The sequence below is a fragment of the Neopelma chrysocephalum genome, unplaced genomic scaffold (genome assembly GCF_003984885.1).
Source record: "Neopelma chrysocephalum unplaced genomic scaffold, ASM398488v2 Primary Assembly neopelma1_63, whole genome shotgun sequence".
Classification (NCBI taxonomy): domain Eukaryota; kingdom Metazoa; phylum Chordata; class Aves; order Passeriformes; family Pipridae; genus Neopelma; species Neopelma chrysocephalum.
This window is the reverse complement of record NW_020897720.1, coordinates 4187474-4257456: the sequence shown is the minus strand read 5'-3', so window position 1 is coordinate 4257456 and position 69983 is coordinate 4187474. Positions and strand designations below refer to the sequence as shown.

The 69983-nt window shown below is 46.3% G+C and overlaps 3 protein-coding genes across 5 annotated transcripts in view; 2 read left to right on the top strand and 1 right to left on the bottom strand.

Moving 5' to 3' along the window:
• Positions 1-7109, top strand: part of SH3RF2 (SH3 domain containing ring finger 2) — a 22563-nt gene extending 15454 nt beyond the window's left edge. Inside the window, exons 4-8 of the mRNA XM_027682917.1 lie at positions 2935-3029; positions 4251-4421; positions 4515-4729; positions 5273-5637; positions 6601-7109. Of these exons, the coding sequence (XP_027538718.1) occupies positions 2935-3029; positions 4251-4421; positions 4515-4729; positions 5273-5637; positions 6601-6879 (1125 nt within the window). The 3' untranslated portion in view covers positions 6880-7109. The remainder of the gene's footprint in view (positions 1-2934; positions 3030-4250; positions 4422-4514; positions 4730-5272; positions 5638-6600) is intronic.
• Positions 7110-13839: 6730 nt separating this feature from the next.
• LARS (leucyl-tRNA synthetase) lies at positions 13840-40923 on the bottom strand. The gene is made up of 32 exons (XM_027682681.1): positions 40839-40923; positions 39823-39941; positions 37999-38086; positions 37310-37390; positions 36724-36864; positions 35494-35655; positions 34707-34819; positions 34294-34357; positions 33715-33782; positions 33157-33382; positions 32003-32090; positions 31835-31911; positions 31166-31219; positions 30374-30514; positions 29598-29675; positions 28591-28676; positions 28435-28500; positions 28261-28343; positions 27493-27631; positions 25212-25424; positions 24269-24326; positions 23453-23516; positions 22640-22823; positions 22316-22406; positions 21341-21481; positions 20663-20803; positions 20468-20578; positions 19500-19610; positions 17402-17506; positions 15435-15530; positions 14928-15060; positions 13840-14152 (listed from the first exon to the last, which is right to left on the bottom strand). The coding sequence occupies exons 1-32, from the start codon at positions 40842-40844 to the stop codon at positions 13947-13949; spliced, it is 3534 nt and encodes a 1177-aa protein (XP_027538482.1). The 5' UTR covers positions 40845-40923; the 3' UTR covers positions 13840-13946.
• Positions 40924-41298: 375 nt separating this feature from the next.
• RBM27 (RNA binding motif protein 27) lies at positions 41299-64301 on the top strand. Of its 3 annotated transcripts, XM_027682627.1 has the most exons (22): positions 41299-41417; positions 44201-44319; positions 45094-45218; positions 46985-47091; positions 47669-47859; positions 48280-48366; positions 48678-48941; positions 49489-49722; positions 50863-50997; positions 53018-53167; positions 55002-55149; positions 55419-55572; positions 56716-56976; positions 57076-57204; positions 57999-58121; positions 58635-58709; positions 58818-58982; positions 59392-59496; positions 59590-59781; positions 60053-60139; positions 60574-60684; positions 61282-64301. In XM_027682627.1, exons 1-22 carry the CDS (start codon positions 41359-41361, stop codon positions 61366-61368), a joined length of 3108 nt encoding a protein of 1035 aa, XP_027538428.1. In that variant the 5' UTR covers positions 41299-41358; the 3' UTR covers positions 61369-64301. The 3 variants fall into 3 exon arrangements, with proteins under 3 accessions (XP_027538428.1, XP_027538429.1, XP_027538430.1); XM_027682628.1 differs by lacking the exon at positions 48280-48366; XM_027682629.1 differs by lacking the exon at positions 53018-53167.
• The last annotated feature ends 5682 nt before the right edge of the window (positions 64302-69983 follow it).

Here is a 69983-nt window from a genome sequence, read left to right as displayed (position 1 = left end):
GTAAGAGAGGGATTTCAGGAGAGGCAGGGAATTAAACCCTTTGTACTTACAAGGGCTCGCAAGGTACTTGCAGGAGATCAGCAAAAGCGAATGCTGAAACCAGTTATACATGGCTGGAAAATATTTCATACAGTCTTTTTTCCTCTCTGTTGCAAACTCAAAGGCAGCTTTGAGGAGGCTAAAGGACAGCTGCTCCCAGGCAGAGGGGAACACAGAGATGAAAAACTTGGGGCTTTCCAGCCAAAAGGGGACACTTCAACACAGTTCCATCAGGAATACACATAAAAGGCTGTAATTTTTCTCCAATGCAGGAAAAACAAACTCTGAATCCCAAAATTTCAAACATTTTGATTATGATAATTATTAAATTAGAATTATAGTTTCCAATCCACTTTATGAACACAACTGGTCTGACCCTGCCTGGACTAGCAAATGAGGAATGCAGAGATGGTTTGAAGCTGACCTGCCACTCCAGGTCCGAGACAGAAGCTGAAATTGCTGGGGTGTTTTAATTAACTTAATTTACTGGAGAGCACCAGAGCTGGTGAGTCACTTTTCTTTTTCCCTAGGTCCTTGCCAAGCCAGTGCTCCAGCACCGCGTTACAGACTTGACCACTAGAAATTAGATTTGAAATGAACATGAGATTAAAGCCCCAGTTTGCATCATTATAGAGCCTGTGGTCATTGCTGGAGAGCACGACTGGCAGCCACATCCCAGCCCAGAGACGTTCCGCTGCCCTGAGCTTCCCGGGACAATGCTGCCGCTGCCCTGCCTTGCTGGGAGCTCTGTTCCCCCCGACAGTGGCCACGCACCTGCCACCACACAGCACAGCACAGCACAGCTATGGCACAGCTTGGCACAGCCATGGCACAGTCATGGCACAGCCATGGCCCAGCACAGACATGCCAGCACCATGGCTGTCGCCTTCCAGCGTGCACAGCGATGGATTCCAAACAGGAATGAGCTGTTGCCGGCAGCAGTTCACCCCAGGGCACGTTTTGTGCTGCAGAAGGGACAGCTCAGCAGAAGAGCATCCCAAGGATGCCAGGCTGCCCACTGCCATCCTCCCTCCACACGGCAGCGTCTCCTGTGTGGAGAGGCTGGAGCAGCACCGAGTGCTCCCTCATCGCCCCCACCCCGAGGGCTGCTGTGCTGCCAGCACCACTGGCAACCAGAAGAGCAAAGGCAGAAGCCAAAGGGACGAGTTGGAGTGGGCCTGGTTGGCACAGACCCACAGGTTCAGTAGCTGGGACCTTCCTGGGCTCTCTGCAGAGCCCAGTGAGCACAGGGAACACAAAACCAAACTCAGAAGAAGAATGGAAACAGCCCACACGCAGGTTCTGGTTTGGGGGTACTCTCTGGACCCTCAGCAGGATGCCAGGTAGAGGACCCCCAACAGCTCACACCTCACCTCAGAGACCATCTCAGCATGGGGGTGTCACCCAAACTTCAAGACAAGGGGGGACAGGGCATGGGAACAGCCCAGCACGCTGCCCATGGCCTCACCTGCATGACAGGGACCCTTGGCAGGTGACAGCAGCTCTGGCACAGCACGTGTGAGGTACAGTTACCTCAGTAGCAGAAATGGGACTGCAGTTCCTCCCTGGAACACCAAAGATCCCTATGAGAGCCCAGAGAGGACATCATGGTGGCTGGTACCACTCTGCAGGTTCAGAATGACAGTGGGGAAAGGCCCCACCCCAGCCACACACAGCCCTGAGCGAGGGGTCTCTGCCCTTGTGGCCGACGGCTGCTCCCTGCCCGCCCTGCACACAGGCCTGTGGGGCTCCTGGGACACCACAGACGTGGTAAATGGCTCTAATCATAGTCATTAAAGATCACTGGGGCAAGCACTGTATTACTTTAGGGTTCAATACTTCCAGCTGGAGCTAAATAAACAAGTGAAATGGCAGTGATCACACCAGTCCTCACCTGGCAGACGCGACAGTCTCCTCCTGGTTCAAAGCCTGCGCTTGAAATGCCATTTTCCCAAACACCTTTTAGTTCCTGAAGCAACACCAGAGACCATGAATGGATCAAAGGCACTCGTCTTGCTCAGAGCCAAGTGAAGAGGGATGAGAGAATACCAAATGCAAGGAGAGGTGAAGGAGGGTCTCCCCTCTCAAGTGGATCTCCCATCTATGGGATTAGCAACAAATACAGGTTTAGGGCTTACCCATGACTCTTGGAAGTCACGGCTGTTGGGTTAAGGTTATCCTGTTCCATCACTGCTTCCAGAGCCTCCCCACACCCCAGCTTTTCTGCCCCAACAGGCTCTGTTCTTAAAGGATGGCGTGAGCACCATCAGTCCAACCAAGCTGTGCCCTGGCAAGTGTCTTCATGTGGAAGGACCATGAGTCAAGCAGTTGAGGGAGCTGGGGGGGCTCACCCTGGGGAAAAGGAGTCCTTATTACTCTCTACAACTGCCTGAAAGGAGGTTGTAGCCAGGTGGGGGTTGGGCTCTTCTCTCAGGCAAATAGTGACAGGACAAGAGGAAATGGTCTCAAGCTGTCCCCAGGAGGGTTCAGGTTGGACATCAGGAGGAATTTTTCACTGAAAGGGTTGTGAGGCATTGGAATGGCCTGCCCAGGGAGGTGGTGGATTCACCATCCCTAAAGGTGCTCAAGAAATGACTGGACGTGTCATTCAGTGCTCTGGTCTGGCTGACAAGGTAGGGATCAGTCAGAGGTTGGACTCGATGATCTTGGAGGTCTTTCCTAACCCCAGTGATTCTGGGATTCTTTGTATTCCTCTCACTGCCTGGTCTTTTTTTAAGTCAAATGCTGCAAACTTCTATTTCTTGAAACGTCTTTGATGGTTTCTTTGAAGGTTGGGTGAAGCCAGTCAAATGTTTTTAGCTGCTCCTCCAGTGTCTTAAAAGAAGCCGATAACCAGATTAATACCTTGTTTTCTTTGCTTTTTTTCTCCTGTAGGTCAGCACCTCTTACTACCCCGCACCAGGAACTCTGGGGCCCTCAGCAGCCATCGTCACCCTTCCCCACCTGCAGCACCACGTGCCGGCTTACCTGTACGTAAGGGAGCTGAAATACTTCTGGGGGAGGGGGGGTGTAGTTTCCTGTACCTTCTCCCTCAGCTTGCTCCTGCCAGCCAGGAGGTGCAGGCAGACCAGAGCACAGCTCAGATCCAAATGCAGATCCACGTAGGAATGCACCTGGCTGATCTTAGCAGGGGGTGGCAGAGACCTGTTGTCACAGCTGAGTTGTTCTATTCCCAGCAGGTGAACCGTCCCTGCCCCTTACTCCTTCACTGCAGTATTTATGGACAAACAGTTCTGCCAGTTTGTCAACAATACACTTTAAATTTTTTTAAAAGTGAAGAAACTAATCACTCCTCAAGTGCCTCTAGTTATTTATTTTAAAACCTTCATGGCCATTGGTGATTTGAACGATCCAATTTTTGAAAACTTTCCCAGAGTTAAAATTTGTGGACAACACGCTGTAATGATTTGTTTTCCTCAAGACAAGATTTACCAGCCTGGCGCTGTAGTAATGGACCTAAAATAACAACAGCATCACAACACACTGTTTACCCAGCACTCAGCACCCACAGAGCTGAGCCAGGCTGTGGGAACACTGGTGCCCACAAGCAGCACCCACAGCTCGGACACCTACACACACCATCGTAGGTCAGCCAAGATTCCTGAACACACTTAATGCCAAGGACAGGAAAACTCCTAAGACACTAAAATAATTTGCAGAATGAGGAAGGTATTAGAGGGTCCCACCAGCTGCCTGGTTTGCAGCTCCTTTCCAACCCTGCAGTATCAGACCAGCACCTGCAGGCTCTCCCTTTGACGTGACTCCTGTACAGCAATGAGTGACTGCAGAATGAGAACACCCTGACCCACCTGGGCTGTGCCAGTCCCCAGGGGAGCAGCCCCTCACACAGACTGGCCCTGCAGGTTCTGGGATAGCCCCTGATTGTCCAGACAACTAGTCTGTTGTTTCTATTTTGTAAATAACACCCAGTAATTGCTGTATTAGGCTGTAACTCATTGATACTTGGGAGCAGATCACATTCCCTTTGAAAAAAAACACAGTGCAATTAAGCATGTTACACTGGAGACAAAGTAAAGTTCTTTAAAGAACAAATAGGAGACAGCTTTGAAATATACAACATTTTCTTTTACTGCTGTTACACACGGGTCAGTCAGACCCCAGAGCTCCAGGATGCTCCAACTACCCTGCACGGGGGCAGTTCTGCATTCCCTCACATCCTCTTTCCCCAGGTGTGTGGCTCTCCACTCCTATGTGCCTCATGGACCAGATGAGCTGGAGCTGCAGAAGGGAGAAGGGGTCCGTGTCTTTGGGAAGGACCATGACGGCTGGTTAAGAGGAATGTCTCTCGTCACAGGCAGAGTCGGCGTCTTCCCCAGCAACTATGTGGCTCCCCTCTTCAGGTCTGCTTTTTCACTTGGAGAGGGAAGAGGGTGGTCCCTCACCAGGCAGGATGGCACCCAGCAGCTCTCATCCTTCTTTTCCTTTTCCAACAGGAAATCTAGTCTCTCTGACTCAAAAATGCCTTCCCTGTACACTTCATGGACACTGTCGACCTCCTCGCTCTCCTCCCAAGGGAGCATCTCCGAAAATGGCCCGAGGCAAAGCAGAGCCCTGAAGCCGGTGCTGCTGCCCATCCCTATCCCCTCTCCGGGGAGGAGCACGCTGGGACCGGCACCGCTGCGGCGCGGCCGCGGCAGTGCCAGGAAGAGTAAGTGATTGGGGGGGCTCTGGGAGGGAGAGCGGACACATTTCCCCAAAACCACACCAGCTGCTGCGGTTCGTGGTTCCACACCCCTGCTTGGCCCCACTCTGACTGCTTTGAGAATTCCAGGGTGTTTGCCTCACCATGGAAAAACTTCTTGCAAAGGTTTATGCAGAGCTCAGTGGTTATATCCTTTCCAAGGAGGCTGCAAGATTTATCTTCAGCCCATGCACACTGTTTTAAAATACATTTCCAGGAGTGTGTGGGGAACCAAGCGGTGCATTCCCAGCACTGGCAGTATTGCTGGAGGCAGGCAGTGCCCTGGCAGGGGCCACTGTCTGTGGTTTTAGACTCGAAATTGGTCGAATTGCTGCCAGCTAGTCCCGGTGCCTGGGGGAGGGCACGTGGCAATCCCTGGGAGCTACGGCCCCACAGCATCCTGTGAATATGGCTGTTCGTGCAGGGCTGTGACCACTCTGCTCCTTTGCTCTCTCTGTGCCATTTTGGATTTCTGCTGACTTTCTTTTTCCATCGCTCCTTGCTCCCCAGATGGATCCCTGCAGAGGCCGGGGCAGGCAGGGACCCCCGTGCAGATCACGGGCTCCCTCAGGCGTCCTTCCGCGGCCGCGGGGCGACCTCAGCAGTTCCAGATTTACCCACACATCAGCTCCCCGTCACACAGCGTCCCTCCCGGAGCCGGCATGGATGAAGCAACGAGGCCAAACTTCTCCCACGAGGCTTCACCGGCGCTTGTGGTCAGGGGAGGGGAGAGTCGAACCCCCTCCGTGTGCAGCTCAGTGATCCTGGATGCCAAAGACCCTCCAGTGAAGAGTGAGGCAGCTCCAAAGCCGCCTGCGTCAGCCCCGCCGTCCATCCTGGTGAAACCAGAAACCTGCCGCAACAGCGCCGAGAAGGTACGGCCAGTGCTTCCCGGTGCTCCAGAGGGTCCCCCTCCCCTTGGAACCAGCAGTGTCAGCCAACACTGACCAGGGCCAAATCCCCTGAGGGCTTTGCTCCATCCTCACCAGGTTTTCTTCCGATAGAAATCACTGGGATTGGCACCTGCATTCAGAAATCAGGTATTTGTGTTGCTGACACTGCTATCCAGATTAAGCCCTACAGAAAGGCAGAGGCTTTGTCCCTGTCACCAAGTTCAGCCACAAGCAAATATTGAGACCTTTCTGAGGTCTTAAATCAGAAAAGAATCCTGTCAAAGTCTCCAAGAGTTTGGGAGGGAATGGGCAAATGCCATAGACCTGGTATCAGGTCTTGTGTCAGGCAGAGCTTTGCAGAGCTGCCCCATCTCCCTCGTGTTGGTTGGGCTGAGCTATTTGGAATGGGAATTTCTTTCCCTTCTGGCAGCCAGAGAGAAATTTCATAAAAGTGAAATCATTCTGTAAATTGCACTAGTGAAGCTTCCTCTTCCCATGATACCCAAAGAGGTGCCCAAATCACTCCACAATCCCAGGCAGCCTCAGAGCTCCCAGGCAGCCTCAGAGCTCCCAGGCAGCACAGGATCAGCTGAGAGAACCCGCAAGTCTCTGAGGGCATGACAGGCTGCCCACCCTCCCGGTGCTGTGGTGCCTCCTGCTCCTTCCCTCCCGATAACTCAGTCGATGGCTCTCGGGACCGACTCTCCTTGGTCTCCAGTAGCCACCAGCACTCCTGTGCTGGCCCCTGGGTCTCCCTTCCACCTGCCATCGGCTGCACATCCCCCTGGGCTTCTCCGTAGGCATCCAGTGCCCCAGGAAGGATCCAGCCGCCCCCTCGGCACATCCCCCGGCACATCCCCCTTGGTTCTGCAGGTCTGGGCACAGAGGGGAGGCGGGCGGGGGGGCTGCTGTTCCCACCTGACCCCGGTCCCCTTCTCTCTGCAGCAAGTGAAGACGGTGCGGTTCCAGAACCACAGCCCTCCGCCGCCCAAGCGGCACAGCCTGCAGCCCTCGCCGCGCCTGCAGCGCGCCAGGACGGAGCCCGAGGTGCTGCTGCCCGAAGCCGGCCTGGGCCCCGAGCTGCTGGTGCTCTACTCGCCCCGGCTCGGCTCCAGCCCCCTGCACCCGCGCCGGGCACTGCACCCCAAGGCGCTGTCGCTGGACCTCTCGGGGCAGCTGACCTTCCCCGTCAAGAAGAGCTACAGCAGCATCTCTGCAAACTGACCGGGTAACCCCCGCCTGCCTCCTCCCCGCACCTGCTCCTCTCCCTCCTGCGCAGGACCCCGGACCCCGCACAGCCTCCGCTGCTCCCCATCTGCGCGAGGGGACGGCGCTCCCGCGTCCCCGCACCACCGGCACCCTCGGGACGTGACAGCCTGAGGCCTCCAGAGCTGTGGGAGCCCCCGAGGGAGCCCCCTGCCCCAGGGATGCCCAAGAACCGGGAGATGGGGCTCGAGGACTGACGTTCCCCGGTGTCGCTGCTCAGGATCGGCGGGAGGGGAGGGAAGCCTGCGGGTATCAGAGAGAGTTACACTTGTTTTGATCTTCTCAGGGCTGCAGGAAGCCCACAGAGATCTAACAGCGGGTCATTACCTGCCTGTCTCAGGATAAAGAAACCATAAATCAGAGTCAATCAGCTCCTGGCTGACGATTTACGCTGCCTTTGGGGGGGGGTGTCACTCAGATTTTTTGTTAGGGTAGTTGCTTGCTTGCCTTTCTCTTTGGTTTTAGCCCAGGAATTTTAACACAGAACAGTCTAAAAGGTGATTTGGAGAGGAAAAAGCCAATGGGAAGGGCCATGCCATCACTGCAGTCACCCAAGCTCTGCAGTCAGGGCACTGAATCTTGCTTCTCTTCACTGCTTGGTTTCCTCTGATCACCTGTCAGCTACCTCCTCCCCATGAGCTCCCTCCAGCCCCTTCCCACTGCCCACTCACTCAGATGTGGCTGTTGTAAATATCTTAAGTGAGATTCATGGGTTTCAGTCTCCATTCAGATGCATGAAACATCGTCTATGTAACAGAAAGCAGAATTCAGCATTCCCTGTGCCCCAGACCACCCTCTGCCGTGGCAACACCAGCTCCAGTTTCCAGCTGACCCCATTCCAAGCATCCTCCTGTGAATCCCAGGAAAGCCAGCAGAATCAGAGAGTGGTGCTGGCTCACAGCTGTGCCTGCTCTCCAGAAAACCTCTGCACAACAGATTTTGGGTTCCGTACTTTGTTTCCATTGCTGGTTTATCCACCAGCAGTTCCCACCCCAGCTGCAGGCACCAGCCGCCACCTCTCCTGACAGTGGGAACTGTGCTCCCTCCAAAACTGCCATGAAATCCCATCCTCGGCTACCTGCATACAGACCCAGGGAAGGAACTCCACTGGTCAATGGAAACTCTCCGAGGCCCTGGCATGGGCCTCAGAGAAGGACAATTTCTCCTGGAACTAAGCAAAGGGAATGGATAAAATCATTCACTAGGCCACAACCCCTGGTCCTTCACTCTTCCAGACTTTCTCTGTGGAACAGGAAGCTGGGCCTGCCTGTGGGGATTTTCAGGGGCACAACAACCACCCAGGCACAGATAAGTTCTCACCTTGTGCTCTCTGTCAGTATTTCAGCTCCTGCAGAAACACCCTGACAAGCTGAAAACCTGTCGTGCGCCCAGGTATAAAAGGTGGCACCAGCCACAAACAGGAAGGTGAGCACAACTCAGCAATGCCACCTCAGAGACAGCTCAACACCTCAGGGGAGACAAGCTGGTCCTCTGCCGAGGACTACTCTAATCCCTTTAAAGCTGAACCAGAAAGCAGCTGGCTCTATCACTGAGACACATCCACGTATCCCAGGCATACTCAGAAATAAACAGAATTCCACTTGATATTGGTGCTTTGGTAAAAGAGCAGGCAGCTATTTTGGGATGGATGCCTGTGTTTCATACACAGGATATTTCAGAGCTGTGATGCTATGGTGATAAGTGCCCTAAATATATTCAATATATGTAGGGAGAGAGAACTAAAAACAAGAGGTACTTTAAAGCTAAAGGCCCTAATAAGCCTCTTGTCCCCACAGACAGCCCTGCCCACGGGTTTCATGCCACAGCCCACCAAGCAGAACTGCCAAGTTCTCCTCACCTCCTCCCCAGCAGCACCTCCTCCTCACCTCCTCCCCAGGAGGGAGCTCCTGGGCTGTGTCACTTCACCAAGGAACATTCCAAGAAAGAGGGACAAGAACTCAGACCTCTTTCTTCCAAAAGCCCAGGCTAAAGCAGAGCCTGCTGAGCTAATCCAGAGCTAACCCATCATGATCCCCAAGTGAGGCAGTGCCCAACAACTGGTCCTAGTCCATGTGGAGAAACCAGTCACACTGGGGAAGGCATCAACTGTCAGGGAGCAATTCCCCAAGTGCTCTGGACCAAAACCATCTGTTCTGAAAGAATCACCCCATCCCCCTTAATTCTGCAACCAGAATCACCACACTGGGTTCCTGGCATATCAGCAAACTTCACATTTTTGGTTTTGGCTCTGGGCTGCAACCTGAAGTACACTGCATCTTCCCTGAGGATCTGCTCCAAACTCTGGGCCTTCAGGCTGCTGTCATCCAATTTTTTTTTAATAGTGTAGCAATGGAAAGGGAGGCATCACATGCTGGCAGGAGGGTGGCAGATTCTCATGGAGGTGGGTGAGCTCTTCAAGGGTTTCTGTTCTTTTTATATATATTTAACTTCCCTCCTGCCTTCCCACCCTCCAGACTCTCTTCAGCCTGTTTCCTCAGTGAAAAGAGGTCAGACATCAGCACTGGGACCCTGTTTTGTCCTTCCCATATTGGCCAGGAGGGCCCTCTTTCCCCCCTGGATGTCATTCCTCTGTGCTCCAGTGGTACAGAGGGACCAGTCCCATCCCCAGCCCTACTGACCCTCCAGGCCTGCAGCCTCCTGTGCTGCCACAGACCGTCACACAGAGCACAGAGCACCAAGGAAACAGCATCAGAAGGGCAAGATGTATTTCTATAATGAAAATACACCATTCTCTGCCAACCCAGACAGCCTGAGCTGGGCTCTGAACACCCTGAGCACCGTGTCCATCAGCACAGCTCAGGAATGGAGCTCTGGGAAAAGCATAAAGCAGCATGCAGGGACAGAGGGACCATTAATGAACCTCTCCAACTTCTTCAATTGGGCTTATTTTCTATCTGCTCATTCCTTATGATTAGTTAATGAATTAGAGCCCGAATCAGGTCATTCATCAGCTGCTCTAATTGCCTGCCCAGCCTGGCAGAACCCTGGGAGTGCTTTAGCACACGACCTGCCCCCGAGCCTGGGGTGCAGTCCTGCTTCCTGATAAATCATGAGCAGAGGCAGCAGAAGTAAGAAAACAGCATTCACTAATTCTCTCCACATCTTCCACGTGGAGGAGCCCTCCCTGCCCTGGGCACAAACACCTTGTCTTGGACACGGGAGGATGCAGAGGAGCCCCCTTTTCAGTCCATCCTGGGGCTGGAGTGTTGGGCCCAGAGGGGACTCACCCTCCACCTGCCACAAGAAAGGTGCCACAAGGATGATGTTCAGTCTCAGGAGGGAATTCTGCAAGGAATTCTGCAGAATTTGACTGGCTGCAGCACCGCTGCACACCGCTCTCCTGTTCACTCACTGCCCAGCAATTATTGCAGCTCATTTGTGCAACGATGTGTTTGAAGTGCAATCACAGCTCGAGACTTCAGGTTTTCAGGTTTTTTGTCATAAGCCTCAGTACCTGCCCTGTTTACAAAGTAACATTTCCAAATGTTCATGAAATCAGTGTTTAGAACCCCAAACTGTCCATGAAGTGATGGGGACTTACCAGTGAGGTCCATGGGAGCTCCACAGGCTGATCCCTTCATACCCGTTCCCAATGGGAAGCGGTGATGGATCAGAGGCTGCAGTGTCAGGCTGGTGAGGACTGCAGGGGTAACGAAAGGGGAAAAAGATCTATTTATACCAAAGTTCCAGCCAAAATATGTTTTAAAGGCAGAAGGGGTCAACAAAAGGAGCTTCCCTGATCCCCTGTGTGACCAAGCAGGGAATGTCATTGAGTTCTTTCTGCACTGAGCCCAGGGAATGTTCCGATGAAATGTTACAACCAGGTCACTATCAGTGAGAAAACAGAAATTACTATTTTTACATGTATAACTTAGAAATAGTAGGATATATAACCTTTGCTTAGTTGGTGATGGGTAGAAGGAATAAATACGTTTAGTTTATTGTTCAGAAACACTTGTATAAATTCAGGGATGCTGAATACTTTTTCCACGAAGTGAAGTTCATTTTTTAAAAAGATTTTTTTCAACTTAAGGTACTATTTGGGAGAAAAGTCAATAAACAAGATAATATTAGTTTCCTGTTTTGTATTAATCCTCAAGCTATTTATTTTGTATTTCTGTAATGAAAAGCAAAGGTTTAAAGATATTTTAAGTTTTGAGAAGTTTATTCATCTAAGTTTATAGCACTAATGTTTAGCTCTGTAGCCTGTAGGTAATTAAATTAATTGGGACCAACTGGGTTATGGCCCCTCATGCACTGGAAGCCGTGGCAGCTGCAGTGAGTGGCAGCGTGAGGGCACTGCCAGCACAGTTGGGCCACTTGGGGGGAACTGGGGGAGGGCATCAGGGGGACACTGGAAGAAACAGGGTTGGGAACTGGGGGAAACACGGGGCTTGGGAAAGCTTTGGGCACCCGCTGCGTGAGGCTCACGAGCCCATGGGGGCTGCTGTGACACCATTAAAACTTTTTGCATGAAAAAAACCCCATGAATGTTTATTTTCACTTTCTTATTTCAGGTTTCACGCCCTCGGGAACAGGTGGCGAGGGGGGGTTACCTGGGTGAGGGGGGTTACCTGATTCCAAGGCCAGGAATGCGGGCTCTGCCCTCCTGCTCATGGCCAAGTTCCAGCTCAAGCTCCCAATGCTACTTTTGAGGCTCTTTGCCCCCATCAGGAACCGACAAGTAAACAGGATGATGATATTTAGCATTTCTTGACTCTTTCTTTTCAAAGTGCTTGGAAACCTCTGGCCAAGAGGAGAGCACAGCACTTCACTCTGTTGTAGAAGTGAGTCCATGGGGGCAGGGACAGCCGGGGTGCAGGGGTGGGGCTCTGGGTGCTATTTCCAGTGCCAGCCCTGGGTGATGCCTTGTGGCCCCCCTGTGCTATCAGCACCTCAGATGAAGAATGAGGGGGTCACGGCTGCCCTCCCGACAGCAGCAAATAAATCTGCATGAAATTTTCAGCTCACAAGTCCCAGCTGGAGGTGGTAATTTAGGCTCACACTCCCAAAGCCACCTCTGGGTCAGGAAACTGCTGTGGTATGAGATCTGGGCATTGTGTCCAGGTTTAGCTCACCGGGGGTACTGGGAGCTGCATCCAGTTTAACTTTCTGAAGGGAAGCAGCAGCAGAGGCAGGGACTATTGTAAAATACTCCTGCACTTTAGTTTTAAAAACCAGGTGTGTTGGGTGGTGAGGGAGAAGAAAGGGATGGATGAAAGGAACCATGACTCAGGCTCCCTCCCTGGCAGGTTTGAACCAGGACAACCTCAGTGCACAGCAGCTCCTGTGGGCTGGGGCAGCAGCAAGTGGGCAGGAGCTGGGAGCACTGCCTGGTGTCACTGAGCCTGGGAGCAGCAAGGAGGGTTCACACATGGCACAACCAAGGATCAGCTACTGCTTCCCATCCTGCACATCACACCCAGATCATTCCAATGCCCCAGTGAGCTCACGGGCCCGATCCAGTGAAGGACCCTGCTCTGGGGTAGCTCAGTCCAGCCCCTGCCCTGCCTGGGATGTCTCCCCTGTGCTCGGCCAGGCAGCACAACAAACCTCCCACCATCCCACCAGCACCCCAGTGCTCAGCCACATCAGAACAAATCCTGCACAACTATCTGCCTTGGAATCCAACTCAGGGCCTCAACACAAATCAGCCGATTTTCTCCTCCTCACATGTTGTGAAAGACAAAAAGGAAACCTGGAGCAAAGTAACATGACCCCTGCCCAGAGCTACCTTTTTGCAACTAGTATGGATTTTTCCAGGGTGCAAGGTTTTGGTCGGGTGGTGGGCAGCACCCCAGAGCACTGACCACGGGACAGGATGGGGGAAAAGGGGAGGCTGAGGATGCCCCCAGATCAATCACAGTAACCAGATGGAGCCAAAGCCCAGCTCTGCCACAGCACCAAGGTTTGCCGCTGCCACTCAGACAGTCCAGGAGCCAACTGGGGCTCCTTGGAAGCACAAACAAAGGTTAAAAAGACCATTCCAAAGCTATCTCCCAGGCCCAGCAGCCCATGTGCAGGTCCAGCTCTGGGTGTTGATGTTGCTGCTCCCCACTTCAGTGGAAAATAATTCCCCAAGGTCACACAATCCCTCTGACTCAGTAAGGCTCTGCTGAGCAGTAACTGCTGCTCTTTTAAACAAAACACAGGTTCTGGATGCTCCACTGGTGCCACAGAGTCAATAATTCTGTCTTCTGCCTACAGAGCCTGGAGGGATTAATAAACTGCTCTGAACTGAATTCCTGAGCAAGGAATTCCTACCCAAGTCTCTCTGCAGAGAGACATTTTACAGGGTGATATGCAACAGAGAGCATTCCTCTCTCAGCAGCTGTATGGCTTCTACATAGATTTATCTTTTTATGTACCAGATTACTTACAGTGTTAACCAAGGATGGGGCTCCTCACTCTGCTCTGTACTTGAGACAAGGTAGGAAAAGAAGTGCCATCCTCAGGCATGACCCAGGACAGAATAAACAGTGATGGGAATAAACAGTGACAGGACCTTAGACATTCATCCTGCCAGCTGGACTTCCAGCCTGGCACAGGTGACATCACCACACTCCATGCCCTGTGTCACAGCCGTTCCCACCTGCCAGGACCACCCATCACCCCTCCTCCCCACCCTCCCCAGGCAGCAGCAGGCTCTCCAGTTAAAGCCTTCAGTGGAATGGGGCTTGGATGGAGCCAAATCCAGCCTGGAATCAGCACAGCTCCCCAGAGGAAGGAGTGGAATTCCACAAAGGCATTTGTTTCTGAACACCCTGCCCAAAGCTGGAAAGAAGATCTTCACATTAACATTCAGGGAAACTGTTTCAAGAGAAGCCAGAAAGGTTCAGAGGAAAATAATTTTATTAAATCCCTGTTTAAAAGAGCAGGGGGAACTCACACATGAACTCAGGTTGGTTGGGATGGGCTTTTTTTTAATAGAACAAATTCTTTGTTTATTACAGATGCTTCAAAGTCCCTCCATGAGCCTTCCTCACTGCCAGGTACGTGCCAGTTCAGTGAACCAGGTAAACAATTGTGTCCCCAATGTCCCTGGTCAGGCCGTTCTCGGTGACGCGGACGTGCCTCTGGGCCAGGTCAATGTGGAAGATGGCTTGTTCCAGGATTGGTGTTTTCCCTGCTTCCTCTTTGCCAAGGACTGGAACACGACGGGGCCCAAGCACGGGATCATCAAACCTCATCAGCTTCACTTTAGAGAGATCTGCAGAGAGAGAGAGGGGCTGGTCAGGCCATGGGAGCTGCACACAAGTTAGCCAGAGCAATGCTTACCCCTTGGGACTTCCACACCTGCTCCAAGGAAATACATTCTATTTGGAGTAATGATCATGTTAAGGTTTACACCAATACAATGATGTCCCTCAGTAGCTACACAGCAAATTAGCAGCAGAAATGGGGAAAACCCACACAAATACCAGCTCCCAACACCACACTCCAAGCACTGAATTTGCCTTATCTGGCTCAGGACAGCTCTGAGTAACTGAACAGTTATTTCTCATTTTCTGAGGAATGAGCTGCAGAGACTGGGAGGAAGAGGAAGGTCAGAGTTGTATTCAATACAATTCCCTATTAAAATACACACTAATAAAAGACTTCTAAAGCAGTCCAAGAAAAATCCATAGGAAGCCTGTGATCCTTCAGCCAAGCCTTCCTGCAAGTACAGCCTTCCAGCCCTGCACCCAACAGCACACTGACACCTTCTGGGAAGAGACAGAGAGTCCCTGTTTCATCTCCCTTGTTTTCAGGAAAAACTCCTCTGCTGCCACAAGTTTAAGGATGAGGTCCAGATTTCCCTTTACACTCAGCTCACAGTGCTTCAGATTGGTTTGATTCTCAGTCCCTGCATCTTTCAGCAAAACACAGCTCTGTTCCCACTGCACCTATTGCAGCAGCACAACCTTCAGCAGCTCTCACTTCCACTTCTCTCCTGGAGACGTTGGTCTCACCAGGTGGGACAGCTGTACACCTGTGCTGGTTACCTTTGATTCCTCTGTCCATCTTCATCAGGCGCCTGATCACGGTCTCTCTGTTGTCCCCTTGCCTGATGTCCATTTTTGTGGAGAAGTGGCCGTTGGAGGGCTGAGGGTTCACCAGGAACACAGACACACCAGGCTGTGAGAGACAACACAGATCTTAAAGGAGAACCTGTGCTTGTGATCCCTCAGGGGAAACATGAAACTAAACCAAATAAACATCTGCTCTCCACAAATCTTCTGGGGGATAAACTCCCTTCAGAACTTGCCCGGCAGTGCAGGATGCCAGCACTGCCCCAAATCTAAAATACAGCCCAGAGTTCAACAAGGGTTTAGGACATATTTAGGGAAATCAATGACATTTTTACTGTTAAAAGAGCTAGAAATATTCATACATGACGAACAATCCTGTCTGATGGAAGTTCTTAAATGGCATATTCACTTTTGTCTGCTTTTTTTTTAAGTTTTAAATTAAGTTTTTAAGACTTCCACTATCTGAATTTCTGATTTTACCTCAGTTCTGAATACAGAAAATGGTTTTCCAGGACAGCAGTCTTCTTTGATTTTATCCTCTGCTTCAGAAGCAAACTTCACTTCAATATGATCCAGCTGTAAAACAAAAAAAAATGGGAGAAGAGGGAATAAGCAGGAGTTTAATGGCTTTGGAAGGAACAGCAGGAGTTACAGCCCCATCAAACAGCTGTTCGTGTAGGGAAGCAAAAAGTAAACTTGCACTGACATAAGGCAACAACAGCACACCTAAAACCATAAAATCTTGTTTGGAAGAAACTGGAGTGTCACCTGCTCCCTGTGTGAGGTGCCCAAGACCCCAGTAGTGAATTTCCAAGGGCAGGGATCCCCAGAGACTCCCCAGCCCCTCTGGGTGGCCTGTTCTGAGGATACACTGCTGTCCCCACAACATTCCCCCAGCCTCACAAGCTGCACCCAACTCCTGGTCACTGTCCCTTGTCTGACTGGCAGCCCACCACCCCAACAGAGGTTGGCTTGGTCACCCTTAACTCTCTAGTCAGCACTAGCTTGCTCTGAAATCTTCCCCTCAGCCAGTCTCCACAAGCCCACAGCCTTCAGGTCACGCTCTCCAGGCTCCCCCAGCCCCCTTCATGGTCCTCTGCTCAACACCACCTGTCCCCAAAGCCTTTGTGAACTGAGGGGAGGGTGAGGGGGGCACAGCACTGACAGAGCCCAATTCAGACTCACCAGAGCTGAGGGGTGACTTCCTGACTTGCCCAGTCATGTCCTATACAGGTAACTCCCTCCAATGTAGGTCAGCACCCAGTGTGGCTCATTGGCAGGGACAGCACAGCTCCCATTAACCCTGAAAACCTCCCAGTGAACCCCAGTTCCCTGCAGCAGAGCTGATGGCATGACTGGGAGTCATCAGATGGGGTGAGTCTGCACTGGGGCAGAACCTGACAACTCCTGCTCAATTTGTCCCACATGAAAGATCCCCTGTTTAACAGCTGCACTGAGCCAGTGCTCCCTCCCTCAGGTCTGTGGGGTTTGCAGATTTAACAGATAGTTTAAAGTAAAAGTTGTTGCTCACTCTTGACTTTGTTCTGACATGGGACAAGCCCAGCAAAGTCACACTTGTTTCACACTGTACAGGTTACATCAAGCTCTGCAATATATGAAAGAGGTTCTTCACCCACAGAGTGGCTGGATGCTGGAATAGGCTCCCCAGGGCAGTGGTCACAGCACCAAGCCTGACAAGAGTTCAACGGTGTGACTCTTGGGAATGGGTGCAGGGCCAAGAGTTGGCCTCCATGATCCTTGTGGGTCCCTTCCAACTTGGCATATTCTGTGATATGTATTTTCTAATTCTTGAAATGGTTGCTTTTGGTTTGGGCTTTTGGGGTTGGTTTTTGATTGCTTTAGTGGGGTTTTGTTTGTTTTTTTTTTCTTAAACACCACCTGCCTGAGTTGTCCCCTCATTGCCGTGTTTCCTATTAAAACTGAGTTCTGTTCCTCATATGAAGCAGCACAACTGCTACCAGATGGGACCCTTTTCACAGAGCACAGTGTGAAAATCCCTTACCAGAGCCTGCTGCAGTCAATGTGCCAGGGTAGGAGCCCAAAAACTCTGATCATTCTTGCTAGTAATGCCTTGAACCAGCTCCTTCTCAGTTCCTCAGCTGGAAACATGTAAGATACAGGCTGGCTCAGAGAAAAATGTCTCTTCAGAAGTCTCACTTTACTCTCACAGATACATCCAGTCCTGCAGTAAAAACCAGCCCTGTTTTCTGGGACCATGTTTGTGTAGTACACACCTACCCCTGTGTCTCATGCCTAGACTGAACAGATTTATACACCCTCACTGACAAAGAGAAAGTTGCTAAAAAACTGTTACTTGAGCCATGTACACCCAGAAGTTAATGTAAACAGGCTTAGAGCCTTAGGGAAGGCTGGTCCTCCAGCTATCCCAATAAATGCTGAGTAGTGGGTGCCAAGTCTGTACCAACCTCCAGGGAATTTGTCAAATAGACAATGTTCTCCATGAGCACTGCACGCTCGTCAAACTCCAGTTCCAGATCAAGAACACGTGAACCATTCTTCTCCAGGTTTTCCTGTCAGAGAGGGAAAAAAAAAAAGGGTATTAAAAAACCTCTGCTGCAAGTAAAATGGTGCTTCAAAATGGCAAACTATCCACATTAGTCATGAAAAGAACAGGCTTGTAAATCCGAGAGCTCTCTGCTGGCACAACACTAACGTTGGAGCAATAATTTTCTTGTAACAGGGTTTCTTCTGCAGGGAGTTGGTGACACTGATGGGAGGAGTAAGAGCAATTAGAACACATTTTTAATATAGAATTGAAAAGGTGTTTGACATTCACAGTTATTTATAATCCCTACTTAATGCGCAGGTTGAGAATTCACAAAATCAGTCAGCATTTCAGTGGCATTTCACAGCAGGAAACTCAGGCTTATGACCCAGTTTAAAAATAAAGGACGAGCCCACAACACCTGGACGTGCTCACAGCAGCCGTACAACAAGTTCTCTGCAGGGAAATAACAACCACTTTGTATGTTAACATAAAAGTAACTTAATTAGTCCAGAAAGCCAGCAGCAACAGTCACAAGAGACAGAGTATTAAAGGCAATATAAAAACCACGCGTATTTTTTTTTTTTTACTAAAACAGAACTTCCTCTTCAGAGTTTAATCTGCCCCTGCCTGGCTCTCACACGCTGAGCCAGCTGCCTCCTTTGAAGCTCTTCTTTGTCAGCCTCAGCATGGTTGTGGTTTCCTGGTTTCCTCATCAGTTTAATGTGAAAGATTCCCTTTTAACACGGAACTGCTTCCTTTTGTAAATCACAGAGGTTCTCCTACATTTCAGCCCTCCTCTGATGAGTGGGAAGCACAAGTAGAAGTGCTTCTTGTACTCTGGAAGTGCTGAATAATTGGTTTCAGACAAAACCACTCTGATCTGGGGAGTCTGAGGTCAGATGTTTCCATGTCTCTATGTGAAATTGCTTACTCTCTTTGAAAGGGAAAGGATGGATTTTGGGTAGACCTCAGCACACCAGCCCCCATGAGCCCCAGGATCACTCACTGCTGCCAGACTAAGGACACCAAAAACCAGGGATGTATCAGCCTTAACTCCCAGGACTGAGAGCTTGTCTGATCTTTCCCAGCTGGCTCAGTGGATCTAACACATCCCTACAGCTCTTACAAACTTCGACAGGAAGCTGCAGAGCTGTCCTGTGCTCTCTGCTCCTCTGAAGGCTTCCAAGCTCCCATGAAAAGGCAAAATCAGAGTAACCCCAGAGGGAGGGCAAAGAGCACCTCCATTTAGAACACATGACAAAGCTTTTAAATAGAAGACATTATTACGTGCATTTCAAAAATCAAGCTAGAGCCTAAAGAGAAAAAGTAATTTTTTTTACACTCATTAAGATTTTTTCCATCACTAATCCCTCCCAACTTCTACAGATCATGAGAAGTCAAAGAGCTTTTAAATCCCACTCTGCAGGCCCTCCTTTTTTAAAATTTTGTGAATTCATTGCTTCTTGCTGCACTGAAGTTTTATTGCAAAAGCAAGTAGAAAAAAGTTCCTTTAAAAAAATGGAAGCCAAGATTTTCATAGGCTTCCATGACTCAGGGAAAATAATGGAATATCAGAATATTAAGTGATAAACATAAGAATTATATACACAAAATCCATAATTCCATTCGAGGCTCAGAACAGTCCCTTTTTATCTCCCTTTAAAGTACTGCAATCAATTAACTCTGGCCTTGATCTTAACTTCCAATTTTATGACTCCAGAGCAACACCTGATTCTCATTTCATCATGAAAAACTGGAGAAGTCAAATATGATACATTTAAAATGCAGAGGAATCCAGGTGTGTTTGAAGCACCTGCAAGCACCAAACCTCAACCAGACCCTGAGCTCACCTGGGCTAATTCATATAGAGACATTTTTATTATGTAATTCTTCCAGAGATGTTAAAAGATGTTTATAAACAAACACATGAAGATGCCAAATAAGCAAAGGGCAGGAGGGAGACACTTCACTGACCAAAGCTTTCCCTGTACTAGAACTGTCTCTCTGACACTCACCTTCACCATGGCAACAAAAGGCATCACCTTCTTCATATACTTCTTCAGCTCTGGCAAGGTATTCAGCTCACTGGCAATTACTTTATTATCTGGAAGTTGACCTCCACTGACCTAAACACAGATGAAAAACCATTGAAGAGAAGAGGTATCATTAAAAAACTTGCCCTTTAATATCATATACCCTCCCTGCTTTCCTATAAATGCCAGTAAGGTTTTTCAGCATCATTGATTCCACAGATAATTTACTCATCCTTTTGAAACATCAGCCCGAACAGCATTTAACACTAATACAGAAAAAAAGCCTAAACAATGCCCAAAAGTGAATACCCCCAGAACTCCACATGAGGAATATTGGTTTATCTCAATGCCACAAGCTGGAATAGTCAGGACTCCCTAATCTATCAGCTACAACCCAGGTGTGTTCAAGCCCAGGACAGTTCATCAGGATCCTAAAAGCCACTCTGAGCTGTTTCCACATGTCAGAAGCACAGATCCTTCCACTTTCAGAAAGGATTATTTCTTCTTATGACTCATTTATTCCGTTTCAACCTATTTCTTGTAACGCTGCTGAGTGGTACACACCTATTGAAGGATTAGAACAATGCTTCTAAGCCCACTTATAACATAAGGAAGCATTAGTCTGTCAGTCAACAATGTTTCCACAGAAATGTACTTGGGAAAAAGAATATTTTAAAAGCTAATCACTTACAAATGAAAGAAGTAACAGAGCACGGGGATGTTTTTACTCAGATTGTCAAAACCAATAAAATCCGACGGTCAAATCACTGACAGTCCTTGGGACATTTTCATTAAGCACCAAAACTTACTGTACAGTTGTAAAACCATAAAGAGAATTAATCCATTGAAATCATTTGGAAACAAGTTACAGCTGATAAATTTTTTACAGATAGAAAAAGAGCCCCAAAAAAGCAGGGAAGCAGGTCAAGGGAATGGGAAGGGACGAGCACCTGGAAGTGCTTGCGCAGGACAGACAGGGTGGTGTGCTGCCAGGGAGGGTAGTTCTTTGCCACGAAGATGGTACAGTGAGAAGGCTTCTGGGCAGGCTCTTTAGTGCTTTTCTGAGGAAACAAAAAAAAATTAGGAAGGAGTCCTTAGGCATTACAGAATTATTGAGCACACACACTTAAACAGACAACCCTCACCTTTCCTTTCACAGGTGCCATGTAGCTCTTGAGGCGGAGCCGGAGGTCGTGAGCTGCTTCCATCAGGTACTGAGAGGAGCGAATCAACACCTCATCCACGGACCCTGCTGCTGGCCAGGAGGCTCTCATGATGGAGTCAGGCTTTGGAGAGAGGAAGAAGAGACGTGCACTGGGGTGAACACACATTATCTGGTGGGTTTTCCAACCATTACAGCTTGATTGCAAAGTGGAGTTTGGACAGTTCGGACCTCAGTGAGCATCCACCTGTAACTAGGTGTGAGCACACAGCCAACAAGCACTTCTTTGCAAGTGTGTTCAGGACTATACAATCACAACTGCCATATGGCTACAGAACTCCATCTTCAAGCACAAGCCACTTAAGAAAACAAACAAAACTAAGTTTTATGCATAAGTGTAAGAATATTGCATTGTTTGGCTTAATTTGAGATCACCTCCTTGTCAGCAGACAACCAAAGAGACTGGTATTAAAGTTGCACGTATCATCACAGCAACAGACAGGCTCCCTGCAGTCACTGTCCCAGGGACAAGGAGCCATTCTGGCTCTTTGGATTCTGACACGTTTCTTCTACTTGCACATGAATAACACCTGACATGAGTGTTACTGAAATCCAGCAAGAGCTTAGGTCTGAATCAATGACAGAACTGAAGCACCAGTACCTTCCCCAGCAGGGACCAGATGTGTTCACAGAGGTGGGGGCAGATGGGAGCCAGCAGCAGAGTCTGCACCTCGATGAACTGGAACACCAGCTCCCTGTGCATCCCCTCGATCGCCAGCTCCCGGTACTTGTCCTTTGCTGCCTGAAACACACCAAAACAGCCATGAGCCCTCAACTGCCAGGGAGAAACACTCACACACTTCTGGGCTCTAACACGCCTTCACAGTGTGAGCAGCTTGTAATAATCCATTATTGAGTTCTAAGAACTGTATTTTCCTGACGCACTGGAGTGTGAATCTGCCAGTTGGCCCTCAGATTTTTGCATTAATGTGGTACTTTAAAAAAGGGTTTATTGGCACAAACATAAAAAACAAAAACATCCACAGCTGTGTATCAGGTGCTGTCATCCCAAATAGCCTGCATACAGATACTAATAAGGACTAAGAAAAAGGCAATGAATATGATCTATCATTACACATAATTCAGCCTATTCAATCCTGCTCCTGAGTATCTCAAAGCAGCCACATGAAGGAGTGTCTGTAATTCGTTAAGTGGAGCGGCACGGCTCTGCAGACACTCTGGAGACATGGTTTATGGAGGATATCAAAAAGCACTCTGCTTCCAAACAATTTTGTTAATGAATTATCTGGATTTCTTATGAAGAGTTCCTTATTACAAAGGAGTTAAAGAAAAGCAACACTTTTTAATAGTGTCCTTTTTTAAGCAGCTTTTTGCTTGTACTAGAATATCAGGACTATTTGCAGCATCACGTTTGTCTTCTTCTGGACATTTGTAAACTGACGCAAGCAGACCTCTGCAATTCCAGATTTATTCCACTGAAGTACTCATTTCTTGGCACAATTCTGATTCCAATTCAGCTGTATAATTAAGGATCAGAGACAGCAGGATCAAAAGAAATCCACAAAGTAACAAATACCAGGTGTCAGTTTCTTACACCTCAGAAGAGCCCTCCTACCTGAAACTCAAAGAAGCCAGTTTTCAGAGCTTCCTTAAACATCATCTTCTCATAATTTTGTTCTGTCTTCATTATGCCTGCATTCATCTCACTGGGAAGGGAAGGGAAGTGACAACATCACTGCTGCATAGTCTGCCCCACACAATGGCAATGTTCTGTAAAACACTGTCACTGTCACCAGTGCAGCCCAACCCCATCACCTGTTCTGTAATGTGCTCTGTTTTATGGAATTCATTAATTTGTAGAGAAAAAAAAATAACTACAGGATTGCTCCTTGCAAGGAAAAAAATGGTCCAAACTGTACTGTTAACCTTTGTATCATACCTGGCAAAGACTCTGTCATTGAAGGTGTTGGCAGGGCCGCTCCTCAGGCTGTCTCTGTTTGCAATCATTTCCTTCACCCACTCCACCCATGTGTAGAGACGAAGAATACCAGCATCTGCCATGGCTTCCACGAAGTTGGCATCTTCCACAGTGTCTCCAGCATCAGCCAAGGCCAAACGCATGCCTGAAGGAAACAGGATCAGCTACCGTGGCTGGATGACAATGGATGCCCTTAGCTGGCAGATATCCCTGGAGCCCCGTGCCTCCTGCACCTGTGACAGCTCACTTCAGTCAGAGTTAATAAATGCAAAGCAAAGTCAAACTGCCTGGCCAGCCAGAGATGCCTCAAAGGAGGCACTTCACCTGGCAGAGGCACACTGCCCTCCTTGGGAAGGGACCAGACAGACACTAGAACCAGGAGAGCAGCACAGTCACTGCTCGAAACACAGGAGTGTGGAAGAAGGAACATGAGCACTCACGGATACACAGTGCACAAACATGTACACACCCCATGCTCAAAAACAGCATGTGTCTTGTGTCCTGATCTCTTAAGTGAACATAAAAAGATGAAACAGGCCCTCCCTGGAGGGCTCAACCCCAGGAGCAGCTCCTGGCTGAACCAGGTGTTGTGCTAACACACATCCCCATCTTCCAAACAGAGTGCAGCCTTTCAACAAGAACAGGTGGTAAGTGGCAGATTTATTGCCATTCAATACTCCAATAAACACATTCCAATAAACTCCTTAGAGCAAAACACTCATTTTAGTCATTTTGGCATAATTGACAATCAGATGCAGGTCAGAACACACTCACCATCTGCAGAAAACTTGTCAACAGCTTGAGTGAGGGTGAGGAAGTTGCCTGTCGATTTAGACATCTGAAAGAAAGAGAAGAGTGTTTGTTTTCTCACACATCCCCTGTGTTGGTGGATAAGCAAGACAGACCCAACAAGGGTTTGGGTAAACCATTTTTTCATGAATCACAGCAAAAAGTATGTGGTAAATCTGAACGAGGTCTCACAGCAAAAGCAGACTGAACTCTGCAAGCACCCAGCACCAAAATATAATCCCAGAAATTCCCCAAATTAAACTTAAATACCACTTTAAAATTGGCATTTTCAGCTCACCCTTCATTGATTTTTCATTAAGGATTCTGCTAGGGTTTTTTGTTTTGTTTGTTGGTTTTTTTATTTTTCCCCATATCAGACAGTCTCCAAGGCCTAATTCCTGGGTTTAGCCACTTTTAATTGAACTCAGTGTCAGAACTTGCACACATCAGCAAGTTATTGGCACAAACTCTTTCCTCCCACCGCACCTATTTCAACGCTTTACAAAGCTGAACCTTAGTAAAATAAATAAATCATTCAGCATTCTATATTACCCTAAAACTTAACAGACATGCACTGAACTCCTTACTAAACTGCCAAGGCTACACAAGAGCTGACTTAACAGAAGTGCTCCATAGAATCAGAGGAAAGGCAGGTCTTTGATTAATGAAAAACTGGAGGGCACAAATGAAGACATTTCAGTATTTCCCCCTCTTAAATTCCAAGAAGAATTTTCCAGTCTGGCTGGCAAATGCCTATTTTGACAACACAAAAGCCATGTCATATATAAAACCTCACTGTACCTTTTCAGAATTGAGGAGCAGATGTCCATTGGCTCTCACAGCTACTGGCCATTTTTCTCTGTTTGAAGACAAGATACAAAGCATTTGGCCAAGTAAACACATTTTCTCTTTTTTAAAAAAGAACAAACATTTTATGTTCCAGTTTGGGATGAACGCCTTAAGTGGAATCTTCAAAAAGATACCTAAGGGCTGTCTTAAAAATACTAAGGAGTGTCTTTGAAGATGAAAAGAACTGCAATATAAGGGCTAGGAATTACCATTGCTGAAAGGCAAAGCAGGGAGCAGTGCACCTGCAATTCTAGTTCATTTATCTCACCTCCCTCTATTCAGATAGATTTAATGTAAAGGCAGGTGACTGGCACTGCCCAAGAGCACACAACAGCACTGGGTCCACAGAGGAAGCAGATATCAAATTCCCCACAATCACCTCTATAGTACATCAGAACCCCACTTTTCCTATATACAGTTTCATACAACCCTTAAACAGAGGTTCAAGGGAAGGCAAGCAGTATCTTCATCCTAAAAGCACCATGTGATGGGCAAAGATTCTCAACCTAGCACAGTCAATAGGAATGCACATATATATATATATATATATGTACACTCACATATATATACACATACCCACAGTCTGTTTTAACCATCCTTGAGAAGGAATTAAGAAGACTTAATAAAGTCATGCAAATTCCAATGTAGGGATACAGTTCAACACTGGAAAACCCACAGGAGGAGAAATGGCAGAAAAACCAGGGGAAATAATGGTAAAACCCCTCCCATTTCAGTAACTTCTACTACAGATAACTGTATCAAAGCTGCAATATGAAAGAACATATTTTCAACCTAATTCTGAATGTTGTACAGTCCAAAGGCAATTAGCAAATGTAGTGGAACTACAAACTCTCCAGCTTTGCCTCCTGCACACCTGCATCACATCCCAACTTACCTCTGCTCTGGCCACATGGCCACATGATTGTAGAGGTAGTACGACAGGTGATTTGGAACAAGATCTTTGCCAGAAACTCTGAGATCCACGGGATACCAGAATTCAAACTCCTCCTTTAGCTTATCCAACTTTTCTTTTGGAATCTCAGTTTTAGGAAATGGAGCTGCCTTGAAGAAGATGTAATCCCAGACTTCTTTGCTCATTTGATGTGCCCTGCACAGAATCAGTCCCACACTGAGATGTCAGTAAAAGCTCCTTTCACACTCCACAGCATTTTGTACAAGGCAGCTTAAACCTGTTGATCCATTCTCACAACACACTCCATGTGATCAGCAAACACAGACAGAGAATGCCCAGGTCCTTTGCCTGACATCAGATGAGTAAATCCAACAACAGAAGCAAACTCAGAACTGCTCAAGCCATGCCCTGCTTAAACTGCCTTTTGAGATTTCACAATAAAGCATGAAGACTCCCATAAAGAAAAAGCAATTAATAAATAAAACATAATCTTCAGTGTCCTGGAAACCCCATAATTTCTTTTCCATCTGTCACCCCCAAACCTCAGCACCACCATAACTGAACACTTAGAGCCCATCACTAGCACGTATCATAGAGCCATTCCTTCTGGCTTCCATGGAAGTCAAAGAGCAGGAGGCCAGGAGAGAACTGCTCTACAATTCACCTCCTACATGGAAAACATTCCCACTTTGAATGGAATGAACAGTTAACATTAACATTTACTACAAGGCACATCTTGCCAATTACTAGAGGCAGGATCCACAATTTTGAATGAGAACACTGATGAGATGCAACTTAGACCCACAGCTCTGCAGCCACTGGGCTGCATTAACACATATTCTTATTTCTACAGAGAAACTTTTATTCCTGGCTCCTCAGAACCTCAGCAGAATGCACCAGATGCTGCCTGCAAGCATTCCAAATTAAATACTTTCAAACTGAAGTTTGCTATGTGTTAACACTTGCTAAGGGGCTTTGACCTGTGCTGTGCAGAGAGGAAAATTCTGGACCCCACATACCTCCAGTACACATTAAACAACCACCTCAAACGACAGGCCATACCACCAGCCTAGAATAAATCTTACAGGCACTGATTTACTGGTTTGGTCCTGGTAGATCTTGTTCTAGGCTTTAAATTCCTGTGCTGTGACTGAGCTTGTGTTTAGTGCCAAATCTGCTGTAACAGGTGAAGGTGACTAACATGATGGGCCATAAAACCCCTTTTCCTTCACCCCATGCAGCAAGCCCCAGTAAAAAGCATTTGCCAAATCTGTAAGATGTTATCTACTCACATAGGAGTGCACTCTAATTGTCCATTCTTAATTACATCAAATCTGTAATTCAAGGCTCAGGATGCTCACTTCAAAGCTTGTTTCCAGACATGACTAGCTCGTGGGTAGCCTCTCTGTAATTAGAGAGGTTTGAGCCCAAATGACAGCCTTGCCCAGTCTCTCAGACCTATTTCTCTCTGTAAGAATCAATCTTTACTTTGGAAATGGTTTTCAGATTAGTTATAGCATTGAGTAAGAAAAGTTTCATTTCCAGTGTGTAAGCTACTTCAGAAAGCAGTTAATAAACCACATAGAATTAGAGCAGAACACTCAAGGCACAATAGGAAGTGATTTTTTTCAATTCCAGACTGAGCTGTACTATCTCATCTCTCTGATGCCTATCACTGAAGTTCACAACCATTCCAACCAAAAGGTCACAGGGCAGCCTTAAGAGGTTTTTTGGTACAAATGCCTCCCTCCCTCTTACTCTGAAGGCTTCCACTTACAAGTTGTGCAGAAAAGATGGTTCTAAGCTTCTAAGAGAGTTACCAACATTTAATACAGTGACAAAAACTAAGTGCTAAATCCTGCTCCCTCTGTACACTGCAGCCTACAGTTTGTTATAGTGCAAAGCAGCCTCAGTAAGCAGAGAGACCTCAGCAGCCACTGAAACCAGTCACTCAAACACCTGGCAAGGACCATTTCAAGGCAAGTCAAACAAGTATTGAAAAGCACAATTTAATCTACACACAGTTCTGCTTTCAGAGGCATTTCTCCTCCTTTTCTCTCACACTGCCCACCACACTCCTTTCTTTCCTTATTTCCCCTCTGCAGAGCTGCTGTGACTGTGCTCACAGGAGGTTAAATTTAACAGCAATGCTTTTTAAACACAAAAGCAAAGATTCAGCCTCCTTGGCAAGTCTTTGCGCAGAGCAATTCAGGAGATAAGCACACCCAATTAAAAAGAGAACTTAGTGGTTCAGTCTCCTTACCTGATGCCCAGAGGAGATTCTCCTTGGCCCCTCAGGTTCCCTCCTTGTAGCAGGTGAGCCACTGTGTAATAGGCCATGTAGATGGTGGAGTCAGAGAGAGACTCTATCAGCCACTGCTCATCCCAAGGCAAGCGGGTCCCTGCACAGGGGGAAGGCAGCTCTCAGGTACTGTCAGCACCATCCCGACCAACAGGCACCACTCTCAAGCACACATAAGCAGTTTATGACTTTCAGGGGAACACATACACACACATATATACATGAGTATTCATGCTTATGGTTTTAAAAATAATGGTTTTAAAAATTAAACTACGCATTTGAAAATTTTACTCAAGAGCAAACGCTGGTTTTGAATCAGTCTCCTGACACAGCTCAGCTCACAAACATTTGCTGTGGGTTATAGTGCACTTCTAACAGCTGTCCCATGTCAGGCTACACAAGATGAAGGCTAAGCAGAATTTAAGGCCAATACCCAAGAAATGGTATTAGTTCCCTCTCCTGAGGTCCCTTCCAAATCAATGGCCCAGATAAAAAGCTCCCAAGATGCTGCAGATTCCCTGTAGTAATGCAAAAATAAACAGCCCTGGCCACGTGCATTTCCAACAAAGCACACCTTCTCTGGGATACTGGGCCACAATGCAAGTTGGATAATGCTGTTCCACATTTCCCTATACCATTGGGGACGCTAGACAGCACTTAAACCTTCCAAATGAAACAAGGACTACCATCCTCATGAAGCATTGAGTGAGAAAGGAGTGTTTTGCCTACCTAAGCCATACGTCCTGGAGCAAGCATGCTCTTGTAGCCAACCTAAAGTAGCTTCAAAATTTCTCCTAGTCTCTTCACAGAACCTGTAAGAAAGAAGCTCTTACTGCTCTCAGCCCTCTCAGACCCCACCAGCATCAGCAGCCACTCCCCATCACAGCCACATCCTTAACTCACGTTTCCAGATGATTCAAGCACTCTGAGGCCTGTTTCTTCCAGTTTGCTTCACCATAATCTAAATACCTACAGTCAGGAAAGATTCACGGTAATAACGCAATCCAGAAGTAGGATACAGTTGGAGTCACTTTATAACTACAGCTTTACTTCACTTACCACTGGTCACAAAGGGCCACGACACACTCATCAGCAGATCTCGACATAACTTGTTTCTCAGGTTCCATATAAATCATGGCTTCATTCTAAGAGTTGAAAGGGCAGTGAAGGCTGAGATTTAAGTATTTAGCAAAGTCTTGAAAATCCTAACAACTTACTAAAAAGCATCTCCTCCATTCTAATCTGGTTTATGGCATTTACTGCATGGCTCTCATCCCTGCCCAGGCTCTCTGCCTCAGTATTCCCCTGGGTAAAATGAGGCAAGGCTTGACTGTGCTTCTCTGAGGTACCAGCTCACAGCATTTTGTACACAATGTCTCCATGCATGAGGAAAGGGAGGACAGAAGCACAAAATATTCCTCACTGACTATGCCCCACTGATTGAAACAGCTCCTAGAAAACCCCAGGAGAGAGAGAGAGGTGGGGAAGGTAAAGGAAAATTGAATGCTGAGCTTCCAATCTACCTGCACACACCACGTGTGCTGATGCAGGGTGAAGGGTTACATTATAATCTGGACGTAACAATGCTGCAACAACAAGGGAATAACAACTAAATGACAGAAGCCTCTCCCACTCCCAGCCCTCATCAGGAAAGTCTCATTAGAGTGGCATTACAGAGATGCCACAAATGCTGTTCATTTACTGCTCTCCCTTCTCTGAAGGATGAGCAGCCCAGCAATGGGGCATTTGCACATCATACATCCCCTTTACTGGCTTGAGACTTAGGAGTTCAGATCCTACACCTCCAGTACCCTCCCAACTATATTAAAGAATAAATAAGACCACCAAAATGTGTCCTAGGCAAGGTGATGGGATAAGGCAGAGAATAAGAGGACTAATTAAGCTACTCATCCTGTTCAGCCCAAGAACACCAGGTCCCTCTCTGAGCAGTGTTCTGTGCTCTGCAGACCCAAAGCACCCTGAGGGCTGCAGAACCACACTGGGGGTTTTCCAACCACTGTAAAAATGGACAATTCAGCAGCAGCTATGTGCACACTGTCACATACCTTATCCACCATCAGCTTCTGAATGCATTTCTTGACATCTTGAACTTTTTGTCCTTTGAATTCATCCACCAACATCACCTGTAAAACATGGGTTGCAGGAGACGATTTTTTAAAAATTTAACAAGAAATAGGTGCTATAACTCTTTAGATCAACAGAAGGAAGTAGCAGGTACCACAATCTTCAACATGTAAAAAGCAAGAATATGTGGGGTTTTTTTTCATTAAGTGTAGCCATATTTACCCAAAAATAGTTTGTACACACATCAGCACCACACAGGTGATGGAGCATAAAAAGTCAGAAATAAAAACTGTTGCCAGCTGAGGAATACAGAGATCTACTGCACAGGTAATGACAGGAGGAAAAAACAAAACCAAAAAAGCTTGAAACAAAAACACACACACACACACATTAAAAAAAACAAAACAAACCCAAACAAACAACCAAAAAACTCCACCCACAGCAACACCTTGTTCTTTTCATATCAGTTTCCCAATCAATACTTATAACAAAATGGATCAGCTCCCCAGAAGGTGACCACTTGCTAGGAAATCAGGTTATAAATCTCAGTTTGCACTCATACATTCCTCCATTCTCTTTCTCCAATTCTGCATCACTCCTCCAACTGCAGAACCTGGCTGCAGGAGGAGCCTAAATGAAAAGTGCTCTGGGGAAAAAGGACAGTCTTCCTCTTTCTTGCAGTCTTTTTTTTAATTCTTTATCCACTTTTTTTTTCCTAATCAAACTCAGCAAGAAACCACAATCTTTTATTACTTACTCCCTCATAGAATCCTTTCAGGTACACTCTCTCCTTGGCCTCCGCAAGCTTCTCTCTGTCGTTCTGGCTCTGGATTTTGAGCTCATCACAGACAAACGGAGCACAAAGGCTGCCATAGCCCGGGATTTCAATGATGGGCACCTGGGAATTAACAGAGGGCTGTTAAACCCCATTGCAGCATCTAACACAAACCAAGTTACACAGGGCTTATGAAGTATTGGTGCAGTTCCACTCATCAACCAAAAGTTCCTGGCAGTCCCCAGGGTGGCTCCTGAGCAGCCCAGTTTTAATCTCCTGACATGACACCAGTACCAAGCTGTGCCAGTACTGGAGCTGGTTTGTTGAACCAAGGGTACTGGAACACACTGGGATGGATGGTTTTTGGGGATTGCATTTTCTAATGAAAACTGACTCAGCCCTGAGGCTGCACTAACAGTGAGGGACTTCAGCTCTTTGCATAGAACAGATACATTCATAATCTGGCCATTAAGGCTCAAAGGTGTTTCTTTTTAAATCAACCAACAGGTTATATTCCATTTTCCAAAACAATTATTCCCACAAAAATTTTCTCTCTGAAGTATAGCATAGAATAACAAGCCTTGGTTGCAACTCCTAACAGATCAAATATTATAACTACAGGAAAACAAGAAAAATTTAAGCTTTTCAGCTCTTTCAACTGAGGAGGACTTCAAACAGAAATTCTGGAAGAGGCAGGCACATCTCCTGGTTCATTTCTCATCAGAGAGCACAAGGTCCTGTGTGCTGCAGATGGACACATCTGGGTGCACTTACCGGCTCGAAAGGCAGGACCATTTCATCTCTGATGCCATACTTCAACCTCAAAGCCTTGAAAATTGGAAGGGAAAAAAAAGCAATACAGATTGAAGAAAAATATTCTATTTATTATATAGCAAACAAAGCCACTTCCTTGCCTTCTCACCATTTCTCACACTTGAGTTCAATCCCCATCTCATTTCCAGGTGATTCTTTGCCGTAACTGTCTACATTTTTAAGAGCGGAAAAATTAATATTGCTCTACCTTGAAAATGAATGGACAAAAATTTAATAGTCAGGGATACCTGTTCAGACACTGATGTACTCTTGCAGTTGTAATAGCAACAGCTACTTTAAGTCTCATTTGAAATTCAGACAGAATCTTAATCTCATCTCTGGAAGCAATTCCCACAACAGGAATTCATTTCTGTCTCACTGGTACTCTTCTCTACCTTAACATGCAGCACAAGTTACATGATTCTTCCCCAAAACTCAGACACGAAGTCTGAGAAGAAAATCTGAACCATCCCAGCTGGTTTAAACTTCATTTATTTTTAACTACTTTGATTTCAAGTTAGAGATGGAAAAATTCTAGTTAAAGTGAGTTTCATTTTACCCACTGGATATCCACTTTTGACCCTCTCCACTATGGAAAGGAAACAGAAACAATTCAGTTAACTGACTGACCTGCTTTTTTTTCAAGTCTCTCAGGGCTGCAAAGTCATCTGGAGAGTCAGAGGGAACACTCGTCACCACTCCGGTTCCTTGGCAAAGGGAAAGATAAACAGATGAAAAGACTAGTCCAGACATCCTGAATGCCCAGTGTCCATCCAAGAGGCTCTGCTGTAGAGTTACCTTTATCCTCCTTGATGGTGAGCATGGGCAGGGCATAGATAACCTTGTAGGTGGTGAACGGTGCCGAAAGTGCAGCGCCAAGAATCTCCTGAGCAGGACAAAGGAACAGTGTTACAGTAAATCAGAGGGTTTCAGCCTAGCTGAGCAAGCTCTCCTAGCTGGTATTCTTCACATTTTCTGGCATTCCTTACACATTACAAACAAATAAATACATTATACCTATACAGTTAGGCAAGGAGGAAGTACATAAGAAAACCTGTGGTACTATTTCAGACAGTATATATGCTATTTACTCATAGAAAAGTCAAATACCAACAAAGAAACCTAAACTACTGGCTTGTAGAGTCTGGAAAACACAGGAAGCAGGAGGACAGCTTGTTTCCAAATATCTGAAGCACATCAGCATCAAGGCAGGAATGATTTAGGAAGCCAGTGTCAAAAGCTACATTAAACCAAGAAGGAAAAGCATATTGTCAAGGTATTTCATGCACTGACAGGAGGCAGTCTAGATGTGGCAGCTGTCTTCTATCTCACTAATTTGCTTGAATTCACATCATGTCTACTAACAAAGGAAGAAAAACTGAAGTATTTTCTACTTCATTTTCCAAAGCAGGATCAAGAAAGACAGTGACAAGTTGTAGTGAATGGAGATTGAGGGATGCAAACAGCTGAAGGTCCTTTAGATCAGGATGAACAAATGCCACTGACTACACTTGCTCAAAGCAAACAGGACAGTGAATCTCATCCAACTGCTCAGCTAAGAAAGCTTCATTCACAAAGATGTACCGGAACTGTCAGCACCAACAAAAGCCTTTTCCACGTAACCCTTTCCAGCTATTACTTTTACCCCTCCCTTTCCATTCACTCTTCCCAGCAAGTAGAAAAATGTTACTTAAAACCATCCCTTCACCAAGTCATACAAAAGGAGGCAATAGGAATGCATTTGTCCTCAGGTAAGTACACCAGGTTACCCTCCCAGCAGCAGCTGTGGCTCAGGTGCCAAGGAAGCTGCCTGCTGCTTGCTTTTTTAGCCACTGAACACTCCAAAATTTCTGTAATAGCTCCTTGTATTTTCTTTATAATTAGACCTCCACCATCACCTTTAAGCCTCAGAGGACCAGCTAAGCCTGCCCAGCACACTGCAAGATGCTCACCTCTCCCATCAGCTCCTTGACCACAGGCACAACCCCGTTGTCCTTGGTGAAGCCCTGGTAGGACATGTTCCGGGCAGCACGCTGGGTGCAGATGAAAATGTCCCCGTTCCTGGTCTCAAAGCCGATGTACTTCATGTCTGGGCGAAGCCAGCAGTTGGTCTGGCCAAACATGGTCTCTGGCCTGAGCGTGGCAGCCACCAGGAAGATGTTTTTTCCTCTCAGGCCACTGGAGGGGGGAAAAGTATTTGGTAAGTTACCAAAACAAACACATTCCAGATCACACAGAACAGGCTATTAAGCCAATATCAACTTGCAGGTGACGTTTCCTAAAGGAGGAAGTGAGTCATTAATTCTTTGTGAGTTTTTCACTTTCTTTTTTTTTTTTTTGTTCCACATAGAGACAGGGAACAGAGCAGCTCAAAGCACAGACCAGATCATTGACAAGAGGGAAATAACCGCGTGAAATTAAATTCTGCATTAGGCAAAACAGTCTTTAATTCAATGGTCAGTTCTGGCCAGGAGACAGAGCCTATCTGCCATTAAGAAGTAAAGACCTACCTCAATTTCGCAGGGTAAGGATCCAACACCTTCATTTTTATCAGCGTGTACTCTTGAGGCCCAACACCCTACAATTCCCACAAACAGTGCAACAAACAATAAGTGACATTGACTCGAGCAGGAAAGAAAATAAATCCTATTCTGCAGGAACCTAATCCAAACGCTATTTAAGGTACTGATGCTTTCCCCAAAGTAAATCCTATTTCCATCCATATGAATGGCTTCTTACTAAAATGCAGACTGCAGAGATTATACTGTATTCCTACACCTAAAAACTTGTCAGACACTGTCTCAGCAACATCTAAGTTAACAACAGTTTGTTTGTTTTAACATGATGGAGTAATGCTGCTGGCACAGATTGCCAAAGAATCGCAAAAACAAGCTACAATGGAAAACACTACCCATAGTTCCAGACAAATCTGCTCAGGAGAGGAGTTCTCTCAATTTTCACACGCACTGACAACTGAGACCCAGTGATTCTGCACGTACAAACTCGTTTTTGCTCCAAGATACAATTTATTTTCCCTTCAGTATTTAAGCTCATAAGCAATGCATGAAAATGTCAAGTAGAAATATTACCTCTCCTGTTTGCCTGTCATGATCCATGCAAGGCTGTCCATCCTTAGGAGAATATATTGTGTATCTAGAAAAAGGTATATTTTCATTTAGCAGTGAGTACAATAAAGTGTAGAGCAAGAGGAAAAAAATAAAGCTCTTTGGGAAAGAGTTCAGTTTTTTCAAGAACATTTAGTATTGGCCCTTTTTTTGCTTTGAGTTGGTCCCCATGGAAAAATTTAACCAGGAACACAATTTCACACACTTTGCTGGCACAACAACTACACTTCACCATGTCAGGCAGAACACTGGCAATTAAAGGATTCTGGTTTCATATGAGTGAAAAACACGCTCTAGAGACGTGTCACAGGGCTCTGTCTTAGGTAAGCTGAGCTTATCCACACTCCCAATAAACCTAGACCTGAGGGGAAGCTTACCTTTTGCCAAACTTAATCTTATTTCTTTCCTTTAATGTCAGGAATTGCCATCGTACAAAGGAATCATAATAGGGATTGACATTTGTAGTAATGAAGGAACGCCTCCAGTCCACCTGGAAATGGGCAAGAGGCTCCAGTAAGTAAACACAATCAAGAAATTAAAGCAATCTCATAATAGCAAACTTATTATTTTAAAAATAAAAAGAATTTTCTCTCCAAAAAGACAATGCCAGTACATATCCCACAAAGGCTGTATGCTTAAACACATGTTTGTGCCTGGTCTCTCAGAGTTGAGATGTCGAAGGCTTGAGGCCCCTCCACTGACTGGGAATTTTAGAGGTTTTGTAGTAGTTTTAACCAACCACTCAAACTGAATTTCAGCACTGCCTTGTTTCATCATCTCTACCTGTCTTCATTTTTAAAAATCTGTTGTCAGCAGGACAGGTACCTTTATTTAACATCACATCATTATTCTTCCTAAAACTACAGTCAATACTGACCACAGACCTGTTATCTCACATAGGAACCAGAAGTCATAATTCCTTTATTTGACAATTTTCCAGTTGAGACCACTGCACAGGGTACAAGCTCTATATATGAAAGCATTTAATTATCATCCCATACTATGAAAAGGTTGAATGAGTAATTCCATGAATACCAGAAAGATTTCTAGAATAATATTGGTATTATGCAGAAAATCTCCAAGGAGAAGCAGCACATTCACAAACACACTAACAGTACAGGTATGGCTGCCTGTGTCATTGAGATTTGGATTTCCAAGAGTCACCTTCAATCCCATGCTCTTCAGATCCTGGACAGCGAGGGGAGGGAAATAATCCAGCCAGTGCTCAGCTTCAGAAAAACTGACCACTTCTTCATCAGAGAGGCCCAAAGACTTCATGATTCCCCACTGGTATTTGGAAGAGCCAGTCTTGGCAGCAGCCTTGCTCTAAAAGAACAACTGGAGTCAGTAAGAAGTGTACGGTCTTGTACTCACAAGAGCATTTTCCTCTGTTAATGTTACAGTTTCCAATTCCAGATATACAAGTTAATACAAATATTCTCACATCCTCTCTCTAGATAAATGATTAGAGTTTCCACTCTACAATATTTCCTACCTTGTACTCACTGCACACTCCCTAACCCCCCTCTTCCCACTTATTCCATGCCAATGTCCAACACACTTGCAGCAGCTGTGCCACAACAACCTGGCAAGGAATGGCCCATTCCTGCTCAAACCCGTGGGTGTTTGCACCACAGAAAGGTGGTGAGCCCTCCACCACACCCTTGTACCAAAAACCTTTGCTGCTGTCACTTTGCTCATGGTACTTTTCCCAGCTGTTGTCCTTTGAGTATCTCCTGTCTCTCCCCAACAGCAACTCCCTGCCCGTGGGAGCAGGAAAGGTCACTCCTTTTGTCATGCAGAGAAACCCAACACTGACAGCAGGACAATCTCTTCAGCACACCTCAAAAACATACAGAAGAACATTTCTAAGTTTTTCCTACACTTGATTCTTTGTCTTGCTTTTTGATACTCCCAAAATCCTAAATCTCATTTAAATGGTTTAGATGATTTCACTAGAGCATATCCAGAATTGGCTAGATACCAATTTACAAGAGAATACTCAGAACAGTAGGTATATACATCTCCTACCTCTGAAAAAGTAGGGTTATTTCCTACGACCTGTTTGTGAATGTTTTGTGAGGGGTTTAAAAAAAAAAAGGAGAAAAAAATGAGAGTACTACTCTGGATGATCTGGTTTTTTCTTTCCCAAGAAACTGAAGCAGTGCAGCAGCTCACAGTAGGGCTCATGCATTATCATGGTATCTCTGGAACCATGCAGCTGATGCATTTTTTTCAAGTCTGCTTTAAAAGTACCCAGCTATCTTGGAAAAAATGATGAAAATCTTTACATCACGAGTTTCTGTGAGCCCAAAGGAGGAAAATACTGCAATGCACACTCTGAAGCTTTGACAGCACAGCTCTCAGTCCAGGAAGGCTTGGTTTAAACTTTACCTTTTTGCCCTTTGCTTTGTCTTTGATGATAATTTCTTCTTCTTTTTTACCAGAATTTTCTTCCTCTTCCTCCTCCTCATCAGGAAATTCCGGTGGGCAGCCATACAATTCCATTTCTCTTTTCAGTTTATCTGCACAAGCCTGAACAGAGTTATTGAGAGTGTGTCAGCACTTCTCTGGACACTGGTTGAAATCACAGCCCAGGAGTGTGTTTTACTGATAACACTCTGCATTTCACTACAATGCTTTAAACTTTTTCTGGACCTTGTATTAACTTCTAGGAGATCCTGCTACTTCCAGAACGCCTGCCAGGGCAGGAACAGGATTATTGGGAGGATTTTCTTGCAAAGAAAAACGTACACCAGGTAAAATTTAGTTTTAGAGCATTTTATCTTCTAGGAAGTGATGATATACAGTTCAAGCACAACACATCTTTACAGCAAATTCAGGTTCCAAATCACACTTGTCCTGATGAATTTTTAAATAAACTAAGGCGATGTTGGGGATGGACAGTAAGCAAGGCTCCAAGCAGCCTTAGGGATAAAATCCACCCAGAAAAGACCCTCAGCAACTGCAAAGCTCTCACCTTGATGGGCATCCCTGTGCAGTGCAGCCCAAAGGGAAACAGGCAGCTCTTCCCCTTCAGCCTCTGGTATCCAACTGCGAACTACAGACAGGGAAAAAGGAACAGGTGAAAGAGGAATGGCACAGGGCTGAGGAAGCACCTTCTCAAACCCAGCTACGGACAGACAGGTGAGTGCAGGCACCCAGCTGGGGAGGGAATTCATGACAGGAAGGTGAAACTGGAGCTTGGTACTGCCTGGGCTGCACAGGCATGAGCTTGTCCAGCTTCCAGGCTGACCAGAGAGGAATGGGAGCAAAGAGATGGATGTCATGGAATCCCACCCACTAGTGCCCCAAAACCTGATCCAACACAGGTCACAGAGCACAGCAGGAACAAACAAAACAGACAGTCAGATCTCTTGTGAAGTTTGAACTGTTTAGCAGCACCTCCTAAAAAAAAAATCTCATTTGAAAGAATGAACAGAGGAAACACCTGCAGCTCCATCTCCTTAAATTCAAAGAGCCATGAATGGCATTTCCCTTCAGCCAGCAATATTCCCACTGAAAATATGGGGGGGAAAAAAGTGTAATAAGGCATTACTGAAGTTATAAAGGAATTAACAAACCATTCTGTTAGTTTAAAACTGAACTACAAAATCAGCATTTGTTCTGGGGCAGTATTTAAAGGTATCAGCAAAGGAGAATATTTACCTCACATTTAGATAAGGAGAACGTGTGTCCCAGGTGCAGGCGGCCGTTCATGTAGGGGTAAGGAAAGGTAACAAAGTACTTTCCTTTGCTGAGAAGTCAAAGAATTAAAACAATCAGCTTTTAAAGTGACCATCAGACAATGCACATGTAAAACAGGTAACTGGAATGTTCAGTTATCAGCCCACAGTGACATTAAAATATTATTTTCCTGCCAGTAACACAAGTCTTTGATTTTACAGAGCTGCTACGCTAACAGGCTTTATCCTCTTAAAAAAAATCCTAAACACAAAAAAACCCCTCAGAGGACTGACATCACAAAGAAATGTTGAAATAGATATAACATGTTCCCACAGGTAATAAATTCTAATCCTGCTTCTGTAAATTAATTACTACAGAGGCTTAAAGTCATTTATTTAATCTCCTACTGACTGAGTTCAGATTTTAATGGCACACTGTAAATAATCACTCCTTTCACAGGGATGTATTGTTGCAGGGTACTTCAAAGATATAAACATCATCTTAGTTGCTTTGAAAAGTCAGGTTCCAACAACATAATACATCTTTAGGACACTGAATTTCTACCTCTACCTTTGCACTCTACTTCACACCTTGTCTCCTCCTTTCACACACTCACACTGATCTACAAACATGCAGGAATAAAGGCCAAGTCATTTGTTTGCTTGTAAAAATTACAATTTAAGAACCTGCCACCTGTTACACCAGTTCAGTTATTATCTTGGTTTAGTCTGACTTTCCCACACAGCAAATTGTAACCTCGTACTGCCAAGGTCACTGCTTTTCCAGGCAGAGACCTTCCCAGAGGACTAATTCCGTTCCCCCAGGCAGCCCCTCCACAGTGTGAAGAGCATGGATCGCACTGATCCCAAAGGAGCCATGCTCCCAAGCACACTACACATTCCCAGAGAGCAAACAAGTTTCTCAGGGATGCTCTGGGGCAGAAATAAAACCTAGAGTTAAATGGTCTTTCCCAATCCTGCAGAACACCCTCTGCACTTGTGAAAGGCTCTTCCTCCCTGCAGCTCCGGTCCATCCCCTCCTCAGGGCAGAGCCGGGTGACACCTGCCCGCTCCTTTGGAGCCAACTTCAGACAGCAGAGAACAACTATGGAACCAACCAGCTGGGAGGAAATGTAACCCAAGAGAGAAGCACCTTCTACACCAACACAGCAGCTCAGCAGTATCTTACCACAGGAGCAGAAAGCCATTATCAAAGCAAAACAGTAACCAAACCCAGCACAGGTGGAAGGTAGAATGGTCTAGAAAGGACCAGAATTAGCCAGGTGATAGGGCACCTCTGCATAGTTCATGTAAGAAATCACAGCCCCTCATCTGAGGAACAGTAATGGTCACACATGGTTCCTCCACTTCTACACAAATTACAAGAGGTTGGCCAACAGCAGGACCCATGATTTTGTGTAACACTGTTCTCTCAGCCAAGCAGAGCAGAACACACCCTCTATCAGAGTGAAACCTCCCAGTAGTGAGGGCTCAGGCATCACACTGAGGAACCTCCTCCAAGTGTACAAGTCACCAAAGAGAACCTGGATTTAAAACCACAGAGGGCACTGACACTGCCAAGGAATGAAAGAGCTGCTCTTGTCCCTGCTGGAATTTGGCCACACACATACTCATCTGCTTTACATCATCAGCTACAGCAATGCCAACAATGTGTGAGTGAGTCCCTACAGCAGAGCCAAGAACCCTGCTCACTCCAAAGGGGCCACTTTTCCCTCCCCAGACTTTAAACGGAAAGACATTTCAAGCAGTGAAAGAGAAAACCTGAAAAAAAAGCACACAATGATACCTCCTTTGGTCCTTCCTGTCCGCAGCATTGATCTCAAACACTCGCTCACGGTCCCACTTCTGCTGGATCTCTCTCTCAATCTTCTTCAGGAAATCCACCTTCGCTGTCCCTTTACGCTCCTGCTCAACAGAGAGGGGGAAGAAAAGTCTGGCTGTAGAAGTTCACAACCACAGAGCTGCGAGTTATCACAGCACACTCCTGAACTCCCGTGGGTTCGGGTGAGCGCTGTTCTGGCTCCAGGGCACTGCAGCACCACCCCAGAGCAGAGCAGCAGCGGTGGCTCTGTGCAAACCTGCACCCTGAGCTGCACCCTCCCAAAACAGGGGCCGGGATCTCTAAGGAAAGGGTTAACAACCCTTCTCCAAGGCAAAAGAGGGACAGCAGCCAAGTAACACAGGAATACACTGATCATCTTGCCAATAATGAACAAACTCAGAGAGCTCTGAACCAGGGAGACAGGACAGGATCATACAATTAAAAACACCCCACGGAATTCCGTTTTATTCCAGAGTCTCCATAAACTCAATTTGATGTTTCTTTCTCTTGCTACACCTAAAGTGGGAACAGCAGTCCCCATGCCAGGAGGAGGGTCTGGTAACAGCTCTAATTGTACTTCACCGACAGGGTTCTTCAGGTAAAGCATCCCAAGTGATTTTAATTAAATGCTTGTTAAACAGCCCTTCTCTTTACTGTTTTACAATGCAACATATGGTAAATGCTAAAGAAGCTTGTTCTTTCACCATAAAACATATGGGAACTGTTACGGGACACACGCACCGCAGATTCCGCACTCATAAAGCTTGAGGACTGGGCTCTTTTCCCTCAAAACCAAGACACTCCTAAGATCTTTACATGAAGGGACCGCGACAGCCGGGCAGAGGGCCCAGAGGGGCCTGTGCGAGGCCTCTGCCCGACGGCCGCGGCCCCGAATAGCGACCCCGGGGCGACGTGCGGGGCCCCGGAGGAGCCCAGAGCCCCCGAGGCTCCCCCGGGCAGGACACCCCTCACTCACTCACCGCCATGTTGCTGCGCCTGACGAGACCGCGCGGGCCGTACCAACAGCGGCACGACCAAGGGGTGGGACCAGGACCGTACCACGGCACCGGGCGGGGGAACGCGGGCCTGTTGTAGCGCGAAGGCAGCGGACCGCAGCTGAAGGAGGAAGAAAGGGAAGGAGGGCAGGTGGGAGAGCAGGACGGTCACCGCTGTCACCTGTCCCTCGTGGAGAAGGGGAAATAAACCCTACACGCCTCTTGGGGTGCGCTCCCGCCAGGCCGATGCCCCTTTAAGAGCGCCCCCCCCAAGATGTCGCCGCGGGTTCATGTGCTCGCTCCACCGAACTTGCTGGTTCTCCCTGACCCTCGGGTCGGGCTCTGGGCCGCCGCCATTGGCTGGCGGCGCGGGCGGCGGTGCCTGATTGGCGGTGACGGCGCGGCCCCGCCCCGGCCGTGCCCAGCAGGCTGCGCTGCGGGCGGTGCCGGGCAGGCTGCGGCCATGGCGGCGGTGTCGCTGTGAGCGGGCGGACGCGGGGCCACCATGATCATCGAGAGCGTGGACGCGCTCAAGTCCTGGCTGGCCAAGCTGCTGGAGCCCATGTGAGTGCGGCAAGGCGAGCGGGGCGGGCCGCGCGAGCAGCGCTTCCCGCGGGCCGGGTCCGGCCGAGGCGCTGCGGCCCTACCCCGCCTGTCCCCGGCCCGGGCCCGGCGCGCCTGGAGTGCGGGACAGCCCCGGCTCGGGGACGGGCTGGGGGCCTTTTGTCCCGCAACGGACAGCGAGGGTGGGAAAGGGTCTAGAGCAGCAGGAGTGGCTGAGGGAGCTGGGGGGGCTCAGCCTGGAGAAAAGGAGGCTCGGGGGGGGACCTTCTCACTCTCTACAACTGCCTGACAGGAGAGTGAAGCCGGGGGGGTGGTCGGGCTCTGCTCGCAGGGAGCAAGGGACAGGACAAGAGGAAATGGCTTCAAGCTGTACCAGGGGAGGTTCAGGTTGGATATCAGGAAGAATTTGTTCATAGAAAGGGTTGTCAGGCATTGGAAAGGCCTGCCCAGGGAGGTGATGGAGTCACCATCCCTGGAGGTGTTCAGGGAATGACTGGACGTGGCACTCAGTGCTATGGGCTGGGTGACAAGTTGGGGATCGGTCACAGGTTGGACTCGATGATCTTGGAGCTCTTTTACAGCCTCAGTGGTTCCGTGTGCCTTAGCTGTGGGCTTCGTGTGTCCCTCACCCCACCTGCCTCCCTGGCTGCACTGTGGTCGCTCAGTCCCAGCTGTGTGACCTCGGAGCAGAGCCCAGGGCTGGCAGGAGCTGACAAAACCGGGGATAATGTTAAACCTGTGGAAACTCTGGGTTTACATTCTGCTGCTTACAATGGAAGTGGGACTTGTTTGGAGTCAGCATGGATCCACATTGTTTCATGCTTTTTATGGCTTCTGATAATGCATTCTGGCTATAACGTGGTGGTGGGTTTGTGCTGGTCCCAAGCTCTGCAGTGGCTAAACAGCCCCAGGTGCTGGTCCTGAGTTCTGCAGTGCCTAAACACACCTGGTGCTGGTGGTGCAGGCACAGGAGGGGTTGGTGGGTCTCACCTGCAGCAGGAGTCTCCTGGGAGAAGCTGCTTGTCAGTGCCTGGCAGCCTTAAGGTTCCCACAAAGTACAACTGAGACCCATGTGAAGTGTTTTAAATAGGCCTTAGGACTACTCAGTTGCTGTCATTAAGTATCAGGCCTTTGGAAGTTCTTCCCAATTTTCCTTTCCCCTTGCTAAGATCACAGGTCTCTCTGGTCAAAGTCTCTAGACTGGAGCATGACTCCTGCTCTTGCAGTGTCCCTGCCAGCTCCAGTCAGCCTCCAGCATTCCCTGGGCACTTGTGCTGCACTGTGGGGATGTGAGGTGGAGATTCTCGTGGCAGAGAATCAAGGGATTGGGCCAGTGGGCCCTGGCAGTCAGGGACCTCAAAGGGACAGTCAGGGACTGTAGTGACAACAGAGTGACAGTATAGCCTGGCTCACCTGGAGGAGTGCACACACCTCGTGTGCTCCTGCACTGCATAATGGGATGGTAATGCCTGAGAGATACTGATGTGTGGAGAAAGGAAAGGGAATGGTTGTGAAGCGATGGATCATCTCCTTTATTTGCAATGGAAGGTTTATAATCAGAGCGTGAGGGCCCCAGTACATCACACACTGTGAATGCATCACATACAGGTTATTTCTGTGTATGTGTAAAATCTGTCAATTTGTGGTTTCTTTGTTGTTAATTGCTCCATTTATGCTGGCTTTCAGCGGAGGCTGGATGTTGTTGCAGGCTGAGAGTAGAGCTGCTTGATTGCTTCTCATTGAGGATTTTTATTTCTCTCACCAGTTGCCCTCTGTGTGACTTTTTACCCTTTGCTTGTTTTCTGGATTTTTCCCTTACTTTAAATTATTTTGAGGTCTATATACTTTATACTTTTTCCTTCTATTTCCGTAGTTAATATTCTCAGAAAATACACAATCCCCTTTTGAATGTTAATTTGAAAAAATAAGTCTTTAAATCATGAGTGTTTAGGTTACTGCCCTCAGCTGATAACTGACATCTGCATCCTCTGAGAGGCAAAATGAGGAACTGTCACTTAATCATGTCACACTGTTGTTCTGGTTTATACCTGGAGTGTGTTTCTAGTGGCTGAATGGTGGAATCTAAAGCAATATCCCATATAAAGATTACACTGCACAAAGTTGGTGTCTTTGGCCTTTGTGGAGCCAGACAAGGAGGAGGGAGTGTGGGGAGAGAACTTGGTCAGTAACTGTTCCCCTTTGGGTGTTTTACAGGGTTACTGTAAAATTTGGCATGAGAGTATCCATGGGGAGGAAACCCCAGCACATCAGGCACAGCCGCTGAAGCTGTGCAGAACTTATCTGTGTGTATATTGAAAATGTACCTCTGACATTTTCTGAGTTGCTTCATAACAGTATTTTAACGTTTAAACCCAGTTAACCCTTCCCAGTCCTTGTGCAGTGCCTTCCCTGGTTTGTGCTCTGCCATACCCATAGAGCCCTTCGAGGTGTGGTTGCTGGGCTGAGAGGGGGCTCAGCACTGGGTCTGATTGTCCAAAAGAGAGGTGGTTTTCCCTCAGCAAAGCTCAGGAAGAGCAGAGGAGCGGGACCGTTGTCACATGCGGCTGAGGGGTCACAAGGCAACTAAAATATTGGACTGCGGTTTCAAAAAGCCCTTTGCTGGCCCTGTGGTCCCAGGGCAGCTGTGCTGGTGCTGGGTGTGAGCCCAGCACCCTGGGGTGTTGCAGGAGCTCAGGGGGGTCCTTGAGCAGTGACTGTGGCAGTGACTGTCCCCACGAGGTGGGTGTCCCACAGCAGCCAAGCATGGTTCTCCTTCTCCCCAGATGTGACGCAGACCCCTCAGCCTTGGCCAACTATGTCGTGGCATTAGTCAAGAAAGACAAGCCCGAGAAGGAGCTGAAAGCTTTCTGTGCTGACCAGCTGGATGTCTTCCTGCAGAAAGGTACAGCGCTCTCCGGGGGCTTTGCTTCTCTGGGGGGGAGGACAGAGGGGGATGCACCACTGTTGCCTTCAAAATGCTTCTTGGTATCCATGAATGCTTCTTACAGAATGTCATGGAAAAAAGATCTTGGGATTAAAAAAATAATAATCCTCAGGTGAAGTTGTGTAACTTGGACTTTTCACAGTGGGTGGGAGGAAGTGCTCTGAAATGAAAGCAATTTAGTTTAAAGTGTTAGTCGTGCTCCCAGAAGCTTCTCTGACAGGTGCTTGGTCACCTTTGGAAACCTAGTCCTTGTTAATCCTTCAGGCTCCTGGGGAGCTTTGCATGGCAATTTGGTTCATACTCAAGGTTTTAAACACCTGAAATTCTGACGCTCACTGGGGAAGTTGTTGTGCATTTTTCATGATGTTGAACTGCTGCTGTGAATTATTTACTCTCGTAAAAATTGCCCTAAAGAGGTTGCTGAGAGTAGCTGATGGAATAGCTGTGGACTTGTTCCTTGATCACAAGCTCTGATCACGCTCACCCTTTAGAACAGGAGAAGTTTCTCTTGTTGTCTTTCATATAGCTGATGAGTTTCTTTCTCTAAATGAACAACCTCAAGTCCCACAAATGTAATTCCAGCTCCTTCAATGGAGCTAAGGCTCATTAATCTGAGATGCTGCTGCTCTGAGCAGCCCACCTGGCTGACTGTTTTCAGGGTCTTCCCTGGCAAATGTAACCGTGCCCTTAAATCCACATATAACAGTATTTTCTTGTGTTCTGTATCCTCAGAAACTTCGGGGTTTGTAGATAAACTTTTTGAAAGTTTGTACACCAAGAGTTACCTTCCTTCTGCTGAGCCCACGAAGGCAGAGGCAAAGCCTGCAGGGCAGGAGAAAGAAGAAGTCAAGGAGGAGGTAACGTATTTGCTCTGCCTGCCTTTAATTTTCAAATTAGCTCTCATACATTTGTGAGGCCAAACATGAAAGAAAAATGAACTCTGATGTGACTAATGATCTCTGTGACCTGTGTGTGTCAATGGAAGGTGACAATTTGGACAAGAACATTTTAAATACTCTTCCAAAGCCTATCTTTGATTGAGAGTAGTGACACTCAGAAATCCTATTCACGTGGCCCTAGCAATACCAGATAATAATTATTTGGAAGGGTTTGAAAGGGGAAAGCAGCAAAAACAGTCCAAAACATTTCCAATTTTGTATATTCTGTGAGGAATGGAAATTATTTAGTATATTTTCTGTGATGCTTAAAACCAATGAAATATATCAGCCTCTGTAATGGAATAATTATTTTGGAAAGTGAGATAGTTTGTTTACCAACAGTTCCCTTTTGCCATGATTTTAAGTTCTATTGACAAAATTGAAAGCAATTAAGTTTTTGAGAGAAGGTGACAATTAACTGCAGAAATCTGTCAGTCAACCAAACCCAGGTCAACCCAAACAAACACAAGTCCTTATTTACCAGAATGTCATTCATCAGATGATTTAAATTAAAGTTGGTTTTTACTTTTTTGCTCACTTTTCTGATGTCCTGTTTTATCTGAGGTTGTGACACAGAATTTTGCTTATGGAAGTTCGTAATTTGCCACTTTTCAAGACTTCCACTGTAAGAGCTTTCTCATCAGTTCTCAAAGTAATGTCATAGCTTATAGAAAGTCCTTTAGAGGTACCTTCAATTGACTTAACCAGTGCTCTGGTGGGGACAGAGGGGGAGGTTTGGGGAGTGGAGGGGAGTGGCAATAAGCAGAAGAAGATATCTAGGACAGCTTTATGGGACAACTTTACAGGATCAGGACATTAATTAGTTATTTTGACATCAGGAAGGCCATCAGGTCTGTCATATAGCTCAGTGTATGGTGTGAGTCCTGCAAATGGAGGCCACAAAATTAAACTACACTTAGAATTACAGCAGAGTCAGGGCTGCAGGGACCCAGGTGTGATGCACCTTGTGCTGTGAGCAGGGCTGCAGGTCAGGCTGTCCAGAGCCCTGTCAAGCCAGGTCTTGAATATTTCTACCAGTTCTCCCCAGGTAATCCTGTTATACAAGCATGTAGGATGCCTTCCTTTTTGTTTTACTTGGGGAAAAAAAAATCTTTTACATTATTGCGTGTCAACTTCTGTCACCAAAATTTACAGTAACTTGTAAGCAGTGTGAAATGGCAGCAGAAGTGCACAGTGGGTCAGTGGTTTGCAGTGGTGGTACAGCTGACAGACTTGTGAACCTGCTTTGGTGGAGGCCAACAAGAAATGTGACCAGTTCCACCATGTGAGCAGATTTTTGCCTTAAAGCAGTTATTCCAAATGTCAACTATTGACTTTCCTACCTGGAGAGGTGACTCCTGAGTTGTGTTCCAAGGTTCAGGAAATACCCGACTTATAGAATTGCTTATGCTAAATAAGGCAGTAGAGTGGAGAGAGATCTTGTCTTTCCTGAATCCTGTTTGGAAACAAAACATCAAAGTGGTTTTATTTGGGAGCATCTCTGCAGAAAAACTTGGAAGTTTTGAGACAAAAACCCCTCTAGTGCTTGATTACTTGTAGTGCTTCAGTATTGTGGGCAAGTAGTACTTGTATATTGTTTTATACGGGATACTGTCTATAACTTGAAGTACATTTTGATGTCATGTTCTTCATTAACAAAAGTGATACTTGTCCTCGTTTGGTAGTTGGGTGTTAAACAGAATTTTCAAGAGTCAGTTGAAGAAGAGCGGGAGAGCAGGAAGAAGAAGTATTCCAGTCCCCAGAGGAGCCGTGGAGATTCCAGTGAGCAAAGGTTAGCTTTGAGCCACAGTATTAAGATATTCTTCTGTATTTATTGTCAATCTTTACCTGGTTTTTACCTTGTAGGTAGTGATTTTTATGAAAAATAGTGATTTTTGTCCCTCCTTTTCTCTATCTGTGATATGTTGTCTGTTTGCTGATCATGTGTGTGAGAACCCTTCATGAAAAGTTGGCCTTTTCCAAAAAAATGATAGTATTCTTCAAATGACAATTCCTAGGAATGTCATCAGTTCCATTGTTTCCCTTGTTATATAAATGAAGAGCATTGTTGGGAGGTCTGTAGGGGCTGGGGGCAGTTGTTCACACAGTGAACATCACTTTTAACCCTGTCTGAGTCTGAGCATTGTAACTGTCTCACCTTGCCAATTCCTAGTCCTGCCCTTGCTGCTTGCTACAGACCAGTGATTCAGCTGTGACGTTCTGTACTCCTCTGTAACTTGGGAAATTCTGACTGGAATGTCTCACTGCCCAGATGGATGGGAAGGACAAGCAGTACCTGACCTTCTTGTAGCTTCTTTTTCAATTTGGTTCCTCCTTTCACAAACATCATCTACATCTATCTTTTCTAGGACCAGAGAGAAAAAGCGGGATGATGGGAAATGGAGGGACTATGACAGGTACTATGACAGGAGTGACTTGTACAGGGAGAAGTCTGGCTGGCGCCGGGGCAGGAGTAAAAGCCGGAGCAAAAGCCGAGGGTTAAGTCGGAGTCGCAGCCGCAGCAGAGGCCGGAGCAAAGACCGGGATGGCAGCAGGAGTGGTGAGTATCCAGGGTGCTGCTGCAGGAGAACATCCCATGGCAGTGCTGGGTGTGACTCCTATGGACTCTATGGTTTAGCAGCCAGGAGGTGCCCTTGGGTAGTTGGAGCAAAATTTGAGAGCTTTGTGTTCTTGAAATTGTTAATTAAGATGCTATTCTTTGGAGTAGAACAATTAAAGGGCTTGTTTTCTTCTTTGCTAACCTCTTGATTTATCCACAGGTGTATACCCATGGATATCAGTAGATTGTGTTTTTGAGCTGTGTGTTCTGACAAAGCTGTTGATTTTTATTTTTTTGTTTTTCTCCTTGTAAAGATCAAGCTTTTTGCAAAGCAGTGTTTCCCTCTCTTTCACTTTGTTACTGTATATTTTTAGAGAAGGTTTCTTTGCAGTGGTTACCATGTGATCATTGTTCTTTTAGGGCTAGTTCAGGTCTGTTGGAAAAGTAAGTGCCACAGATTACAGCAGATTTCAACGCACCTTGAGACCGCGTTAGTTAAGGGCAGAGGTATGTTTGTTGTTTGAAAGGCTTTTGCCCTTCTCTTTCTCCTTTAAAAGAGAGCTGTAATCCAGAATGGAATAAGGAGTAGAGGAATGAATGTGCATTTCGCAAAGAAAACGTTGAGATTTCTGAAGTTAAACCCCTGTTCACATTATGTTTAGTTCTTACTGCATTGGTAAGACTGAGCTCCTTCAAGAAGAGTTTAACATGCAGAACACTCAATATTTCAGGAAATGTTGTGTATTAGCACTTCCTCATGGCTCTGATGTGCAGAACAAAGCATGAAGACTTTACCCAACTATTTTTTTTTTAAACAGAGCACCGAGAGAGAGAGAGATCAAAATACAAGAGTGAAAAAAATGATGTTGAAGGCTCATATAATCCAGTGTCCGCATCTTCCAGTAAATCCTCTGAACAGTATTCCTCTGCACAAGCTATTCCCAGTGCTGTTACTGTAGTTGCGCCTGCACACCACCTTGAAAACACCACAGAGAGCTGGTCAAATTACTTCAACAATCACAGCAATCCCAGTTCATTTGGCAGAAACCCTCCTCCTAAAAGAAGATGTCAAGATTATGACGGTAACTGTTCCTCAGTTTTCCATTTCATGCCTGGTTTCAATGTTTGTGTGACTTGTTTTTGGGTATTCACTAAATGTGGGCAGCAACTCACACTGCAGTGGCGTGTGACATGTACCTTGTATGTAAGAGGTGCAGAGATTACCTGTATCATACTGAGGGCATAACTAGTCTTACTGAAGCAGTTTGCTTATGCTGTGACAGTTGCTGCATAAGAACATATGGAGTTTGTTCACAGTTCTGTATGTGCTAGACAAATACCTCAACCACTGGCAGTGCTGCTGCAGATTGCAGTGTGTGTGCGTGTTTAATATAAGCTAGTACTTCTGACTAGCCTTTATGATGGATACATGTAAGCTTGTATGCTTTTATGAAGGATTGTTCTAATTTGAATTATTTTGAAACCTTATCTGATAATGTAATGTTGTATCAGTGATGACGTGCTTTCCTTATTAAGAAATTCCAACAAAATCTGAAATGCTACAAATCGCTGCGAACTTCTGGTTTTTTTTTTTTTTCCTGATGAGATACAAATGTCCTGTTTTCACAGAGCGAGGATATTGTGTCCTTGGCGATCTCTGCCAGTTTGACCACGGAAATGATCCTTTAGTCGTAGACGAAGTTTCCTTGCCAAGTATGATCCCGTTTCCGCCGCCGCCACCGGGGCTCCCGCCGCCCCCGGGGATGCTCCTGCCGCCGCTGCCGGGGCCCGTGCGCGGCCTGAGGCTGCCGGTGCCCCCGGCCCACCCGCAGCCCCCGCCGCCCGTCGTGCTGCCCGTCCCACGTGAGTCACAGCTGCCTGTGTCTGGCACCACTTTAGGAACCAGTTGCGGTTTCTTTGCCGTTCGTGTGCTGTTTGAAATAGTGCCAGAGGAGTCCCGAAAATTCGACTGGTGAACCATGATGTCCTTCACACTCCAAACTGAATTAAATAGGGCACGGGAATGGAGTGAGGGGGTCTTTCAGCTCATCTCGTAAGCCTGGTGGTGGTTGGATTGGTCACTGACACTTTCTAGGTTTTTGTTTTCCTGAAATGCAAAAAATGTTGAGATTCAGTCTCCTAAGGGTTCTAATAAAGCTCCAGTGTTGGTGCTACATTATCTGCTATTAGAAAGTAATACATCATTGATGCATCTAAGATCTGTCTTAGCTCAGCAGTGATCTGAGATGTTCAGCCTTTTTTGTTATCTTACTGCATCTTATGAATTCTATGAAGAAGTAGCATATTAAGGACATGGTTGCTCTGGTTCAGTGCTCTCTATTCCAGGGAGTCAGTACATGCTGTGATGGTTGTGTCCAATAGCAGCAGCTTTGGGATGAGAAATAATTTGATACAGGATTAACCCTAACCTTTGCATGATCCCTTTAGTGGGTCAACTGACTTGCAGTGAGAGAACTGGCAGTGCTCAGGATGGGCTGTGTAATGTCACTTGGGGTCCTTTTTGGACATACACTCAGTTAGAATGTCTTTATGGTACATGAGGTAACCAAAGCACAACCAGTTAGAGAAATTCCTTGTCTGGGAATGCCTCTTGCCCTGCAGGTCTTGTTTCAGAACTGCAATCTAAATGATGCTGATCTGATCTCTTGCTCTGAGCAAGCCTTGGCTCTCCATGCAAAGCTGAGGGAGGAGCTACTGTAGTTAATGCAACTCTTGCACTAACAAACCTCTGGGGAAGAAAAGACACTTTTTTCTTTTCCCTTAGAGCATTGTCTTTTCTGAGAACGGGAAGAGGTGTTGGAAGCAGAGTAACTTACCTGAACAAGCTTCTCAGTTCAGTGTTATTGTAGTGGGATTGAACGTATTTACAACCCTGACCTTGCTCGAAGCAAAGCATAAACAAATGGCATTGAATTGTTTGCACGTTTTGTCTGTGACCTGTCAGTGTGTGATTGTGTGATCTGTTCTGTGGTGTTGTTGTAGGACCACCTTTAACACAGTCCAGCTTGATAAATAACCGTGACCAGCCGGGGACAAGCGCAGTGCCCAGTCTGGCACCCGTGGGAGCGAGGCTGCCTCCTCCTCTGCCCCAGAACCTGCTCTATACAGTGTCAGAACGTAAGCAAATGTCTCTTGGTTTAAATCTGTTCAACATAAAAATTGTAAAATTCCTCTGATGTGTGATTAGAAGTTATCATCTGTCTTCCTCCAGTATGTACAAATCTAAAAAGAAGTCTGATGGGTCTCCCTGGGTCAGGCCATCATCCATTCCAGTGTGGAATGGCAGCAGTGCTCTGTCACAGTCTGAGGGAAGAGCATTGTGGGGAGCTTCCTTTGGGTTTCATGTGCTCGCAGCAATCAGATTGTTGCATAAGAAAGGGATCCTTTCATCCTCAAGCTGTTCAGTAGGATATTAGTAGGCAAAAGATGGATCTGGAAACCTGTAATTGCTGTTTAACTTAGGTTTTGTTCCTTCCCGGTTTGGACTACTGCAGATGAGAGATTTTTTTTCCAGCTGTGTATCACAATAGTCTGTACAGTCTTCATATACATCAGTACTTTCTTTCTATCCTTTTTCCAGATTCAGCTTAGTTCTAGTTTTCTAACTTAAAGTGGATGGCTTTCACTGGACATGTCCATCTTCCTTAACAGAGCTCAAAGTTTTAAAAAGTGGGGTTTTACGAGGGAAAATAGCAAAATGCCTGGAGAGTCCTAGATTGCTCAGTTTAAACACAATAAAGCTTATTTCTTTAATAATGAAAGGATTAATGGCATTTCCATATACTATATGAGCAAAATAAAATAATTAAATGTCAGTATTTTGTAATATTCTCATCTGGGGTTTTTACAATAAATATTCTGAATTTTATTCAAAGGAAGGCTTTAGTTCAGTTCATGATCCGTGTCATCTTCTTTGTGACTTCCATGCTTTTCAGAACTTCAGTCACTCAGATTTCTTGTTTGATAATCTGTTCAGTTATCCCCCAGTGCTGTCAGGTGTTTAGGTGTCACCATCTGATCCTTTCAGCTCCAGACCTTCTGGTGGCTGATTCTGCCCGTCGTAGGTCGCAGGGCATCACAGTAATTCTGTTCTCCAGAACCACTGTGGAGATTCTCATGTCCTGTTCTTGGACTGCTGTGGTAATAACTGCTGGCTGCCCTCTTGCAGTCAACCATATGCCAAATCAGGGAGGAGGAACTTGTGGTTCAGCTCCTTCAGGGTCAGTGAAAGTTCTTGGCAGAGCCTGAAACTGTAAAACATCAGTGTGGATATTCTGGGGCATCTGTTTTAAATTGTAGAGTTGTCTTTGCTGCTGTGAAATAAGGAGCTGAGATTTAGAGGAGTTCACATCTGTCAGGTCCCCTTGTGCAGGCATTCATTCTGTTCCAGGATGTACTGTGTTTTTGTGGAGGCCCTTCATAGACTTCATTCATTCTAGTTCTTGTACAGCTTTTCTTTTTTGTTGGAAAATTGCATCGTCCTCGATTTGGACCTTGGGCTGGAGGAACAATAGCAGTCAATTCTGTCATCTTGTGTTCTCGTGGTGACCCCTTCTAATGAAAATGATCATTCCTACCTTATCTGGGGTAGGCAGCTGATCTCACTCTTACATAAAGTAAGAGAATCCAGTAGGTAAGTATTGGTCCCATTACCTCACTTCTCAGCTTTCTTTGATTGGAATTATTTAAGTATGTTCTTCCCCCAAAATCCTTTTCTGAAGTGAACTAGACCATTGGGCAGCAAAGACTGGAAATCTCTTTGCATCTTAGGCCCTGCAGTATAAATGCCCAAACAAAACCTTGTGTTGCTCCCCTTGAAACAGTGCCAGACATTGTGCAGCTTGTCACACAGATGCCTTGGGCCTTTCCAGTCAGTGGATCAGCAATACTCAGTATTGTGACCTGTGTGCTTTGGACAAACAGTACCAGATTAAAAACCAAAAGAGAATGTGCCCAGATAGGCTGGGTCCAGGTGAGGGTTTGAAATGGCTGCACACGTTGGCTGTACCACCTCTCTTTTCTCTTCATCCGAAACAGCTTCTGACTCTAGGACATCCATGCATTTCCTTAAAGGAAAATTAACCCTGAGTCTTAAACTCATTTGAAAAATCTTGTCATTTCTCTCCTTTTTTTGTAGATACATATGAGCCAGATGGCTATAACCCCGAAGCTCCTAGTATTACCAGTGCTGGTAGATCTCAGTATCGGCAGTTCTTTACGAGAGCACAAATGCAGCGTCCAAATCTAATTGGCCTAACATCTGGGGAGATGGATACAAATCCTCGAGGTAGGAAGGGTTTCTGGTCATTGCTGTTGCTATTTTTGTCCAAGACCGTGAACAATTTTCCCTGTTTTCAGGCTGAAGGCACTCCTTTTTCTGATTGCTCTAGTGTTTCAGAGCAATTTTTTTGACATTTCTACCTTTTTTTCGAAGGTGCTAATATGACCGTATTAAAGTCAAAGCAGCCTTTTTGGTTAAAAATAACCACTTGCTTGGGAATGTTACAAGGGTTTTGTTGGTTGGTTGGGTTTTTATTCCTCCTTACCCTGTGAAGGCACTTTCCATGTGCTGGGTGCTCCTAGAAAGAAAAATGGTGCCTAAAGATGGCTTTGGCAGCACAGTCTGCAGACTACTTTTGATTAGCCAAGGGCACAGAGGTGATGATCCACAGTCCTTGCCTGGGCTGTTGCAGTAGTGAAGAGGGTAACTATCATGGCATGTTTTGGTGCTTGATGGTCTGACTCTGTCAGCCAGGTGTTCTCTCTGAATGAGCATTGCAGGTAGCATTCCAATTCTCCCAGCCCATGGGAATCCCAATCTGCACTTAAACAATTCCTAACCCCTACCTGGATGGATGTAGGTGTAGTCTCTTAGTGGTGTACAAAATATCTTTTAGGGAAGAGAACAAGTCAAGGTTCTTTAAAGAAAGTTTAGTTCTGGTAGCAAAACTTTCTTTCTCCCTCCTGTTTTTCCTACCCTGATCCTTAAAAGCAAAGATGCTAAATTTTAATGTTTGCTGTTACACTTCAGTTTCTTATTCAGTAGATAAGAAAGATTTTTTTTTTTCAGTATTTCCTTCCAGTGACTCATCCTGTAAAGAATATAGTTAAATGTTATTGCAGAAATCACTGTTGCCATTTGTATTTTAATGGCTGTCACAGAGGCAGGGTTGGGGCTTTATTGCTGCCCCTCAGGCTCTCTGAGAGCTCATCCCAGGGGTAACATGGGGGTGAGCAGTCAATGATGGGCCTTCACACCACTTGTTTTATTGTCTTTGTCACAGGTGGAAAAGGTTTGCTCTCAAATCATCCTCCAAAGTGAGATCACAGCCAGGCCTGGAAATGCCCAGCCTGTTCTCACCAGTGTAACCAGCAGAGCTCTGGCTTATATAGAAGTCATAGAAATCGCTGTATAACTCAGACTTCTTTTTAGGAGTTGAATATTTGGCACAGGCAGGAGACTAATAGCAAGGGCATACTCTTGCAAAGGTTATAAATAAATTCCTAGCAAACTTTGTGTTGGTAGAAGTTGCTTCAAACTTTAAATCTAATGTCTCGGAGAGCGTAATAGTTGTATTTAATTAACAGTTTGTTGCTGAAGCCTGGCTGGAGGGCTGGCAAGGGGATAGCAGTGGAAGGCATGGGTTCTTCATTGCTTTTACCCTGTCAGGGGTTCATACAGGGAAAGTTGGTTGTTTATTCAGCTTCTGCCTATTGCGGAGCTCTAAACTGAAGCCTGGGAACCTGGGAACCCAGCCTTGGGTCTTTTCCTCCTTTTCTGTTTTGCTGGGATTTGGTTGGGTTGGGGTTTTTTTCCCCCCCTCTCCTTTTCCTGTAGAATCTGAGTTTTCAGTACCTGAAAGATGAAGTTATAGCTTTGTTCAAGCTAATATTAACCTTAAAGGTCAAAACCTTATCCCTCCTGGCTGGACTGCATATGTTTCCCTCAGGATGTTTAGTTAGGCTTGGGATTGATGTGGGAATAACTTCAGAAACAAAACTGACCAATTTGGTAAAGTCTTCCTAATGTTTATGTTTTTAACCTCAGTCCTGTTTTACTGTGTAAGGCAAAGCTTTTCCATGTGTGGTGGAATAACACAGGCCTTTTTCCTTCCCTTCAGCTGCCAATATTATCATCCAGACTGAACCTCCCATTCCCATTACAAATAACAGCAGCAATGTCACTAGAGTTGTCCTGGAACCAGACAGCAGGAAAAGATCTCCAAGTAACATGGAATGTCCACCACTGAAGAAACCCTGGCTGGGAAAGTAAGAATTAGCTGGAATTAATTGGAATGCACTTGATTGCTGTCAGTGCTGTGAACGTTGCTGTTCCCCAGTTTCTGCAGTTGGGGCTACTTGGGTCAGAAAATCTGTGTCCACGTAATATGGTGACTAATATTGGGTGGTGGGGAGAGCTCTTCTTTGTTAGTGTGTAGAGGGTGTACTTTTCAGGGGAAAAATGTATATTAATGTTTGATGCCTTACTTAGGGACACGTGTGCCCATCTAAACTGCTCCTGTTCTCCTCTTCTCTAGGCAAGCAAATAACAACCAGAACAAGCCAGGGTTTTTGAAAAAGAATCAGTACACAAATACAAAATTAGAAGTTCGAAAAATTCCACCAGAATTGAACAATATTACACAGCTCAATGAACACTTCAGCAAATTTGGAACTATTGTAAATATTCAGGTAAAAGCCAAAGTTCAGTTTTATGTCTGTATATGGGTATTTTATTTTCCCCAAAGCCTGCTGGAATAATTGCATGTTTTCCTTGAGAAATCTTAATGGAGGCTAACTGGGAGAGGAGGTAATCAAGTTCAGGGAAACCTTTTCTTGGTCTACTGTGTATTATTATCTTAATTCTGTAAAAGTGTGTTGGCTTCTGCCTTCATGAGGCCTTACTACATTTGAAAAACTGACAAGTTTAACAGTGTCTAAACTGACTCAGGTGTTTGAGGAACTTGTATATAACCTTTTAAAGAGACAGTTTGTCTTGTATGGTAGTCTTACAGTATTTCACAGTCAGGATTTTGACAAAGATGCTACAGGAGAGTCTTTATCTGCATCTGTTTGTTACCACTTGGCATCCTAGAACTGGTTCCAACTCAGTGGTGTTCCTTGCCCTGTAAGAAGGGGAAAAGTACTAAAAAAAACTTACATGGTTAAAACAGCATTTAATTTCCATTTATTTTTCTAGAATAAACAGTGGCCTCTTAAGTCCTCAGTTACAGGTCTAAATAAAAGACACATGCCTTGGAAGCCTCCATATTTCTTGAGTTGATAATTTTGTGTCTTAGCCCAAAAGATACTGTGGTGCTTTCTGCACCTCCATGACGAAATAATGCATTTCAAACGTACTGTCTGAATCATTGCACTAGAAACTCCAAGATACATTTTTATTACTGCGATACTAATTTTTAGAAAAAGAGTCTTATTCAAGACTCTGAGGTACTGCTGCTTTGAGGGTGTGCTGAGATTGTGCACCCTCGGGCAGCACTCGCCTTTTGGGAGGTTGGAATAAAGAGCCTTTGGGTCAGTACTAGGGTCCCTTCAGCCATATCCCAGTGGCACTGCACACTGCTCTAAATGTGATGCTGCTGGTGGAGGGGTCTTTATTTATTTATTTTACTGTATATAGGCTTTGCTGCAAGGACATGTAATGTTTGCCAAAATGTACTTGGCTTTAATTACATAGAGCGTCTTACCCATGTTTTGAGCTGTTAATACACTGGGTGTCCCACTCATCGTTACAGATTATTTGTAGATGGGTTTGCTGCCAGTTGAGATGTTTCCTTCCTTGACAAATAATGCATTTATGAACTTTTGCTTTAGGTTGCTTTCCAGAATGACCCTGAAGCTGCTCTCATTCAGTACTTGAGTAACGACGAGGCGAGGAAGGCGATTTCCAGCACGGAGGCAGTGCTGAGCAATCGTTTTATCCGGGTGCTGTGGCACAGGGAGAGTGAACAGCAGCCCACATTGCAGCAGCAGCAGCAGCCAAACCCCCCCCAGGCCCTCCATCACCAGCTGCACCTCCAGCAGCAGGCCCTGGCCGGGCCGCCTGCCGTGACCGTGCACAGCAGCCTGTCCAAGGTACGTGCTGTCGGGGAGGTCAGCAGCATTCCAGAGTGACTGCTGCTGCAGGAAAGCAAATTATCTAATCTTCACATTTCAATATCTGTGGATACACAGGTGATGAACAAACCCCTGGCATCTGGTGCCTATGTCCTTAACAAAGTCCCAGTGAAACGGCGCCTCGGAGCAGCGGGTGGGAGTCAGCCTGAGCTAAGCCAGCCCGGGGCTGGGGTGGAAGAGTCTCAGGTACGTTTGAAAACCAGCCATGGTCATGCTCTCAGATACAGCTTTGGCCTGTCAGCTGGGAAGGACTTGTGAATTGTTCCCACGTGGTTCTGTTCCTTTTCACTAATGTTCCACTCAGCCACGGTCAGTCACTTCTTCCTCATTTCATCAGCTGTTGATATGAAATAGGGACAATGACTTTAGGAACAAAGTATCAGTATTTTAAATAGCATAAAATATTTTTGGCAGTGCTTCATAGTAAACAAATCTGACAGCCTGTGAGATCAGCTTTTTGTTGGCGCATCTGTTGGCTTTCAGTGATTTTTGAGCTTATGCTGTGCTTTAACAGCAGTGCTAGAAGCTTAGAGACTACTTGTGCCCAGAGTTGAAGCTGATACAGTTTAATTCGTACTGATACCAAAGTGCAGCATGTGTTCTGGGCCGTAGAGAAGTCCTTTTAAGAAAGGAAGCATGAAGTGGCTTTTGCTGCTTCATTGATCAGAAAGTGTGATCTTAGGCTGTGACTGTGAAGCTGAAATTAAGGTGGATGGAAATCATCACCTTCAGTGGTGTCCTAGTGGGAATCAGGATGCAGAGGGAGTCTGGCATGGAGAAGGAAAGGCAGTATCTTTTGCAGAAATCCTTTTAACTAGATTGATGTCTTGATCTATGTGTTTTAGTTGCCTTGGTCTTTCTACCTCATTGTACAAATCTGGACATTTGTGCTTATATATGTCCCTCTGAAGTTTCCTGTTGGTATATCAGAGTCACTTCAGCTATTCCATATTTTAGTGTGTTTGTTTTTACTATTTCAGATATTTCCTACTTCTACAAGCCACTCAAAAATGGTTTACAGTTCTCCAAATTTAAAGACATCCCTGAAGTCTGGTGCAGGGTCTAAACCTCATGATGTGCAAGAAGCCCTTAAAAAAAAACAGGTACTTGACTATTGATGACTGACTGACAGTGTAGGGAGCAAAGTGCTTTAAATGCAAGATTTTATGGGCACCTGAAACCACAGTACTGCTGTACAGCTTTCTGCATGGGTGTGGGCTTTTGTCATCGTTCTGGGACTGTCTTGCAAACACACATTGGGGCTAATCATGGGCAGAGTGTCCTTTTGGGGTGTCTTACTCGACACACTTGGCTGTGTGGGGTTTTCTGGAGGCATTTCTCTGGTTTCCATCTCTGCAGGTAGGAGACACTTGCATGACAGCATAGGGTATGTTTCTTAAGAGGTGTCTGAAGGGGGCAAAAAGTAAAGTACTTTACAGTGGGAAATTAGCAGCTTTTTTATTGGATCAGCTATACTTCATACTTGTGCTTTTTGCAGACAGTAGTTTTTGTTGTGAACTTCACTTCCATAGCTTGAAGAGGACAATATGATCTGTATGAGTACATAGAATGCTAGACTGTTTTTTACTGATAGAAAGAATTTTCTCCTCATATAGGAGGCAATGAAACTCCAACAAGACATGAGGAAAAAGAAGCAGGAGATGTTAGAAAAACAAATAGAATGCCAGAAGGTAAGTCTGGAATATCTCTAGTAAATATGTTCTGATTTTGTAGATGTCTGTCTGTTCAGGGCTGTTTTGCCTGGAATTTTATGTTCCTGCACTTTTATTATTGCATAGATGTTGATATCCAAGCTGGAGAAAAACAAGGCCATGAAACCAGAAGAGAGGGCAGAAATCATGAAGACCTTAAAAGAACTAACAGGAAAAATATCTCAGTTAAAGGATGAATTAAAAACTTCATCTACAACCTCCACACCATCCAAATTGAAGTCCAAGACAGAGGTATTTCTTGTGCAACACACTTTCTTATCTTTTGTAACTATTTCCAATAATATTTCTTAAAAATGCAGCAACATTAGATCAAAACACTTGCAAGCAGTATTTTAATGTTAGTGATAACTATGGATGAGCAAGCCATGGTTTAAGGAACTCCATGACCTAGTTTTGCTTGTAGCTCATTCACACTTGTTCCAGTTCTAAAGCAGAAGATTCTGGATCCTTCAAAAAATGGTAGGGACAACACACACACACAGTTAAAACAGACTGAATTTAGAGAAAAGTGTGGCTGTCGTGTCCTGATCTGTCTGGGCCATTTACATCAACATGTTGTTGAAGTAGAATAAAGCATTACAATCATGCATTACAGTTCTGCCCTTCCCTCCTGTTTTCTCTTCCTGTCACTTCCTCCCAGGCACAGAAGGAACTGTTGGATGCAGAGCTGGATTTCCACAAGAGGCTGTCCTCTGGAGAGGACACGACTGAGCTGCGGAAGAAGCTCAACCAGTTACAGGTGGAGGTGAGCTGGTGTGCACTGGTGCTGGGAATGAATTTCTGAGGTATCAGTGTCTCGGATCCCCTCACGGTGGGGGTGGCTGTGTTCTCTCCCCAGGCTGCCCGGTTAGGAATCTTACCTGTTGGTCGAGGAAAGACAGTGCCAGCCCAAGGAAGAGGCCGGGGCCGGGGCCGTGGGGGCAGAGGAAGGGGCATGTTGAACCACATGGTGGTGGATCACCGGCCCAAAGCACTCACCGTTGGAGGCTTTGTTGAAGAGGAAAAGGATGAATTGTTACAGCACTTCTCTGTAAGTGTGAGCTGTAAATTAATACATGTGTTTCCTTTCCTCCTGCAGAATTAAGCTGTGCTTAGTAGGATAGCAATAAATCTGAGCTTTTGTCCAAAAATTCAAGTGCTGCAATATTGCAATATTGATGGAGCTGAGAGTCCGCTGGCTCTCGCTTTTCTGTCCAAGAAATCAGATTTCAGTACACTTGAGTACTGCAAGTGTAGCCCATGATGATCATGGGTTTGGAGGAGAATATTACTGCTGGTCCTAATGAACTTTTCTCTCACAGAAATTTGGAGATATTGAAGACCTTCAAGAAGAGGATTCCCCATTAAGTGTTGTTCTAACTTTTAAGTCTCGCTCAGAAGCTGAGAATGTAAGTAGAATCATGGATATATTTTCTTCACAGACCTAAAATAAGAATTTTGAACCGTTGATGTCTACCTTTGTATTGTAAAATTTCGGAGGCTTTGATCCCCCAGTTTGAGCTCGATAGTGTTTGGTGCTGCTGCAGGTAGTGCCACAGAAAGGAAGGTACCACCTGAACAGTGACACAGGGCTTTGGCTGGTAAAGGCTCCATGTCCCCATCCCTCAGAGCTCTGCTCATCCTTTTGGGAGGGAGCAGCATCTGGCAGATTTGGGTGTGAGTGAAGTTGCTCTCAGAAGACTTAAGTGGATGACTGTGGTTTATATATTTGAGATCTTCAAATGTGCCTCTGCACCTCATGCACTTGGTCTGGCTTGTTGGTGATACTAAAAGTTCTTTACTTGATCCTCTCTCTGAAAATCTGTTCATTTAAATGACTCAGGCTGCTAACCAGGGATCCCGGTTCAAGGACCGACGGCTCCAGATCTCATGGCACAAACCCAAGGTACCTTCTGTGTCCACAGAAATCGAGGAAGAGGAGTCCAAGGAAGAGGTATGAAAATCTGTTAATAACCTGATCATTCTTCCTGGAATCCAATAGCTCAGAGCTCTTGGGATACAGTTTTCTGTGTGCTGAAGAAATTTTGTAAAAGATGTTTTTGTAAACCAGGAACTGAACTGCACTTCCCACATTCTAAAATGGGGAAAAGGGGCAAAAAAAGAAAAGACACTTTGTGAATGGGATGTTGATTTGTCAATGATGATGCCTCAGGTTCTGTATGCAGGCTGCAAAGCACTAACTCCTGTTAGTGCTCCACTGTAGGAAACATTATGTCTGTTCTTCCCCGTAATTCTGAACACGTTAAGCTTTTAAAGGTTTTTCTGTTGAGGCACTTAACAGGAACCTTCTTTGGGAGGGGCATGGGTCATGGTTTATTCCAGCTTCCTCCAAAGCTTTGCTCTCTTTCCCTCTCCTGATTTGAGGCTACCATTCTTCCCCTCAAACTGATTGGGTGTAGTTGTGTGTGTCTGTCTGAGACACACAGTAACACCACAAGCTGGTACAAGTACAGCTGAGACTCTGTGGTGTGATGTGTCCCAGGGCACAGCGTGGAACTTGTGTTTAAAAGTCCATTTTTTCTTCCTTCAGGAGACTGAAACCTCAGATTTATTTTTGCACGAAGATGATGACGATGATGATGAAGATGAGGATGAATCTCGTTCTTGGAGAAGATGAAACTTGATGTTGGAAATGTATAATTTTAAGAATATAGTTCAAGCTGCATCTTTTAAACGTTTATTTAAGGAAGTTGATGAGCCAAAAAAAGCTTTACTTTCTTTTCAAACCACAAGATTTACCATGAGCAGAGTTTGGTATGAGAACATTTGGGACATAGAGCTGTGAGACTGAGCTAGCCAAAGGCCCAGGAACTTCTTACAGGATTATCAAGCTCACCAAGATGGTGATTTTTTTTCTATTTAAGAAGGATAAAAAGAGAGAGGGGGGAAATTAGTATTTTCTTGTCCTCTTTTTGTGTCACCTGTATTACCTTGTTTTGGGTTTTTTATAATGTGATTGGTTTGTTAGTTTATAATTGAAAAGATATTACAGGTTTTATTTAGCAATATTATGGGGTTAGGGTAAAGACAAACTTTCATTAAATATTATGAAAGAAAAACTGGCCTCATTTGCTCGTTGAAAAAGGGTAGCATTTTGTTTCCTATGGAGTCTCTTATAGTAGGAATTATTTGTAGCTAGGTCCATAAATCATTTATTTCAGTATGTTTGACAGCCACACAGTCTCTATGTTGTTCTGCTTTTTGTGAGAGGAGGTGGAAGAAACAATTTAACAGGGTATTCCTATAACGTGGTCTAGTTCACTCTGTTTCTCCAAATTCTGCTTCACAGAAAACATCAGCAGGGACACACTGGAGTGGATTTTCACTCCCTCTTGATTTCCTTCTGTAGTTCCAGTGTAAGGCTCAGTGTAAGTCAGACTGTTTGTTTACTGCGCTTCAGTATTTGTGAGCAGGAATGGAAGGAGTTCCAGACTCCCTCAAAAGCAGCTGATCTGGCCCCAGCCAGGAGCAGCTTCTTCCTCTCCCTGTTTCCAGCTGTCTGTTCCAGGCAGAGCCCTGCAGTGTTCAGAGCAGGATGGGTTTCAGCCCACAGGACCAGGCTGTCTTGCCCAGCCCCAAACCAGGGACGAGTGTCCCAAGGGTGTTCAGAGCTGGGTCTCCAAGGGGATTCCCTCATGGCCAAGGGCAGTTCTTTCAGACATGTTGAGCTGAACTCCATTACATTCTCAATTGCCTTATTGCTGTACCATTTAACCCCCCAGGAATGGGGTGTGTGCTGGTGGTGATGCAGGTGACCAGGTCAGGGACCTGAGCCAGGTGCTGTACCTGGTACAGGCTCCAGGGCTCACGGCTGGGTCACCCAGCAGCACTTTCCCTGCCTGTCCACTGGTCCTGGCCACTCCTCAGTGCAGTTTATGTACATTTCTACCCAAAATAAACACAATGTCAGTGCACAGCACTCTTCTCTCTTGAGTGATCACCAGTGTATTCCCCAGGGGCTCCTGATGGAAGGACAATATCCACCACACCCTTTGCCTGCCTGTGTCTCTGAGCGTGGCCAGGGGCAGGTGCTGAGCACCCTCTGGGGTCGCAGCCCTGCTGACTCTCTATCCTTGAGCCATGGTGGGGTATCAACCTGTATAATGTCCTGTTGACTGTCAGTTGAAGGGAATGTCTCCGGTATTCTATCTCTTTCCAAAACTCACCTTTTCCTAGAATTGGGACTGAGTCTAAATTCCAGGCATGAAGAAACAAGGGGAAGCCCACCCCCCACATACTTAGAAGAATGTCTTGCTCTTCTCCCATCATCTCTAAGGATTTTAATGTCTGTGGCACAGTGTGTATCTTGAAAAATCCATTGCAGCAAACATGTCCGAGTCCTGACAACTTAAAAAATGAGAGAGGGATCAAAAGGATTTATATATTTTTTTGTACAGAGCTTTTTCTTAAACTGTATAATTTTGTAAATATTTTGCTTTTTTTTGTGTACTAAAACTACCGGCGTATAGATTTCAATAAGAATTGTTGTATTTTTGTATTTGGAAAATGAAAATTACAGTGGATTAATTAAGCTGTAAGCAAATTGCAGTAGCCTTCAACACACACGGAATGGATTCCTTTTCATATGGTTTTAGCTCTAAAGTGACACTGGGGTTACATCTGTTTTTCCAGGGGAAAGTGCTGGGGGAGAGGAGGGGAGTGAGGGTCGGAGCTTTATTTAATGGCTTTGAGAGCTTCATACAGTTAATTTTGCCTTCACAGTACCCTTGGCAGGCTGGCCCACGTCTTTGGTGCCATCCCAAAGGTGGCTGGTGCCTGTGGGGCAGGCAGGGCCCCCGAGCCTGGCAGTGCCCAGGGGGCAGCAGGTCTGTGACTGTCGGGGGGGGGCTGGAGCAGGGGGAAGGGAGCTGTGTGAAACTGGCCTGCCTTTAGCCAAAGTGTGTGGACCCCCCTATATTTCAGGGCATGCTGAACTCTCTTGGAATGGTTTGGTTTGGATTCCATAGGCAGCAGGACAGTACAGCTGAGTTTATTTCATGGCAATGCTTTATTGGGAAATTCACGTGTACCTTGGGCAAAACACAACCCGCAGGGTACCTGTGTGCCCCAGGCAGGTGTGATTCCCTGTGCCAGCCTGAGCTGGGGGACAGACACTGAGGATGGGGAAAGCAAGTCACTGTGGGAGGAATTCCATCCCTTTCCTTGCTGACTTAACCTGAGCAAAATAAACAAAACCATCTCCAGAGCTGAAAAGGTAAATCTGCAACCTGGCACCTGCGTGTGAAAGCACCACTTTAACAAAATCATGTGAAAAGGAACAAAGCTCCTCTTGGTGTATAGTAACCTTGTACTATAGTTTTTACAGATTGTGAACTTGTGTAATAGGGTAATAGGAGATATTGATGAATTTCTAACTGTTTATACATTGAAATTCATATATGTAATGTTTGTTTTATTGATTACAAGCTGAATTTCTAAGATGCATGTTGACTTTTTTGCAATAAAGATATACTGTGGAATGGTTCAAGATTTAGAAAAGACAAAATTCTAACTGAAATAAATTGGAAGCAGAACCATTCAAAAAAATTACAACTCACAAAAAGAGCATTATCACTTCTTTTGGGGGAAGCGGATGTATGAAGGGGGATTTATGTGTGTGGGATTTGTGTGCAGGTTTTGTTGGAACTGGGAGATAAATCTTCCAAGTGTCTCAGTGCTCTGGAACAGGAGGTGTTAAGACAGGTAAATGGATATGGGAGGAGGCAGGGTGGGGGTTGTTTGACATTTGGGGGGCTCACAGTTTAACAGAAAATCAAGGAAGGTTGTAGAGCCCGGGGTGGCTTCTTGGTCCTTTCCCAGGTTTGCAGTGTTCTGGGCTATTGGGTACAGGCCCTGAGAGGACACACCTGCCTGTTCTGACTCCTTCACAGGTTGGGGTGAAAGTTAATTTATTCCACTATCACCTTTGTTCTTGGTCTGTGCTCCTTTCACCAGTTCCTCTTATTCCCTCTTCTTCCCTGTGTTGCCTTCATGAATATGAATGTTTGTGATCCAAGTTTTTCCAAATCTTTCCCTCCTGCACCCCCTCCTGGCTGCTGGGGATGATTTAAAAGCCAACCTGACTCTTCTGGTGCTGCTGAAGAGCCCCTCCATGACAAACCTGTGGCTTTGGGACATTTTCTCAGTGCCAGGAGTTGAACTTTAAGAGTTTTCCCCAGCTCCCTTCTCAGTCCACAGCCACCAACCAGCCTCGTTCTGCAGGAGGCAGCCACGTCCTTCCAGAGATGGGTCCTGACACAGAGCAGGAAAGGTTTGGCATCCAGTTCAAAGCACTTGCTGCATCCTACATATCAAAATTCATTTTAATGGAAAAAGGGAATATACAGAATGTGGAAGGGGAGTAGCATTTGTGTGTGTGTGTCTTTGGATGTATTTTTCCCCCTGGCCATTCCAAATATTATCTGAGAGTTCCCCAAGCCCAGCAGGGTGGGACAGTTCTTCCCACAGCCATGGGCTGGAATCCTACCAGGAGCCTGTTGGAAAGAAGCAAAAGTCTACAGGAACTATTTGAAGTGAACAGACAGATGAAGGTAAGTTGTTGGTGTACTCGTCAGGCCAAGAATGTCTTTATTGTCTCCGGTCGAGACTGTATGGAATACAGCATTATCTGTCTGGAGAGGGTTCCCAAAGGTGGGAATCTAATTTTAACTCGTCTCTGGAAATGTGGGACCCAGTTCTGTCCTGTGGAGCAGGTTGTGTAACATGTCTGGGCCCTTACTGACAATATCACTGACACAAGGGGGGTTGAAAAGGGAAAAGTCATTTGATGTTTCTCTGGAGGTTTTTATGTGCTGCCACTGCTTTGTTCCATGACAGATTTACAACTGTGATGATCAAAACCTAAATGGATAAGCTAGAGCTGTTTCTCTCTCCTTCCCCTGGATCATTCCACAGACAATTTCCAATGGCTGCTTGGTAATTATCAGGTAGACTGATCCCTATGAGATCCTGGGCATGTGGAGCTGGGCAGGGTGGGAGTAAGGCCTTGTGTGGAGTGTCCCCAGACGCCTCCTTCTTCTTCACCTGGAGCTTCCTCCTTCTTCCCACAAAAGAAAACCAAGTTTCTTTCACTACTTCTTAATGGCATCTGGCCATTTCACTTTTTGTCAGAAACGGCTTTTGGATTCGAACCTCAAAAAAACCCATTTTATTTGGTCAATAAGCTCCAGCCCAAACGGAGCTGTCACTGCTCAGTGCCTCCAGCTGGGGTGAAGGTGAGTGCCCAGGGTCAGAGGGGGATCCCCCAGCAGGAGCAGTGGCAGGTACCCTGTCAGTGCAGCAGGGACCCCCAGCAGCATGTCAGTGACCCTCTACCAGCTGTGGGTGATCAGGGACAGGCACCCCAGTCGAGGTCACATCTCCCTGCAGAGCCAGGCTCTGTCAGGCCCTGCCACAGCTGCCAGGAGCTGTGCAGTGGCACTGCCGGGATTGCCAGCGCTCCCAAGCGGAAAACAAGCACCCTGGACCCCAGGGAAAAGCCCTGGAGCACCAGGGGGTGGGGAGGAGCCCAGGCCGGCACTGGGGGCACCAGCATTGCCCCCAGCTCAGGGCTGTGACTGCTGTGGTGTCATTCATCCTATTTTTAGGAGCCGAACCCCTTTTGTGCTCCGTCTGCTGAGCCCTGGTGGTGTCGCGTGGCGCCGCTGGAGCAGCTCCGCGCTCCGTGACGTGGGAGTTAATTATAGCCCGGCCTGCGCATCCTGCGCCCGTAACCTTAAAGCACTTCTGCCAGTGATTTATTTAAACACTGATAAATTATACATTTCTGGCACTTTTGTAATTCATGTGAAAATTATTTGGAGTCAACTCAACAAAACATACCTCTGTGTGCTCTCTGGTGGAGAAAGCTCTGTCAGACAACACTTCTATCTGCTCTTCCTTTTCACTTTTTCACGTGACTTTGGGTTACCTGTGGGTCGCAGAATAGTGAGGGGGACTCCTGTAAGAAGTTCACTCTCAGCTGTTGGGAGTGTTAAGGGAGTTAACTTTGACTTTAAAAAGCCTGAGCTCTCTCTGGCTTTGGGAGCAGGTGGCACCTTCCCTCAGTGTCTGCACTTCCTGGATCATCCCTGGCCAAACCCACCTGTCAGTGTCCCTGGATGTAGGAGCAGGGTGTGAGGATGAAGGGATGCTCTTCTGGCACCCCCAGGAAGTGCAGGGCTGGGACTGCTCTCACTCCCAAGCTCTGGGTTCCTTTGGCTGGGCTGGAGACAAACACACCTCACTGAGTTAGACAGAGGGTGAGACTTTGGGGATAGTCCCTGTCACCGTTGTTCTTCTGTCCCCCTAAAGATTGCCCTGACAGAGATGCAGCTGTTTGACTTGTTGATTAGCAAAAACATTAGCAGACCTACTGTTTCAGGGCATGAATAATTAATGTTTGTTCCTCATTAATTTCTTGTGGCACAGAGTCCCTGCATTTAAATGTATTTCTAGAACTAGGAGCAAATGTATCAAGGAAGAGATGCCTGGCAGCTGAGTGCTCTGTTCCACCCCTGGAAAGCTTTATCCCATTGCTCCCATCTTCTCCAGCAGGAGGGGAACGGGTTTGTTCTGAACAAGCGCCGATGTGTCCTATGTTACAATTTTAATTTCAGGGAATGAGATGAGAAACAAGTTGTATAATTCATGCACATTACAAGTGAGTACAAGGGGCACTGTCCCAAGGGAGAATGTGTTCCTGGGACCTCAAATCAAAACCTTGTTTCCTGAAAAATTAAAAAATATGATTGATCAGCTTTCCACCTGCTGCTGCTGGACAAGGCTGTTTGTCCTGCCCCCATTACCCAGCACGGCAATGCTGCAGGGCAGCTTCAGGTGCTAATGCCAAAGGCTTTTGGTTTGGGGCTGGGATTAACACCCCCAAACACCTGGCCAGCCCCTGGAGCTCCCTTTGGCCAGGGACGTGTCCAAGGTTTTGCTTGACTAGAGCCCCTCTGCAGCCGGCAAAGCTCTGCTTGGATTTTAATTACAGAAGAGGAGAGCGAGCACTTCTCATTTAATCTGAAGCAATGCACAGAACCCAGGTGCTTCCCCTTCCCTCTCTTTGGAAGGAAGTTCAGCAGCTGGCCCAACACTCAGTCCCTCTGGAGCTCTCTTGCATGGGATGGCCCTCACTGCTGGACCCGCAGAGGAAGCCTGTCCTGGACAAGAAGCCACTGGCAGCTTTTCTCTCTGAAACAGTTCCCATTCCACCCCCACCTGTATTAAAAACTTCCCAAAGTGATGGGCATCCTGCCCTTGCCCCTCACTTTAACCCTCCAAGTTCTTCTTCAAAGCTTCATTTCAGGCCCTGCCTGCAGTCCCACACAAGTCACGGGCAGAACTCGGCACATCCTGCTGCTCTCTGTAACCCTGTTGCTCCCAGCCCTGTGTAGGAATGGGCTCTGCAAACCCGAGTGCTCTGGGGGACACTGTGGCCTCGGGAAGTTTCTCACTACCAGACTCCTTCCTTTGAAATCCTGACTCGGCCCCGCCACCAGGCAGCTCCTGTAACTTAGCAACTTTTTCCTTTGTTTAGGTGCGTTCTTCAATCTCCTTAATGAATAAGAGAATCAGGCCAGGTAATTGATGCTTGGCTGTTTAGCTGATGAATAATTGACTGTCTGGGTAACCCTAGATATTTCCTCAATCAGATTGTGCTGTGCAACAACCATATCACCCAGGGTGCAGCACAGCCCATGCTTTTGGGGCACTGGAAATGTGCTGTGCAAACCCAGGGTCTGCAGGAACCTTCCAGAGTCAGTGCTCATCCTCTTCGCCACACAGATCAGGCACATGAGCTTGAGCAGTGGGCCCATGGGAACCTCATGAGGTTCAGCAAAGCCAAGTGATGATCTTTAAAGATCCCTTCCAACCCAAATCACCCCCCCGATTCTATGATTTTGATAACTGACTGCATCTCAGCAACAGGACTTATTTTGTCATGTGAATCTTGACTCAGGTCTGGAAACACGATTTCTTTTCCAGATCCACGGTGAAGACAAACACGGGGGCTCCATGAGATCTGGCCAGGCCTTGGGGTGGGCTGGGGAGGGCAGTGAAGGCTCAGAGCTGGGGCAGAAGGGGGTGCAGGTACTGAGTGACTCGGGAAAGGGGAAGTGTCCCAGTGTGAGCTCTGTGTGCTTTAGCTGCCTCATGGGTCTCAACTGCAGTGGCCTCTTCCAGAGGAGCTGAGCATGCAGGACATTGTGTGGTTATTTTAAACGGCAACTGAAGAACACTTAATGGGGCACATTCTGATGGCTTTGTGATTGTAACAGACAGTGCTGCTCCCAGTCTGTGGCAGAGAGGATATCAGCATGAATTGGGGGTTAAATAACTCGTGGTTTTGTTTCAAACTTCCCATCAGTCAGCCCTTCCCTGTGTCAGCCTGCACTGTATATTTTTTAAACTAGATTGAGTTAACACAATGAAACCGAGAGCCTATCAACACCACTCTGTGATGGGCTTTGAATTAAAATTGAAATAAGAACAGAGTATTTTGATGTATTAGGAAAATGGATAACAATCCCTGAAATGTGACAGAGGATAAAATAGCACACGCTTCTAATCTGACTTTTGCCTCCAGATTTCCAATGAGTCACCAACGATGTTTCATCAGGGTATGGGTTTGGTGTTTTTTTTCTTCCAGAAATGCCATTAATTATTTACCAGTAGGTGAATGATCTCTGAAATCTATTGCACTGACACCTTTGAGTCTGCAGACAGTTTCTGATGGCAAACCATCTGGGCTCCTTTAACTTGTTATTGTTTATCCTTTGGACTCCTCTCCCCTGGCTGTAAGGTGTAATGGCAGCAGACAGGGCCAGGAGCATCAATATTTTACAGCTTTAATTAAAGGGAGATGAGCAGCTGCATTGCCCAGCTCAGCTGCCTTCGGGAGGGGAGGGAAGGACCGTGCTTAAAGAAGGCAGTCAAGAGAGGTGTCCTGTGGTGGGCTGGGACAGGGACCCTCTGAGCTGTGACAGCGACCCTCTGAGCTGTGACAGCAGCCCCGAGCCCAGCGCTGCGGTCACACAGGTGATGCTCGGCTGTGACAGTGAATGGTCCGTGCAGTGACGGCGGGACCGGGGGAAGGAGGGTGCGGGGTCCCCGGCAAGGAGGTGTGCGGAGTCCGGCAGCTCCTCCTCGCTTGGAAGGGAATGAAGCAACAGCAGAGAGACGGGGAAAAGTTGCCAGCCCTATGCGAACGCCATCGGAGCCGGGGCC

Excerpts from the sequence above, each read along its gene's own strand:
- LARS (XM_027682681.1), bottom strand. Across the intron at positions 32,091-33,156 it reads TCAAGGAGCTGATGGGAGAG|GAGATTCTTGGCGCTGCACT; the intron begins GTGAGCATCTTG and ends TGTCCTGCTCAG. Across the intron at positions 27,632-28,260 it reads CTCCAGGACGTATGGCTTAG|GGACCCGCTTGCCTTGGGAT; the intron begins GTAGGCAAAACA and ends CCCCCTGTGCAG.
- RBM27 (XM_027682627.1), top strand. The coding sequence starts at position 41,359 with ATGATCATCGAGAGCGTGGACGCGCTCAAGTCCTGGCTGGCCAAGCTG. Across the intron at positions 50,998-53,017 it reads GCTCTATACAGTGTCAGAAC|ATACATATGAGCCAGATGGC; the intron begins GTAAGCAAATGT and ends CTTTTTTTGTAG. Across the intron at positions 53,168-55,001 it reads GATGGATACAAATCCTCGAG|CTGCCAATATTATCATCCAG; the intron begins GTAGGAAGGGTT and ends CCTTCCCTTCAG.